Source organism: Pinus tabuliformis, chromosome 3_1, assembly GCF_031772625.1.
Source record: "Pinus tabuliformis cultivar Carrire ecotype Pingquan chromosome 3_1, CPIR1, whole genome shotgun sequence".
NCBI lineage: Eukaryota > Viridiplantae > Streptophyta > Pinopsida > Pinales > Pinaceae > Pinus > Pinus tabuliformis.
The window spans coordinates 14,718,459-14,790,547 of NC_142301.1; the positions used below are offsets into that span (position 1 = coordinate 14,718,459).

The following is a 72,089-nucleotide window of genomic DNA, read 5'->3' on the forward strand; positions in this document are numbered from 1 at the left end:
TAAATCGAAGTTTAGTGAACTTCGACTCTGTGAGAACCTTTGTAAAGATGTCTGCAACTTGATCATCTGTTGAACAATATTGCACTTCAAGAACATGGTCATGAATGAGCTTTCTGATGAAGTGCATGTGTAGTTCAATGTGTTTGCTGCGCTGATGTTGGACTGGATCTTTGCATAGCTGAATGGCACTTTGATTATCACACCAAAGTGTAGTCGGATGCTGCTGCTGAAAGCCAAACTCTGACAGGATTTGACGAAGCCACAAGGCTTCCTTACTAACTTCTACGGCACCACGATATTCTGCTTCTGCTGAAGAAAGAGAAATGGCACCTTGCTTCTTGCAAGCCCACGTAATAGGTCCTGAACCAAGAGTGAACACATAACCTGCAGTAGACTTCCGATCATCAGGGTCACCAGCCCAATCGGAAGCAGTGAAACCAACCAATAGAGGAGATGCTTCAGCACTGTAATGAATCCCAAACTGAACTGTACCTCGAACATAACGAAGTATTCTTTTAGCTGCTTTCCAATGACTTTCACGTGGGTTTTGCATAAACCGAGCAACAAGGCCAACAACAAAGGAAAGGTCAGGACGAGTATGGGTTAGATACAAAAGTTTTCCTACAAGTTGACGGTATAAGGTAGCATCAACTTCAGGAGAAGTACAAGTGACTGAAAGTTTGACTCCAGACTGGAAGGGAGAAGGGGCTGGCTTACAGTCTTCCATGTGAAAATGGCGTAGAATATCACAGGCATACTTGGCATGGGAAAGGGAAATACCCTCCTTGGATTGCAAGACTTGAAGACCGAGAAAATAATGTAAGTGTCCTAAGTCTGTCATTTCAAATTTCTTTTTAAGGCTGGACTTCACATGATTTATAAGGTTGGGATCACTACCGGTAAGGATAAGATCATCAACATAAAGAACAAGAATGATAAGAGACTTGCCCACTTTCTTGCTGTAGACAGTATTGTCAGAATGACACCTAGAAAAGCCAGATTCTAAAAGAAAGCTATCCATTTTGACATACCAAGCTCGAGGAGCTTGCTTGAGACCATAAAGGGATTTCTTAAGCCGACATACAAGGTTGGAGTCTGTTTTTATGAAGCCAATGGGTTGTTCCATGTAGATTTCTTCATGCAAGTCCCCATGCAAGAAGGCAGATTTAACATCCATCTGATGGACGTCCCATTTGAACGAGGCAACAAGGGAATCAAATTTTACATCTCTTCTAATGATAACATTTTTGGACTTAAATGGAATAAGTCTATAGCCTTTGACATCTTCAGAATATCCAACAAAAGTACATTTTTCACTCTTAGGTTCTAAAGCTTTATGCTTTTCATCTGGAATATGGGCCCACGCTTCACTTCCAAAAACATGAAAGTGACTTACATCTAGTTTGATTGAGCTCCATGCTTCTTCTGGAGTGATATTCTTTAAAGCCTTAGTAGGAGTGCGATTTATTATGTAATTTGCACAGTTAATTGCTTCTGCCCAAAAACTAAGACCAAGTCCTTTAGATTGTAGCATACAATTAGCCATTTCCTTTAAGGTGCGATTCTTCCTTTCAGCTACACCATTTTGTTGTGGAGTGTATGGAACAATATGTTGCATTTGAATTCCATTCTCAGTGCAAAAGTTGATGAATGTGTTTTTGACATATTCTCCGCCATTATCAGATCTTAGCTTAAGAATTTGATGTCCAGATTGTTTTTCAACAAAGGCCTTGAAGGCCAAAAATGTGTTAAATACTTCACTCTTGAATTTTAAGAAGTATACCCAAGTGCGTCTGGAGAAATCATCAATGAAAGTTAAGAAATACTTGCAGCCATAGAATGAAACAACTGGAAGTGGACCACATAAATCACTATGCACAAGCTGTAAAGGGGCTGAGGCGTGCCAAGAGGCATGTTTTTCAAAACTGTCCCGATGATGTTTTCCGAGTACACATCCGGAAAAAACACCATCTCTGCAAGATACCATAGGAAGACCTGTCACCATATTTTCTTTACATAGATGCTGAAGGGAGCGATAGTTTAAGTGACCAAATCGCTCATGCCAAAGTTTGCTCACTTCATCGTTATGAGCAACAAATACTGAGGGAATATTTGATGACCCAAAGTTGTGAAACTTATACAACCTTGTAGAATCATCAACAATGCCAGTAGCTAAAATCTGTTTAGGATCTCTTAGGTCCTCGATTACACCATCATGAGGTGAAAATTCAACGATTTTACCTTCACCTGAATGAGTTATCTGATATACAGATAGAAGGTTGCAGGATAAGGTTGGAACGCATAATACATCATTAAATTGACCATTGTCTAGATGAATAGTTCCAGTCCCTACAACATTAAGAGATCTATCATCACCAACATATATATTTTTGGTGTTACAATCATTTAAAGAAGAAAACATGGCTTTGTTTTTGGCCATGTGATAAGAAGCTCCAGAATCAATGAGCCACTCATGAGAATGAGAAGAAGAAGATACATTTAATGCATAACCAGAACGAGATGATTGACAACCACATGCAAAAAGTTCCATTCCTGAAGATGAAGTTGAAGTTGAAGAATGCTCCAAATGGATGTTATGTTTCTTCATCGCTGCTTCCAAGGCTTCCATCTTCTTAAAGCATTTGGATTCTAAGTGGCCATCCCGATTACAAAAGTTTCAATGTCTATCAGTCTTCTTCCATTTGTTTTTATTTGTCTTATCATTTTGTTGAAATGATTTTTCATTTTGAGGCTGAGATTGCTTAGGACCCTTGTTTGGTTTAGGACCATTCTTTTTAGGAAATGACTTCTTAAGATTCTTTGAATTTGGTTGCTGCTGGGCGGCTAACGCTTTCTTGGAAGAGTTTCCAAGATTAAGAAGACCAAGGTGTAAGAGTTTTTCTTGTTCTCTTATTAAAGAATCACAAAAAGAGTCAAAGGAAGGGGACTTGTAGTCTGTTCCTTGAGAAATGAAGGCTTCTCTTGTAGAATGGAAGGTGGAAACAAACACAGAGTAGGCTGGTCCCAACTTAGTAAGAATGGAATAGATAAGGTTACTATCTTCTTTCTTAACCTTAACACCTTCCAAGAGATATCTAAGGGTCTTGAACTTGGATAAGAAATCTTCAATGCAAGAAAAATTATTAGGGTCCAATGTAAGCAACTCATTTTCAAGTTGATGGGCTCTAAGTTCATTTTTAATCCCAAAAACTTTATTGATTTGTTTCATTGCTTCATCAGGAGTATCAAGTTCTACAATATGGAATCTAAGATCTGGAGAAATAGACATCCCTATCAATCCACGTGGTTGATCTTGCCTATTTTCCCATTTAGCAGCCTTATCTTCATCCTTCGGTTTCTTTTCTTGGCCTGAGGCTATTTTGTAGAGACCTTTACTTCTAAGTAAATCCTCAATGTAGGACAAACATTGGAAGTAGTTGGTGTTGTCAAGGGTAACTTGGTATTGACTTTCCATTTCAATGGAAACTGAAGCAAAAGATGCTGAAACTAAGTGTTCCAATGGATAGATCTCGAAAAATTAGGCTGGTTTAAAAAAAACGGCTCTGAAAACGGCTTCCAGATGAAGAAGCTTCTGGAGAGCGAGAGAGAGAGAGAGAGAGAGAGGGGGGGTGATGCTTTGGGTTGCGTGCTTGCTTTGAGAAAGCTCTTTTTCCCTACAAAACAAAAAACACAAAACCCAACACGGACATGCAAAGAAAACGAACCTTACAGCTCGAAGTTAGCTTTAGCCGAAAAACTAAATATTTTCAAAAATGAACCTTGCGGCTCAAAGTTAGCTTTAGCCGGAAACTAAATATTTTCCTCAATGTTTCTGACTTTCCAAGATCACACTAAGGCGCAGGGAAAAGAGCATACGCATGAGAAAAATCCTTCCTTTCTGTTTCTGATTTTCCCAAATCGCACAGAGTCGCAAGGAAAAGAGCATATGTAGAAATGAAAGGTATAGATCCGGTAATAAAAAAAAGCTAAATAAATCGAAACCGAAATAAACTGAGAGAAAATAACTGTAAACTGCAAATAAACACTGTATACCTCCAGATCTTAAAAATGACGCAGCTATGGCTACCGGAAACCTTTTCGCGTGAAACGAAAGGGGTTCCTCACTGGAACAGATGCTCCCAATACAATAGAGCAGTCCTCTCGGCCCGAAAGTAGTCAGAAAAAATATATCTGGGAAACAACAGTCGGATGCAGTTCTACCGGCTTCAGATTTGGATCACCAATGGACGCGACCTTCAAATAGCTCTGATACCATGTAGAAATTTACAGGGTAAGTTCCTCAGACAGAACACCAAAGGACACTGCTCACAACCAGATCGCAGATCAATACACCAGTATTTTTGACGTGGTTAAAACCCTCAAAGAGGGAAACAGTCCACGGCCTGAGCCAACGCGGCCACTTCAGGCAATTTATTAATAAAAGAATGAAAATTTACATATGCTTCTCTCATAGGCGGATTACCCTACAAATGACCCTCCATGCGCTTTAAATAGAAATCATGGACCAATCGGGAGTCAAGCCACGGATCAAGTGTCCGTAATACCGAGGAGAGAATGAACCGTCGGATCACTACATATCGTGACCATCGGATTGTAAGTTACAAAATGTACAAGGTAAAGAAACACACTTTACCTAACTCTATACTAGACCAAGTTGTACTTAACTATTTCCTATGTGTCGGAATATCCTAACAGAGAGGTGATTAGTCGATGTCACGAAACACACTAGGAGCATTTATTTATCCAATGTCCAACAATATCCCCCCAAACGCGAGTCGGATGTGTATCGAACTCGTGACCTATGCTCGGATACCACTTTTTGGGAATCACAATTGTCGTTAAACCAAAACCCACAGGTGTTAGTCAACGATTGCATCACTAGAGATAAGGATCCATGAGAGGCTGTTAGTCCATATCACGAAACACACGAGGAGCATTGGTTTATCCAATTTCCAACATCTCTACATGCATAGGCTTAGCTACAAATACTTTCGCAAAGTTCACGGCTCTAAAATTATTGCTACAACTTGTTTTATAACATGGAATGCATATTTTTTGTGACCCTATGTTTGTTATAAACTACTTGAAAGGATATTCACAACTTCAAAATTATTTTTTGTAACCTCTCTTTTAATAATAATAATAAAACTATTTTTTTTTCTCACATGTCTTTTGATCTTGTATATAGGGCCAAAAATAGGAAGTTGGCCTTTTGTCAAAGGTTGTATTGGACTTAGACCTTGGCACATGGAAATTTGCAACAAATCAAGAAGGCAAAAAAACAAAACCTATTCATGACTCATGAATCAAACTAAATCTCTTTCTTTTCACTTTATACCAAATATTGTATGAATATATAAGATATGTCTCTGACTATAAAATGTACTCAAGAATTTGAAAAGGATGTACATGTATGTAACATGGCTAGTTTATTGTCATTTTTGGGCTTTCTCCATTATTCTATAACTTCCCACATGTCATTTTGAGGTCTCTTTGGCTGCTCATAATGAACTAGAATGCAATAGGCATCCACTCAGAATCTATGGTTGTAATTTTATTTTCTTAGTAAAATTGTAGTATATACTTGTATGGGGGGTAGGAGTGGGGTGGGGGTGGGGTGGTGGAATAGAAATTCAAAATTTTTAGGGTAATAGGGTAAACTTTATTCGATCATAGAATCAATTTAATAGGGTCATTAATAGGCTTACCATTAGAAATTTATGGGCTCAAGGTTTTAACAACTCATGATTTTGTCCATGGTATTTTCATGTAATGTAGCATACTTAAGGGTATAATGATTCCATTGTAAGACATCTTTGTGCCATTAAGAGGGAATGGTAACAAGGAATAGGAGATCGTAAAAATGTTGATGACATAATAAAAGGCCTAGCCATTTCTTTATAAATGTAAACCCATATTGGGTGAACCATGTAAATTTTATCTCTTACGAATTTATTATGATTTATGTTTATGTGTGTCTATTATGTTTTATTTGTCTCTATTTAAAAAAAAATAGTGGTATCAAATATGAAGGAAGATAAATGTATGCAACAAAGGATATAGATGGGTGATTATACATGGACTGAGGACAGATGGGTGTATAAAATCCATCATACGCTAAGGATAGTTGAGATATAATAAGGAGGACACATAGTTGCATGGATAGAGATACCCAAGTTAGGCATCGAATATGTGGTAATGTGTTTTATTAGAAGAGGCAGTAAATTGCATGTATTAGCATAAAAGAAGCCACCAAAGCTAATAAGAAGCTTTCAAAAGAGTGAGTCCTTGATGGGCACATAGAGAGATGGGTGCAATATACGATGTGAACACGAATGAGAGAATATAGATGGAGTTGAGGGTGTCGAGGGTTAATGAAGGAGCCTACATGTTATGGAAAATTTTTGTAGTGCATGAACACCGTAGAGTGTTTGGTCAAAGTTTTAAATCTTATATATAAATAGGATGTATTTGCCAAGGTTGTTGTAAGACCTATTATTCGGGAATACATGTTATATTGAAGTAGAACATTATGTTATCCCTCTCATGCATAAAGAGGATGGAGGATCAAGTTTTTGAATGAGTCATTTCAATAGGTACGAGGGTGGAAGGTGTACTCATATGATATCTTGATGTTAGTTTGTTGTAATACCTATTGTTCAAGTATACAAGTTATAATGTGGTGGAAGATGGAGTTATGTGTGATCAAGTTGTTGAAGGTAGTAGGGGTAGAAGGTATACTCATATGTTAGATTGAAGCGGGTACCTGAGATACTAGGATGTGAGATGGTTGATGAACCACGTATGAGAAAACATTTATTAGAAGACTCACAAATATAGTGCCTTGTTACCCATGTTCTCCAACAGATGGTAAATTTTGTATAGACTTCAACAAAGATATTGGGCCCATGTTAATCTCTTCAAGAAGAGTTTAAGGTGGAATTATTAGGCTAGTTTGGGTAAAATTGAATTGGTCATAAATTCAATTTGATATATTCATTAATGGGTTTATCATTGGCAATTTGTGTGCTCGAGGTTTCAACAACCCATGGTTTTCCCAGGGTATTTTATGTAATGTAACCTTTTTAAGGGTATGATGATCATATTGTAAGACATCTTTGGGCTAGTGTGGGGGCATGGTAAAAAGGAAAAGGAGAGTGTAAAAATGACTATGACATAATAAAAATCTTGGTCATTTCACTATAGATGTAGCTCATAACGGGTGAGTGATGCAAATTTTGTGTTATGTGAATTTATTGTCATTTTTGTTTATGTGTACCTATTATATTTTATTTATATCTCTTTTTTTAAACAACAATAATGCTTTGTTTTCTTTTTTATATTGACCAAAATCTCATTGAATAGAATCTTATTTTCCTTTTATTGTATACCTTAATATTCCAACGTACGGTTATGTAAGTAATTTGTCACATTTCACACAAAACATCACATGAATGAATACAAATACTAAATTTGTGCACTTGCACTTAAATAATATTTTGTGTAAACTTTTCTTATATAGTGTAATGCAATGATGGACTTGGTCAAAATTTGATTTCTTTGGAGGATAGTTTTAGTAATGATGAAATCATTATTACAAAGATAGAATTGTGTTTGACTACTTTTGGCGATGGTTATTTTATTGGAAAAGTGTCTTTTCTTTGTAGAGAGGTCTCATTAAATGCTTTGTCAAGTTACTCTTAATGACTATGTTGAAATTCTATTAAGTTTTAATTAAGATGTGGTAAATATTCCCACGAGATGATAAAGACCAAAAAATTGTTATAATCTCCAATATATAGATAATTTTTACTATATTATTTTGTTTATCTTAAAGAACAAAATAATCATTATCTATCTTAAAAAATAAAACATTTTTCACTTAAAATATAAATGAATTAAACCATTAACATATTTACTTTCCTTCCTAACAAATAAATATTACTACCAAAATATGTAATTGCATATATATTAATAACCACTCTTATTCCCACATGCAAAACAAAGTACAAAGTACTTAGCAACTAAGTGTAGTTGGATTTAATCACTAACCTATTCCTTTTAAAAACAAAGATAGGTTCTTTTACCCCCCCCACAACCTTATTAATAAATAACAAAAATAATAAAAAGAAACATTAACTTCAATATTTCAAACCTGTTTCACTTCAATGTTCCCAACCACAGTTCATTGTTCCAAACCAATATAGAACCCATTAAAACAACACGTTAAAAGGAGCTTCCCATGAATGAATAAAGCTCACACCTTTTGAATCACCACTAACAATCAAATTTCATATCCTTATCAAAAATGCTTCCAAATCGTACATAAAGGTTCCCTACGTTCAATCCCCACCCCAAAACCATCATTGCAAGATGGCATGGTGCACAAGGATTGTAACGGCTAGCTTGTCTCACTTGCTAGATATTGGCACAAGCATATAAACCACGTTGGATATTATTGTGTGTTCCCAAAGGCTCGCAATAGCCGACAAAATATATATGTATCCACTCCTGATGGGTTTAAAAATACTGGAATCGACAAAATATATGCTTCCACTCCGGATAGGTTTAAAAATATTGGAATGTTCTTGGCCCTCATGTGTGAATCTATTCAGATCACCCTTTTTTTTCGTCACTGTAAACTTAGATGGTCAATGGACTAACAACCTAGGACCGTAGAATTTCTTGACCGTTAGTTGGTTTTGGTTTAAAAAAAAAAAATAGGAATTTGTCCATTGGTTTTTAATAGGTTATTTTTATTTATTTTTATTTCAAAGGAATTGGTAAATTGGTTGTTTTCTTATTAGTTTGAGAATTCGGTTAAATTTTACCGCTATAATTTTGAAGTGCTTATATATGTTTGTTGAGTTGAGAGACTTATTTTACAGATGTCTGTATTTGTGTCGAGATACTCATTATGCAAGGATGGCTAAATTCCATGGCTATATTTTTTAAGTGGTTATATATGTTTGTTGAGTTGAGAGACTTATTTTACAGCGTAGTGTGAGCAGATGTATAAGTATGTCTGTCTTTGTGCAGAGAGGCTCATTCCTCAAGGATATGTAACAGTAGGCCTCTTTAAAATAAAAATTAAAAATTAAAAATATGTTATAAATAGAAAAATAATGTAGAGTATAATATAAAAAAATGAATATGTTATAAAGTAGTTAGAAGTAAAAAAATTTCCAAGGAAGATGTATAAAGCTTATCCTTTTTAAATCTTTTGTTGAAAGATTGACATATACTATATGTATATAGAAAAAAAATTGTTAAAAAGAAATATTTTAATGTGGTTTATGAAAAAAATTCAATGTGAGTTATCAATAAAATATTTTAATAGGAATTAATATTGACATATACTTAAAAATATATTAATAATGTCAATTACATATATATTATATATCATTTAAAAAAATGTGTATATATTATATATATATATATATATATATATATATATATATATAAGTTTTTAGGGTTAAAATGTTTATTTGGTCCTATATTATTATTATTATCTAATTTTAAAGCCACGGCCAAGGCAAGCACCAAATTGGTCTATGAGAACCCTTGTTTGTGGGACAAGGGAGCTATTTGACTGTTAAGTCTACGAAGTCATACATACTCTACCCCCTCTGGTTTTGAACCTGTGACCTCTTAGGAGGAAACACATGCTCTTAACCATTAGGTCCACTCAAGATGTATTTAGCATATATATATATTATATCTAGTGTTCAAAAATACAATTTAAACAATGAAAATTAACATATTCTATTTTGTACTCTAAAAAATTTTGCATGAGAAAAAATTTGATCCTCTAGACTCATGTTAGATCCGTACTTAAGATGGATCTATGTTGGTTTTTTAATTGACAAAAGTGAATCGATAAACATAAGTGAATCTAGAAAATTAAATTGAACCTCAAATCTCTTTGCACATAAAACTTGCAACTGGCTCTTGAGATAATCTATTGAGTGAGAAGCTTATCTAAAAATTTTGAGCTTTTATTGTAAAACTTCACGAAAAAAACTAATAAAAAACAAAATAAAAAAACCCTCTATATTATAAACTATCTTTAACTTTATAAACGTTAAAACAACTACTTCTAAAAATTTCAATTACCCTGGCCAACTAATAAGCTATTTTATTTATTGGCCCTCCGGTGTTTCAGCTCAAGGCAGCTTAAGGGACTCACATTTTTTTTTAATGAATAAGCGCAAGAGAGGTAGGTAGGTTGCACTGTCTGCATAATTTGCAACACACAAATATTTACTCTGCGCAGGTGGTGTAACGGCCAGTCAATCGCAATAATAAGTTTGTTTGGTGTGGTGGACAAATGTTAGGTAGGGGATTCTGCGATAGATGAAGAAACGAAGCCTACCATTCAAATACCACAGTAATAGAATTATTTTGAGTTGCGACTCCGTGGCACCATTTGGTCTGCCTACCAGTCTCAGCACCGAGAGGGGCAGTTCTCGTCTGACATTCAAAACAAAACCTTCTGACTTTTCTCAATTTATATCATTTAGTGTTTGTATTCTTCATGCTCCTCCTGCCACGCAAATCATGGATTAATCTGTCTCTGCCCGGGTGATATGCATTCATTGGTATCATCTCCATGCTGTCCAGTAACGATATAGCTTTGCTATGATCCTATTGTGCCTGTGGGGTCTCAAAAAACCAATTGGCCATGCTCATTTTTTCACTTTTCATGATTCCAGTATACCATATATTGACTGCATTCTGATTGTACCTGAGGCCACCTAGACGAAAGCGCTAGATACTTTCCCATTGCAGCGCTGTGAGATGATCAAGCATTGTACAGTGAATAAGCCTCCTACTCAACATTATTATGAAACGCGTGTTTCATATATTTGTGAAACAACATCAGAAATTCAGTGCGGGGGATGCTTTGCAGTTTATGGTCAGTTTACTCTCGTTAATATTAAATTGCTTTGAAACTTTTTAATGATTTTTCTGTTAGCAATTCTTGACGAGATGATATTAATGTATTTTGCAAACTATTGCAGGGAAAACATACGAAGAAAAAGCAAGGAAAGTATTCCAATGAGCACAAGATATTGTATTTCACTCGCCAACAAGAACTGGTACGCACCATTCCGTGCCTCTGCTTTCATAGAATTTCCTGTGTGGTGATTGTTGCAAAACAGAAATTCTGCCTCTCAGGCCTTTTTTTTATGTCATTTCTCTTTTCTAGAAATTATTTCTTCCATATGCATTTTGCTTTGGCTTCAAGAACTGTAAAACATAGGTGTGCCACATGATGTTCATAAATTTAAACAAATTCCAGAAGCCTGTAGGATTAGCTTGAAACTTACGTTCATGACAATTAGATAAGCCATAAGGAGCTAATGTCTGTTTGTCTGTTTCCATGGATATTGCTTGCCTCTATCTTTCTTATCAAATATTTTCCCATTGTGAGATTGAAACAAGACCCCAATAAATGTTTAAGTTGCTAGGATTGTGTTGGGTAGTGATCTTAAACATTGCTTCTGTTCCTTGCTGGTTGGGGAGTTGTCCCATTTAAACCAAGTCTCTGTGTCTTTTATTTTAAGATTTCATGGCATTGTTACCACAAGCCTTACCTTTGGGAGATTGGAAGTTCTTCCCTCAGCATTGAATTGATGATATTTCATGAACCCATGCAACTACCATGGAAAGGCTGGTCTACCATTCTGCTTTACGGGGCCCCTTTGACAGTTAGGTACAGCTATCTGACTATATATGTTCTAGAAAGTACTGTCAATGGCGTAGTAATATAAGTCAATTAACACGCGTTTATTACGCCTATACGCGCTTATCTGATGACGATACTTTTGGTTCAGTGGTCTATACCGTATGTGACCCCAGTTTTCTTTCTTAGCCGTTCTCATTTATGCCCATTCGTTTTATGGAAATGTTTGAAAATGAAATCACCAGCATCCAGTTTATTCGTTTAATTCTACCACCTCATACATACATGTAATTTCAATATGGCTATTAATCATGGAGTATTTATATCAATATTGAGTATTTATATCAATATGGCTTGCAATAAGAAAAAAAATCATCTTCTTTCATGGAATTTTCTTAGTCAAAATTACAACATGAAACTAATTTAATTATCTAAACATTTGCAGTTCTGGTACTTCTATGGAGTACTCATGATATTTATTGATATCTAATTAATAATAATAAATGATTTTGCAGGAGGCCTCAGATGAGCAGCAAGGACTCCAGTGAGCACAGACCATACGATCAAACTCACCAAGAACAGGTAAGCACCATTTCTTTCATCCGTTTTTACTGAGTTTCTCTCTGGGAATTATTGCAAACAAGAAATTCCTTTTTAAGCCTTTTTTAATGTCTTTCCTTTTCTTTAGAATTTTTTCATGCACATGCATTTTGCCTCAACGCCCAGAACTATAAAATTTACTTTGTGATATTATTGTTGAACAAATTCCATAAGGGTGTAGGAATAAGTATATGCTATAGAGAGGGTTGATAAGGTTGATGTTTTTTTATAAAAAATTTAGGATTAATTATATTATAAGTTGTTGGTTGATGTGTAGAATTATTTAATGTGGTTTATACATCATATTTGTTTGTTTTCATGGATATTGTTAGATTATTTTTCATAAAAATAGTTGATATCTTTTGATAAAATCTTTCAAATTAATCACATCATAAATTGTTGATAGATATTCATAGCGTGCTTTTCTTATTCTTATTCCTATAATCATAGTCAGTTTTAAGAGTGAAATGAAACCGAATATAATGTTTTAAAATTGATAACGCTTTGCGCAGTTACTTTAAACATTAGCCCTTTTGCGCAGTTACTTTAAACATTTAGCCCTGGGTCAATTTTCCTCCAAAATTAGACTTAGATTTAGAAGTAATGCCTTCAGGTAGATTTGTTGGCAACAATATTTCTTCTACAATAGTGAAGCACGTCTGACCGGTCACTGGCTAGAGGCCTTGCCCAGAGAGCTTGAAGTTCTTCTGTCAGATATGGAGTTATGGTGTTCCATGAATCCACACAACTACCACGGGTTGGCCTCTCTACCATTCAGCTATGGGCGACCTTTGACAGTTAGGTACAGATAAATTCTCTTCCAAAATAACTATCACGCGGCATAACGTTTAGTCAATGAATACGAAAAATAATCAACGGGCGTAAACCTTGAATCGGTGAATACGTATCCGCATTACGATAATAATTTTCGTTGGGTTGTCTATGTCGTACCCTCGAAACTCTCCAACCGACCCAAATTTCTACGTATTTTACGCTTAAAAGATTAAAAACAAAGACCTTCGTTTTCACCATCAAATCCCATCTCTATATATATATTTATATAATTTATTATAATATTTGAAATATTATTTTATATATATATATAAATTTTATATATTTTTTTTATCAATATAATAAATATATAACATTATTATTTCTAATATTTTGTTAATAAATTTTTTATTATTTTCAAACTTCTACATATGAAAATAATTAACTTAAATGATAATGAACAACATAATCTCATAAACATTTTAATATTCATATTGAGAATATAAATTTAGTGGTTCTAATACTTGTGATGCGTAGTGCAGTAACCTTGGTAGATAACTTTATCAACAACTCTGGTTATTTTATTTGTTAAAACATCATGGGCTTGTGTATATTTATTTAATTAATACAGAATCTAATTTGATTTATTGTCTAATTAATTATGCCAGGTTTTTGTGATTTTTTAATGAAGTTTTAATTGAAATGGTCAAATTGTATTTATAAATTTATATATAATCAATCAAATTTTATAAATTTATAATTAACAACATAATCTCATAAACATTTTAATCTTCGTATTGAGAATATAAATTTAATGGTGCTAATACTTGCGACGCGTAGTGCAGTAACCTTGGTAAATAACTTAATCAACAACTCTGGTTATTTTATTTGTTAAAACATCGTGGCCTTGTGTATATTTATTTAATTAATACAAAATCTAATTTGATTTGTTGTGTAATTAATCATGTCATGTTTTTTTTTTTTTTTTATAAAATATTAATTGGAATAGTAAATTTGTATTTATAAATTTATATATACTCAATCAAATTTTATAATTTATATTGCAATCATATTAATTTCTCTCTTCGTAAGCATCAAAGTATGTCATTTCATAATTCAATTAATGATGATGAAGAAGAATAAATCTGTCATATTAAAATCTAATAAATTTAAAATGTGAATTAATAAGAAATATTTGTATCCATATACTCTCTTTCCTGCCATTTACACATGATTTTACTAATTAGACATTGATTTGGAGCTTTAGATTATGTTAATATGCTCCAATGGGTTTAAGGGAGACAACATTGGCTGTGTTCCGGTGGTTGATTTATACAATGCTATTATGTAGAATGGTTGACGCATTTGGTGTAAATTAATGAATATGAATGAATTTTTTTCTTAATTTTTGGAAATGTTCTTTTTATAATAGGCTTTGAAGAGAGAAATAAGGGTTTGTTTTTTGAACTTAGGTTTTTTTTTTTTAAATAGGGTTGACGATGCAAATATATATGACCGACTAAACTTAGTATGGATATATAATTTTTTTTAATGGTTGTAATTCATATATTTTTCAAAATTTATTTTATTATAATTTTTTAATTATAATTGTTATAATGTAGTTTATATAGTTTTTTTTTGACACTTTCACAAGTTCAATTCCATCTTTGTATTTGGGTGTTATTTTTGGACATAACTATGATATTATTATTATTATTATTATTATTATTATCCAATTTTAAGGTCACATCCAAGCTAGACACCAAATTGGTGTATAAGACTCCTTGTTTGTGGGGGCCACCTCCGTGCAAAGATTTGACTGCTAAGTCTAAGAAAGCATACATACTCTACCCCTCTGGTTTTGAACCAGTGACCTCTAATGATATAAGCCTCACCAATATCTAACTCACCCCAAAACAAATTTATAATATAAATTTCATTTAAATAATTAAATAAAAATTTTCATTAAATAATTAAATATATTAGATTGATATATAATATGTTATTCATTTCCAACTTATTTATATTAATTTAATATATCTATTAAAAATCAATAAATCTTACACAAATAAATTTTATAATACAAATTGTTTTTAAAAAATTAAATATAAAATTTTATTTGAATAATTAAATATATCTTATTCACATTTAATATTTTATTTCCCTAGTCTTTTAGGATGTCAAAATTATAGTGAGCTGGGGGCTTCTCTCCAAACTTTTTAAGCATAGGAATAAAATCTTAAATCAAATTAAGAAGTTTATTTTGACCAAAATTTGGTCTCAGTGGACTTTGACCACTAGGGATCTGACGGTCAGCCATATCAGGCCTAACCCTGAGGGCGTCGAGGAGATTTGACCCCCTGACCTTCCAAACCGGGAGAGTACTTAGCAACGGGAACTCGACCATTTGAACTATCCCTCGGGGTTGGACGTTGACCATTATCATCATCATCATATTTTAGTATTCACACAGTAAAAATAATTACTCTTTTACAAATCATTACATAAGAAAATAAGTTAAAACCTTTTTGTATAAAAAAATTAAATAGATATTATTATTATTTTTAAATATTGAGAAATAAATTTATATTAATAGGTAGATTTTCACGATCCATAATCATAATCAAGTTATTAAGTTATTTTTAGATATTTTTAATAAAAATCCAAAAATAATTTTATTATAAATTTATATTCTAAAATATTAATATTATATTCATTTTAAAAAATCCAAATATTATTTTGAAAAATGATATATGTATAAACCTATAGACCTTAATGTAATTCTTACTAATAACATGATAAACTTTAATATAGAAAATGAAATATGTATATATCTTTTATATATATATATATATATATAGATGATGGTGGTGGTGGTTAACCTCTAGTGAGACTAAACTTTGGTCTTTCTGACTTAAAGAAAGGAATTATTTAGTTCGATTTAAGATTTTATTTTTATGTTCAAAAAGCTTGGAGAGAAGCCTCCCTAGTTCACTATAATTTTCACATCGTAAAAGGCTAGGGTCATTATTGCAACAAAGATTATGAAACTGAGCTCTAATGTGGTTGTACACGGGGCACTCTAAGAGGAAGTGATTTTCATCCTCGATGTTCATATTCTCACACAGATGGCAGATCCTTTCCATCCATGGTGTTTTAGGAACAGCCCAATGACCTCGTTTTTGTATGGAGCTCATGAGGGTTCGTTCTAATATTAGCTATATTAATTTTCTTTTTGAGCTAATTAAAATAGAGAGATATTTTTGATCTTCTAGGGTGGGGTTGATGACCTCCTTATAATATCTTAATTTTCTTTTAGGTGTTAAATCTTTCTCACACCACATTTTTTCTTTGAACTTAAAAGCAAGAATATTTTTAATGTTATTAATGTTCTGCAATGCAATGCAGCATTCTCGTCTATCTCCCAATGATTTAATGCCTTGATATCTTTATACCAACCTTGTTTGAGCCTTAAATGACTTTAGCTAGAATTTAAAACTAACTTAAAAAATCTATAATTGCATATGTTATATATATAACATTTTTAATGATTCTTACATTCATATTATCATTAATATTTTTTAATAAACTTAATTATAATCCATATTCTCGTATCTACTTTTTTTTTTTCCTTAATCCATAACTTTAATTCATATTCTTTACCTTTTTCACTTTCATATTCATTTGACGTGTCACTGAGGCAATGAACTTCTTTATAAATTTAATTTTGCAGAGAAAAAGAATTAATTATAATCCTTGCATTCACATATCAATATCATTTGTATTTTTGAAGTGTCTAACGACTAACAGGAACCTTCTGAAACATTCTGTTTTGAGAGTTATAAATTTCAACAAATTACTTATTATATATGAAAGAGTTTTTATGTTCTCACGAACTTCCTTTCATATTTATGCTGCTGGATAACATATGTTGCGAAAGTAGTAGCACGCTTACCATTTAGCTTTAAAAATTTAATTTTCTCTGAAGATGTGAATATAAGCGTGGTATTTGATGTTTGGAATTGATGTTTCATGTCCACTCCATTACCAGCTTCAGGGATTTCTCATCCAATCTAGTATGGTTATATCTATTGAAAAAAAAAAAAATTGGTACTTTTATTCCTAAATTATGAGAAAGTATATATATTTATGTTTCTGTTTTTATCTATCAACATACCACACAGAAGTATAGCTTATAGCTTATGATATTATCTAAGAAAAAAAATAATGTTTTTATTCATAAATTATGAGAAAGTTTACATATTTATATTTTCGTTTTATTAACATACGACACAGAAATCCAAAATAACTAAAATCAGATATAATTTTTTTTATGCTTTTAATAAAAAAAACTACCAAAATAGATTAAAACCTTACATTAACTTCTTATTATTAGAAACCAAATCTGATTAATCGATAAAATATATAAAAATATTTATAGTGATGTATGGTTTGAGGGTAAGTTTATTTGTGTGAACTTGGGAGGCAGTTGTTCAAATCTCATTGAGTACACTGGCCTGCTGTGGTGGATGCTCAAGAAGCAGATTCCCCACTGCCGCCTTAGCGGCACCAGAGTCTAGCTTTGCTAAAACCATAGGATCTTAGTATATCGACTTGCAGGTAGTTGGATGTACTATTGGTGTTATAAAATGGCAGCTACGAGAATCAATTCTGGGTCTCCCATAGATTAGCACTGACAGTTACTAATTCACCATATAATTAAAAAAAAAAATACAAAAACACAACTAAAAAAATTGTTTCCATAAAAAAGTATGGATATATCTGCCATTGACATTCCTTCACCGAGTGAATCTTCAAATGTTGCATGCCTCGACGTACAGTTCATTCTGTTCCAGGTTGCGACCTCCGTTGTGGGGGTAAATGTTTGTGATACGACACAGAGTACGCTGCTTAGGGCTAAGTGCGTATTTTTGTTTTTGTTTTCAAAGTGAATTGTGAATCCCTCTGGGCTCATACATTCTCTTCTTTGCCTAATTTACATTGTTTTTTCTTTTAGATTTATGGATTATTTTTTCCTATTTTCCCCTCATGTAGGTAGTATGTTGAAGTTTTATGGATCTTTTTATCTTTCCCGTTGATACATAAAATGTAAGATGTATAATTCAATGGAAGTTGAATTTTCAAAGTATATATATATATATATATATATATATAATAAAAAGTAAAGTTATAAATATTTTATATACACGGAAGTTTTTATTTTTAGATTATAATTTTTTTAATTATAATTAATATTAATAAAATTTGCATACATTTTAAGAGTGTAGGTTTTTATAGTCTTGATTTATATTTATACGAATATGGTTATTTTTCCCAAAACTGTGAAATGCTTATGAATTTAACAGTTTTTTTTTCAAGGAAGCAGTAATATTGATATCAAATAAATTATTGTAAATTTAGATCACTTTATTCATTTACATACAATTAAATTTCTCTTAATAATAGATATTAAATTTATCATTGAATTCCTATTAATAATAGTTATTAATTTTTTTGGATAATTTTATTATTATTATTATTATTAAAATTAAAATTAACATTAAAATTAAAATTAAAATTAAAGATATTATTTCATTTCAATATTATATTTTTTTAATATATAAATTTCTTTTTTTTTTGCATTGGTTTGGTGAAATTTTGAACTTTGAATCTTATAGCATAAATATGAAAAAATGAATACAACAATGCATGCAATTGTGAGAATTCATTTTGGTAGCCTCCAAAATTAATATTTCAGCCTTGTTAAACACAAATATTGACTTTGGTGAATATGTAGTGGTGGGATTCTCTTCATACCTTGAACACAAACATGGGTCATTTTGATAGCCTCCAAAATTAATATTTCAGCCTTGTTAAACACAAATATTGACTTTGGTGAATTAGTGGTGGTATTCTCTTCATAGCTTGAACACAAACATGGACTTTAGCAAAAATGTGAAGGTGAGATTGTTTTCATAACTTTCTGATGTAAACATTATTTTATAGTATTTGCAATTCAAGATCTCAATACTAATAACAGAATTGCAATATATATATATATATATATATAAAATTAGGTTACATATGTATATGGAGGGGATGGTGAAACCTTGTCATTCAAATACAAAACACTTTCTTTCCTAATATATTCTTATGAAACCAGCTCACAAAATAAAGGAAGAGATAGATCAATGACTTCAAAATAAACTTCTTTGAGGGCGCAACCTCCTTTACATTACACAAATGAACAATTATTGCATGATACAAATGACAAGACCTCATTTCTATATATATGAGTCTAAGGGGTCACAATATAATTAGAGCTGACATAACAATAATAATGTAAGGACACAACATAACAATAGTGGGCTTCTATTGGGCACAATAATAACAATATGGGGACTACATAGGCACAATATTATGATAAGGGGGTTGCACTAATAACAATAAGGGGATACACTAGTAGTATAGGGGCCTAACATGTCCCTCTCTTTTGAAAAAGTGTTGTCCTCAACGCTTGAGTAGTTATGGATGCTTCTGTATAAAATTCTCATCCTCCTATGCAAGATATTTAGTGGTTAAGTTCTTCCACTTGATGATATACTCTGAAATTGATCGATTTCGTAGCTGTCAAGTTCTTATTTCTGTGACTGCATCAAGTTCCAATATGATTTTTCATTCCTTGTCAAGTTCTGGAAATATTGTTTGAAATGAGATCTTGTCACCTATAACCTTCTTTAAGCATGAAACATGGAAAATTGGGTGTACTCAGGAAGATGCAAGAAGCTCCAATTTGTATGCCATAGTACCAATCTTTTGCAACACCTTGTAAGGACCATAGTACTTTGGTGATAATTATCATCCTTATTAGCATACTTGAAGGAAATTTGTTTGTATGAATGTGGCCGTAGAAATACCTAGTCGCCTACATCAAAACTTCTTTCGCTGCGATGTTTATCTTCATGTTGTTTCATTTGATTCTGCACCAAAGTGAGGTTATCCTTTAAAATTTGGAGAACTTGTTGTTGTTCGATGTGATATTTCAGTATTTGAATCTTTTTCTTCTTGATATGTCCTTCTATATTAGGAGCGTGAAGAGTGGTAATTCCTGACAATGCATCACAAGATATGGTTGAATTCATTTCTTCTTTCTCTAGGGTTGGTTCTTGGTGCATATCCTCTTCTTTCGACGTTTCTTGAACTTTTTCTTCCTCCTCTTCACAATCTATGTAAAATAATTTATTCTTAGAACACTTATAACCTTTAGTGTATTTTCTATCACAACTGTAACGAAGCGCTTTTACTCTTTTTTCTTCAAATTTTTGTGGTGTCAACCTTGTATGTTGTGAGAGGCTATGAGCAACAACACTTACATCTTTATAGTTATGAGTGGTTGGCTTCCTTGTTGCCATAATTTTTCTTTCAATTTTTCTTGTCAACCTGAATGCCTTCTCCAATGAATCAAGTTCCAAAAGGTGAACTTCATATTGGATGTAATCCTTTAAAGTCCCTATGAAGACTTCAATCATATGCTTCTCTGGAATATCATTTACCCTTATATTCAATTTTTGGAAGTCCTCAATATGCTCTGCCATTGAACCCTTTTGTTTGAGATTTATCAATTAGCTAAAGAAGTTTTTTCTCTTTGTATCCTCATAATGTGCTATCATTTCCTTCATGAAAATTGACCAGGTGACAAGTGGTTTACGAGAACAAAGCCCTCTATACCATACAAACTAATTTGGTTCTAAATATAAAGATGCAATACGTACCTTTTGTGTGTTTTTCACATCATGTAGATCAAAATATTGCTCCATCTGTAGTATCCAAGTTACCGGATCCTTGCCATCAAACTTCCTCATATCTACCTTTTTGTCATTAGGAAGCCTTTCTTGTAGCAACTTTGTCCAACCTTCCTTCAAACCTTCCCTGTATTTCTTCAAATATTCCATGTTTCCTTTTGATTTTGATTCTATACCATCGATCTTAGCTTCCATGCCATAGATAAAATAATTTATCTTAGCTTCGATCGCATTCTTCAAATCATCCATCCAATTTTGCTTACTAGGTGTTTCTATTTTCTTGATTCGAGTCATTCTTTTTCTTGCTTTTAGGAGCTTGATATTGAAATGATTATAACTTTGTAATTTCATATCTCCAAGTTTTGAAATTTCATCATGTAATATCCCTCTGAGTCTTCTTTCCAACCCCACAAGTCTGATCTAGATTAGATTATCCAAGAAAGAGTTATGCCAAATCTCCCACGATGACCTGATTATAGACTAGTTTTGTAGAGCAAACTTGTAAGAAGTGCCATATGTCATTGTTTTGACCTTTATCCCTGAAAATGATACAAAACAAACTACAGTTCATCCTATTTCTGTCAATTTTTACGAAATTTCAATCCAATGCTCAGAGATAAAGTTATGACGCATTTCTCAAGGTCACCTGTTTGAGACAAAATTCAGGATCCTGCAAAAACCCTAACTTCTATGGACCATATATCCGAAAATATAGCGAGACAAGGTATTAAATTCGTACACAAGGTTCAGCAAGATTTCGGCTCAAATGGGTTTTAATTTCAGTTTCTGAAGCTTCGTAGAAAAAAAGTTATAGCGCAAATTACACGATGACTTGTTTGAAGTAGTGAAACCTTAGAATCCAAAGCTTTGATACCAAATGTTATGAAATCACCTCACAAAGCAGAAGAAGAGATAGATCAACGACTTTAAAATAAGCTTATTCGAGGGGGAAACCTCCTTTACATTACACAAATGAACAATTATTCCATGATACAAATGATAAGACCTTCTTTCTATATATAGAAGTCTAAGGAGTCACAATATAATCAAAGCCGACATAACAATAATAATGTAAGGGCACAACAATAACAATAGTGGGCTTCTATGGGGCACAATAATAACAATATGGGGACTGCATGGGCACAACAATATAGTAAGGTGGGTGCACTAATAACAATAAGGAGCTACACCGGTAGTATAGGGACCTAACATATATTACTTTTCCTTTATTTATTTTAATTTTGTATAACATGAATAAACATGAAGGAAAGTTGAGAAACTCAATATTGTATTTGGTTTTCTTCGTCTTTTATTGAATACAACACTTGATATGCAAGAATCTCCAAAATTAAGATCTGGTTTCCTTTAAATATGAATACTATATGTTTTTAATCACATTCATAATTCATTATCAATATTAAGAATTACAATGCAATATTTTTTCAACTTAATTGGTTATAAATAAGAAAGAAAAAAAAAATCAATCTTATCCATTATGATTTATTTTGATATATATAAATTAGTGTAAATCCATTTTAACTATCAATCTCTTAAGCATTAAGAATGATCAATTATTTTTTCATAAAAAAAAATGCACTTTCACAAATTTAATCTAATGTTATCCATTGTGATATATTAACATGTGCAAATTCATGTTAACTTTTGGATCACATTTATGATGGATAGAGGTTGGTGTCATGCATCGTGATATGTATTCAAAAGCATAAATTAATTTTAAGTGTGAATCTATCATGAGAAGGATCAAACTTTTTGTTGAGGTACAAACTTTTTTCAAGTTTTTCCCCTTCAAAAAAGTTTGCCCCTTAAGGGACTTGATTCCTCTTAGTGCTTAATAGAATACATACTTAAAAGAAGTGCATATACATAAAAATATGTAAATAAAACCTTGTAAAGAAATAAAATATGAAAAAATGATTATTGTGTAATGGTGGTAAATATATATTAAGAGGTTCTATTGAAAACCAGAGAATTAAGAAGGTTGGAAACGATATTTAAGCAAAAATATAGAATTGTGTAATTGTTATAAATATATATTAAGAGGTTTTACTGAAAATCATAGAATTAAGAAGGTTGGGAAAATAGTTGAGCATAAATATAGACTAATCTATATTAAGGTAAATTGTAGTAACCATAAATTTGGCATACTTAGTGAATTTCCAACCTTAAAAAGGATAGGAATATTTATAAATAAGGATCTTATTCCAATAGAACAAGAAGAATTAAGGAAGGAGGTTGAAAAGGTAAAGGAAGTTAGAAAGGAAGGAAAATGGTGTAGAAATTTTTACAAATCTAGCTCAGATACCATGTAGAAATTAATTGTAGATTCTGAACTGCTTATGAAATTTTATAAATCACAAGACTAGAAACTACTCTACTCATCTGCGGAAATAAACTCATGATCGAGAACTCATATCATTAACATGCATCAAGATTCAAAACACATACATAGAGATTTATCTACGGGAAAGCAACTGCTCAAAACCCCTTACTATTTGTATTGCATTAATCAAAGAATTTGGATAAATACAATATGAATTGCTCAACCTTGAGCTCAATCTGCACATGTATCTTCTCTCCTCTACTTGACTGGTCGACCTTCGCCAATACTTAGCCAATTTCAAGCCTTCCCAAGCTCTTATTTCCTTGCATTGTTTAATGAGGAATTAGCTCCTATTAATTAGGGAAATCTTTCATTGAGAATTGTGCAATTCCTTTAGGCTATTTTTTGACTGCATGCACCACCTATACAACTTGGAAAATTCTACAATTGATAGTACACTACCTTTGAACTCCAATCTCAATTGGGTAACTCGAATTTTATGCATTCATGAGTTAATTTAAGTTGATTGGTGAGTTAATTGTTTGATCACTAAAGTCACACCCCACTACTTGAGCTTCCACTAGTTCCTCCAACAATTAGAACTAGTTTAACTAACCATAACTCAATTTAACTAAATTAAATTGCTACAACTGAAATTAACTCAACCTAGGCTCCTAAAATTTAGGAATCATTGTACACAACTCAAGTTTATGAACCCAACTCAAATTAACTAAGTTAACTGATTGATAGCAACTATTTCAACTCAGTTGACTCATTCAAGTTGTCTTGTAATGTGGAATTTCAAATTTCTACTAATTTAATCAAGGGAAAATTAAATTAGGAATTTCTTGTTGCATTTTCAACACTCCCTCTCAGCAATAAAGGGATTCACATATACCCCGATTCAACACCTTTGGAATGTACTACATGAAACACCTCTCACTGTTTTTTCTACTACTGCAACAACTGAAACTGAGAAACATCCAAAAAAACTAACTCAACTGTGTCTACAACTGTCGACTAGCTAAATTGTGTTGTTGCTAACTCTACTACTAAGCTTCCTACTTTGTTTTCAACACTCCTTTTCACTCCTTAGTATCTTACATAAAGTAATCGTCCTGCTACTGAACATTGTGGGCCCCTATATCAAGGTAATAATCCATAAGGAGAACACCTAAATGGACCTTGCCCAAATTTCTGCAGCTATGGGACTAAGGATCTACATCATCCCACCTCACTCTTGGAGGTATAGTTGTATGCATGGACAAATCTGGTCTATTCATATTGTTGTTTCTTATGCACTGTTGTTGAAACCACTGCAAGAATGAGTATGATCTCCCTAGATCTGGAAGTACTAGCTTCCATAGGGCTGCTCCCTCTGAAACTAGGCTCCCTCTAAGTTTTGATCTCCCTATGGGAAATCTCGCTGCTCCTCAAACTACCAATATCGATGTTCACAACTACTTTTTGTGTCACTAAACATTGGTTCATTGATCTGTCCACTAGCAACCTTCTAGCTCCATTAAGAGGTTTGAACATAGGGTCTTCTAGATCTGCCCTAAACTAGGGATCCATAACTCTGTCTCCTAATAGAACATTAGTTCTTCAATGATCATTGTACATGAGGACTTCAAGGATTGGTTATAATGTGAATCCTTCTTTGATACCACATAGAAATTTCTACAAATCTAGCTTTGATACCATGTAGAAATTTCTACAAATCTAGCTCTGATACCATGTAGAAATTAACTGTAGATTCTAAATTTCTTATGAAATTTTATATATCACAAGACTAGAAGCTACTATACCCATCTGCGGAAAGCAATTCACGATCGAGAACTCATATCATTAACATGCATCAAGATTCAACACACATACACAAAGATTTATATAGGGGAAAGTAATTGCTCAAAACCCCTTACTATTTGTATTGTGTTAATCAAAGCATCTAGATGAATAAAATATGCTCTGATCAACCTTGAGCTCAACCTGCACCTGTATCTTCTATCGTCTGTGTGACTAATCGACCTTGACCAATACTTAGCCAATTTAGAGTTTGGGATTAAACAAATTTCTAATGGGAAAGCTAAGGATAATAAAGACCACCAAGCTGAAATTTTTAAAATGGGAGGGTCTATCCTCATCCCTCAAATACATAAGCTCTTTAATTTAGCAATAGAAAGGCTTTCCTAATATTTCGATGTAGAGCCTCATTGTGCCTATCTTTAAAAGTGAGGATAAAATAATTCCCTCTAATTATAGGACCATTATGATTGGCCACATTTTATCCAAGATATACAAAATTATTTTTGAAAATAAAATTAGCCTATGGATATAGAAAATTAGCCATGGTAAAAGAGCTAAAAGCCAAGCTATATTTAGGAGATATCGTTCAACCATGGACCATTTTATTACTCCGAGGATCATTGCATAGGAATGTTGTAATAACAAAATTAATATCTTATATTACTTTGCTCACTGTATAAAATATTTTGATGTTGTTCCTGGAAAAAAACTATGAAAGAGGCTATAAGAGATAATGGTTCATCTCAAATTGAGGGTTGTTGTGATAATATTGTACAAGACTTTTATTTACAATCTTAAGACCACTGAGTGTTGGTAGGAATAAATTAAATGCAATATGAGAGTCAAGCAAGGGTGTCCCTTATCCCCTAGCAATTTTGGCATATACATTGATAAGCTAGAAGAGTTTTTGAAACATGTAGCTTGTGTTGGCCCCATGCTTAGTGGTATAGACATAACTCATATTTCTTAAATAATCATCCCAAGTTAGTAAGTCTAGCGTTTTCACTAACTTTTCTTAGGAAGACTTATAATGAAAACTATCTTACTAGGAATCCTACCTATGGATTGGAAATAATATAAGCATCGTCCTCATCTTCATGACCCTCAATGATTCCATGTCTCTCATAATCAACATAGAATTCACCATGCATATCCTATCATTACCATGCTAGTTGAAGGAATGGAGCAACAATAACTCTTCTTCTCCAAGAATGTCTCATATAAAAGGAATAGTAGATAGTTTTTCATCATGGTCCATAATGGTATAGAATTTCTCACCCTTCACCCAATAGAGAAGAATCATCAAAATTATCCAACATAACAAAAAATGGTGAAGAACAATCCTAAAACCCTTTTTTTAGATTTTTCTTTCACACCATAGAAAGGACAACAAACTTATTAAGGAAGGACACATGGAAATAAGAAGGAAAAGTTAAAGATTCCTCAAGTTACCACTTTTCAACATTGTTATGTCACTTTCCCCTCATTTCCCTCATTGTTATTTTTCATTACTCTTATAGTGCTCCTCAAATCATTTGAATTGGACATTGGACATTGAACATGGGATTTACTTCCCAAAATAAGTTGATACACTTGAGGGAGAGTGCAAATTCATAGCAGAGAAGCATGTTTGAAGAATTGGAGGATTATGTAATAGGATCCATGTCCCATAACATTACAGATCAAGAGAATGTAACTAAAGACCACTATACAAGAAAAACATTGTGGATTGGTGAAATTCTAATACCTATGATGCCCATGAATTTGTAGGAAAATTCACCAAGTGTATGCAAGGATTGTTGTAGCCAAAAAAAGATGAACATTTTTATAAAATGCTAGTATTGAAAAGGAAAAAATATTTTGATATTCAAGACTAATACGTGGAAAAATGAAGGGAAGATAATACAATAAGAGAAGATAAATTTGAACATATTATAGTACAAGAGAGATATCTGATTATACATAAATTTACAGCAAGAAATAAAGGTGCCATAAAAATCGTAAAGAAAAAATTATAAAAAAAAAGAATACAAAGTTGTTACAATAGAGTTAAATGATGAGAATTGTGAGATTGAAGATATGAAATTAAAATGGAATGAAAGAAAGAATGAGAGGATTGAGAGATTGCATGGGATAAGTATTTGATAAAATTAGGCGAGAAACACCCTGAGAACAAATAGTTGCAATAAAGCAAGCTTCGAAAATTCATTAAAACTATAATCAATCAAATGGGATTGACGGTTAAAGATAAGATGGAAACCGAGATGTTAATAATCCATCGACAAAAGGGTTTGCAAATTTTATAAGACAGTTTGTAAGAAGACTATCTAAATTGAAGAAGAGGTCTTTAAAATGTAAACATTATGATAGATGGGGAGAAATTCACATGAATAGTCATGGGATAAGGTCTTCCCGTAATCTAGTTGTCAATTTTGTGGCAAGAAGAAACAAGATAAGTGAGAAGAAGGTTGTAGAGTCGATCAAGCATATATTGTTTAAAACTTTGAAGGGAAAATAATTGAAAGATATGGAAAGTCACATATGTCCGTGAACGGGTATGTTTATCCATTGAAGTTAGGGAGATTAATAAAGAAACATGTTAATATGTATATAAGATAAAATTGATAATTTCTTTAGAATAAAATTGAATATAAATTAAAATTTACAAAAATATTATAAAGGTTTATTCTAATTATTAATGTATATATATTAAACAATTAATTAATGATACTTTTAATATTATATCAAATATGTTTATGAAATTAAAAATAAGACTTAATATGACAATGATATTATTATAGTCAAGTTGTATAGAATTATTTTGGAGAAAAAGATTAGAATATGGCTAGAACTATGGTAAAAGAGCTAAAAGTCAAGTTAGGTTTAGGAGATATCATTCAACTATCGGCTATCTTGTTACTTTCAAGATCATTGTGAACGAAGGTAACAATAACAAAATTGATCTCTTCATTAACTTTAGGAAAGATTTTGACGCAATTATTAGGACAAAACTATGGATGATATGAAAGATATAATTCCTTTGGAGTTGAGGATTGGTGTGAAAAGGTTGTATGAAAATGTTATGTAATTTTAGGACTACCAAGGGTTGGTTGGGAGAAATTAACCGCAATATCAGAGTCAAATGAGTGTGTCCTTTGTCCCATGCCCTTTTTTTCATATACAATAATAAGTTAAAAGAGTGCTTGAAAGATGCAGGTTGTGTTGGCCCATGCTTAATGATATAGTTGTAACTCTTCTCCTTATGATGAAAATATTGTTGTTTTGGAACTATTATCTTGGAAAGTAACTAAGATTTATGTTCCAATATGGGTATGGTTATTAATACTCACAAAATAAAAGTCATGATACTTAAATCTAGGAATATCACATGATGCTTTCATATATGACAACAACAACTTGGAGGAAGTTCCTTCATACAGATATATTGGAATTGTTATCCACTATAAGCTTAACTAGAATTATAGCATTGGTAAAAGTATAAATTGAGAATAGAGTAGCTCATTATGGGCTTAAAAATAATTGTAAGAAATAAAATTTTAGTTATGGGATTAAGGAAAAAAATCCTCATTAAGACTCTCATCACTCATGTTATTTTATATGGATGTGAAGTTTGGGGTTGTAGTATCTCTAGAAAGTCATGGAGGAAGGTAGAGAGAATCCAAGAGTAGTTTATAACCTACAATCTCAAGATTAAAATAAATATCGGTTATCCTCTCCTCATTATTAAATCAAACATTTCCACTATAAAAGAATAGCTATGACTAGGTTAATTAAATAACATGGAAGATAAGAGGTTTCTTAAAAAAATTTAACTCTATCCCAAACCACTACCTTTTGGCTAAGCCAAGATGGCATAAGGATACCCAATATTGGCTTGAATATTGGGAGTAAAGGAGGAGATCATTTTGCATTAGAGGGAAGAAGGGAATTAAAATATTATAAGGAGGTGATCAACCCAAATCTCTAAAATCAAAAGTATTGGAAAGAAGAAAATAAACATTACTAAAACAAGAACAAATTCTCATGAGATTCAAAATGAAACTAAAAGTTGGTCAATTTTCAGAACACCATGGGATGAAAGAGCCTATCAACTTTACTACACTGGGTCATAAATGAAAATCACTTTCTATTGTCTAACTTATACTCATATTTGATCTAAATTTCAAAACATTTACCACAAGTCTATCAACCTTCTTTATATTTTAAGTCAGCAAAATTGTGATGATCTTGGCTTGCTTTAATACTTTTAAAACATAGAAATACAACCATAAAGAATTCCAAATAATCTCTTGCCTTCTCAATGCATAATAAACCATTTCAATTATAGTAAACTTGAATATTACCATCATCATTAATAATATAAAATATATAAAAATATCTACCACTTCTTTTTAATTTATTTACTTTTCAAATTATAAATTATAATTCTATTTAATTTATAATTACATAATAAATTAACTTTTTACCATATATTGAAAAAAACCATTCTAACTAATATTTAACCTAATTAATTCTATTTATCTTCCATGAAGATAAACAACATTACCATCATCATTTTAACCCAAGAAGGGCAAAATATTGACCATCAGAATCCCATTTCCAATAAGAAGTAATTAATAGGTAAATCTTGGAGACTGGAAGGCTTTGGGCTGCTGGTTGTAAGGGGCTACTTTAAAGTTTATCTTTTCCTATTGTATGTTAATTTGGATTTTGAGCTACGAGTTGCAAGGGAATAACTCTTCGAAGTTTAATTTGTTTGGATTTTGATTTGAGTCCTATGACAGTCGATGAATGTAGTCGGATAGAGAATTTTGAGATAGAGAATTTTGAGTGTTGCATCTAATGGGGATGAGGCTTGACAATCACAGCTAGTCTCAAGAATTTAGATCAATAAAACCAATGGTTTGTCTATTTTGAGATTGTATCTTTGATTTCCAAAATGGTCAAATCCTGAAAATAATACGAAAGGTTCCTAACAAGTCATTGAAGTAGCATAATCATGACGAATGATTTCAGAAGTAATGATGCGTAACTGCTTTAGCAGCAAGCCCACATTGTTAATATATGAGTTGCAATTTTACCTGAACTATACTATGCAATTGTTCCTGGATGAACTTGATGTCTTCCACGATGTTTGCACAATTCACTATTAACAGTGCATCAGAATTACTTTTTCTACGATAACTATCTTCATTTTGAGTTTACAAAGAAAAATATTTCCCACAACACAAATTTGGATTAACGTTCAATAGAAACATATTTTTCACATATAATAATCTCAGGTTCTTGTCCGCATAACCATTAAATTTTATCGTTAAAAACTCGGAATGTGCTAAATTCATTAAGAAACCAAAAGCTAAACACAATCATTGCTATCGCAAACAATACTGCGTACTCTTTATTCTTTAGCATTCTAATAAGATAATAGCTATATTTTATATTTTCTGACTGTTATTTCGTGGTATTGTGTTCAAGAAATAATATGGAATTTACTCCCTCCATTCATGGATGTTACAAAAGCCAGTATTTCCTGGGAATCAGTCCTATGATCAATAACTAATGGGTCGATTTGATTTATCGGTATTTTAAGCAACTCTCTTATACCCGTTGTTGGAAATTTTCAAGCTGACTTTTAAACTTTGGCCTGCATTTGTTATTGTTAAACTTAAATCGATTAAACATTCCAAAATATTTCAATAAAAATTTCTCTCAAAATATCTTGAGAGGATCACAGATTCCAAAATATTAAAAAAAAAAAAATATGTTTCGACATCCATCTTGTACCTCGCCTGTATTGAAGGCATAGATTCAATACAGATTTATATATCGCGACTTGCAAGCAGCATACTGATTTGACTCCGATGATTGTAACTCTGATTTTCAGCAGGAATTTCTGATAATGGGTTGTTGTTGTTGTTCTTGTATCTAGAAATTTGTTGAACATGTATGCTGGTCGTTATGGCTGTACACGAGAACGCGAACTTCTTGCGTTTGGTACACGACATGGTGAGCATATTCCTTCTATCATAGCAGACACTAGTAGTTTTCTTAACACTGCAATTGCTGATGTTTCAATATTTCTGCGAAGACTTAAAAAAATATTCTGAAGCAAATATAAGATGTTATAGCTTAATTTGCATCGTGCACGTTTTGCAAATTTATTTACACTATCCATGATTTTGTACAGTTGTAGAAAGTAGCTGGATTCACGAGGTAATTGGAGAATTAAATGACTGCAGTGGATAACAGTTCAGAACTGAGACACCCTAGCAATGGAGTCTATTGTTTTTACGAACCTGCCATGTACAGATCTACTCGGCTTGCCTGTTGGTCGTTAACCTGTGTTCTACGATTCATCATATGTACAGAACCAATAACATTTACTAAGAATGTGACACTGAAATTTATATCAATCTTCTTATGAAATGAAAAATCCCATGTATTATGTAAACCATAATACTCAAAATTCATAAAGTTTATCATCTACTAAATGTGAGTACTAAAGTTCCTTATACTTTCATTCCAAATAAAAACTAAAAAAAATATCTTGGAAAGGAAAGACATATTTCAACTAATTCTTAACTAATACCTATTTTGCAATGCAGAAATTGAAAATGAAACATGTGTGACACTACATTAGATATAAAGATGTAATTCTTCATATGATACTATAAATCTTAAAAGGTCTGAATCAACTTAAATATAGAACTATTCAATTGTTTACATGGCAAGCTCTGCAGATTGTGTAAAAACTCGTTTAGATCATTTACAACTTTTCAAAGTGATGTAAGCTCATCCTCATTTGATCGATTGAGCGCCTATTCTGGAAGAAAAAACAACTATTTTAAAGGGAACGCTAGCCTGTGCTGTGTCAGTGATCATGAGATTAATCTCATTTTCATGGAATTTCATTTTCTGACTGGTTTAATCAACAGATTCTATAATTGTGATTGCTTCACAGACTAAAGGAATCAGATAAAAAGGAATGAAATGTAATTCTTGTGAGCATGGGTTCATCAATGGCCTCAGATATATAATTTGGTGGATTCATGTAATGTTGGTGAGTGTGTACAGTGGGTTTCCAGCTTGCATGGGCTTTAACACATCACTTCCGATTATACTATCCTATAATATATTGTCTATACGATATTGCCTTCCCAGTTATACATTAATTTTCAATGACTGAAGAAAAGATGACAATACACCCAGGGGCTTTAATAAAAAATCAGGCCAGAAGATATACTCTCAAAACATTTTCAGGATGGTATAAGAATATTTAAGTTTTACATTCATTCACTTCCATGCAAAATCAGCATTTTTGATGAAATAGTTTGACATCCAATGTTTAACTGATTTCTTTCACGGCAATCAATTTAAAAAGTTACATAAACAACAACCAATAGAATATATAGCAACTGTAATTTTCACAAACGTTTTAATACAACATACATGTACTCTTAAATAAGATATCCACAAAAGGATATTACAGCAGATTCATATAGAAAGCAAAGACAATACAGATTAAACAGAAGCACTGAAAATAGCCAAAGGTTCGTCCTTCTTATCTTTGAGATAATTAATTCGAAGGATACTGTGATGATGGGGACACTACAGACCACATTTCGTAGTCATGATTCGGAGCTTGAGCCTGAGAGAGGTGCTGCACATGTTGTGAAACAGAAGCTGAAGCTGGTGTTGCATGCTTGTAATTGGCTTCGTCCAGCAACTGATCCTCAGTCATAAAGGACTCCAGAAAATAAGAGAGTATATCTGAATTGCAATCTTCAGTAGTTGGGCCCAGTGGATTTATGTTGGCTTGAAGGGTACAGGAATTTGCACCATCGTTTTCCTTGTAGCTTTCTTGATGGTTTTCTTCAGTGGCTGCACGGTGTTGAATGAAGTTGGCTGAAAAACTTTCGTTATATTGATGTCCACCTCTCAAAGCATTTCTAGCAGTTGCTTGATAACCTTGATCTGAGAAATGTGGGGCACTGTCTAGCCCTGATGGGGGTGCCATGAAAAAGCTACTTGTCAGTGTGTTTGTTCTCAAATATGGAGACCAATCATGGCCCTCTAAGCTCAATTCCTGATTAGGGTAGCAATATGGAATCTGTGAGGGTTGATTAACATGAACAACTCCATTAACTGATTGTTGTGGCAGCTTACCTGATCCTTTTCCTAAATCAGAAACAGCGGAAGAGTAAGTACCCTCACTTCCAATATAAGTAGACTGAGTAGCTATGGCAGTGCTGGAGGAATTTGCAACAGTGTGAAGGCTATCAATTGCTGATGTATCAGGATGATCATTGACGTTCTTGCTAAGTTCTGGGGAATGGCCAATGTTGTCAACAACTTTGCACGATTCAATGTTGTCAGACATTGCTGTTTCAGTTTCTTCCAGCTGAATTTTCTGAGAATCACAAGTTGGGTTGTTGGTATCTTCAGAGTTTACGTTGTCAACTCCTTGGCTTTTGTCACTGCGTAACTGCTCAAGCTCTGATTCAGCCAGGGGTTTGTGGGTCCTTGGATCTATCCCTTCACTGATCAGTTTTTTACTAAGGTGCGTATTCCAGTAGTTCTTGATTTCGTTATCAGTGCGCCCAGGCATTCGCCCAGCTATCAAGGACCACCTGAAAAACCAAATGGATATGATGCACCAATTTTGACTCTAATCTAACCTAACCTAATGTACCCATCTATCATTTTTGAATCTCATGAAGGCAAGGAACGTACCTGTTTCCGAGAAGGCGATGCAGTCTGAGAATAAGGTCTTCCTCATCGGGTAAAATCTGTCCTCGTTTAACATCAGGCCGCAGATAATTCATCCATCGCAGTCTACAGCTTTTGCCACAACGCAGCAACCCTATAATTATACCAGAAAACACAAATTAGAATGCAAATTATCAATAATTTTCTAACCATATTCTTATAGGTAAATCATTGTATTCTCACAAGCAAATCATGGTTTTGATGATGAACACTGGTTGGTTAGAAATATAGACCCAAAAATCCCTCAATGTAATCTATCCAAAAAAATCATAGAAAGAATATAAATGATAGAAACTTAAACTGAGAAATAATCAGATTCATATTAAACCTGCTTTCTTAGGAAGTGTTCTCCAGCCTCCTTCTCCATGCTTTTGGATATATTTTACAAGAAGATCGTCCTCCTCGGGAGTCCATGGACCCCTATTCAGACCCATTTTCGAGCAGCAAGGCGTGCGCCCCATTTCACCACAGCACGGTTAGGGTTTCAGCGCCCCGCCTGCAGCAACTCTAAAAGTCAATCCGAAGTATGAAATCGTTGATAACAACGAGATCTGTGCTGTCAGATTGAATGCGAATGCGAATGTTTGGCGCAGATTTCAAATAGCCCGCAGGAATTCACGAATCCCTAACTCTGATTCTGAAGAAAGGAGAGAAGAAAAGCGAGCTTGTAATTCATTCAAAGTGACTCCATACTGGTCGGGATCCACAGCTTCTTGCGCTCAAACCCAGGGGAACGATCGATCGGAAACAAAACCTAAAACTGAAACTGAACTGAACTCGGAGGTTGAAGAAAAATGCAGTGCCCAATCGACGATGAAACAGTTAGGCTTACCTAATCATGTTTTTACAAAATACATCAATTCGATCTGATCCAATCCAATCAGTGCCAAAGAAGAGGACGACATTATAAGTCCTTGATTGAAACTATGATTTTTTAAATGGCAATTCACGTTGGAGTTTGAGGTTAGCTGGCGAGATTCTCCACGAGTTAATTGCATCGCAGTGAGCTAGTGAGTGGGTTAATGAGTTTGGATGAGATGATGTGTACATTTCTGTTTGGCCAACCAGTGCGATCCCTTCCTTCGTGGTGAAGAAGTGTCCACACCCCGTCCCTTAACATTCAAAGCATGATAACCCCTCTTCTTACCTCAATAGTCATGAATGGCATTTGGACTACTAGGCATTCATCACTTTCTTTATCCAAAATTTAGACTTCCTTCAAAGGTTGGGATTAAACCGTTCTTATAAATTAATTAAACTTAAATTATCAATTTTTATCAATTTTTTTATATAGGTATAAAACTTGCATTAAATGTTGTTTCGAATTTGAAAGAGGAAAATCCTCAAAACATTTCATCAATTTTTTAATAAATATTTATGTTTTCTTATAAAGTTAAATTTAATGTAAATTAATGTTTTTTATTTATAATTTATTTAAATATAACAAATAAATTATTTTTATATTTCTTAATTATTGACAATTGGCCGTAGAGGCTACTCTATGAGGCATCATCATCCTCGCCCACATGGCACTTGTTTTAATGGAGCTTGTCATGCATGCCATCTCTAGCAAAGGCGCACTAAAGTTTCAAGAGGCAACAAGGGATATCCGTTCAAGCATTCTTGTTTGAGCATTGTTGCTTGCATGAGGCTATGGGACTAGTGGTGGTGGATGTTCTTAGGCACTTGTTCTTGCAGGGTGTCATTTCGATTGTGCCATCCCTTGCCCCCTAAGATGTGATGAGTTGTGAAGGAGTTCAAGTCGGCACCAGCATTGCTGTAAATGTCAATGAGGAGGTTCAACGTGAGCGAGTGTGGGATCTAGGCTTGAGGTGGCGACCTCCTTCTACTTGTGGTGTTTAGTCACCTAGTTGGATTGGCACAGCAAGGATGGAAGGGCGAAAAATTGGGGTACTCTCCGAACATTTGTATTTTGGTAAGGTTCATATGTCCTGAATTAAGGAGGGTTCTTCTATGATTTTTTCGTTGGAGTGTTCAATCTCTTGCCTAGTTTGTGAATTTTCACTAGATATCCATAGGCGAACCTTTTGATAAGTAGTGGAGAGTGCTTCTTGTGTTTTTCTCTCTAGGCATGGATTCTGTTGTTAAAGGTGGATTCTGGGGACTATTTTGGTTGTGGAGGGTGGTCATCTTTACAACGCAACCTATCTTCTGGGGATGTGTGGGCTTCTGCAGGAAAATTAATTTCCCTTTGTTCGTGGGTATCAATTTACAAGGCCCAAGACCTTATTTCTGTGTGCATGATCTTGGGTGTGTTGGGGACAGGGATGTTGCAGTAACTCGGGGGCTGCATTGGGGGCGGTATCTTCTAGATAAGGGGTACAATTCAAACTATTCTGGATCCATCCTATGGAAATGTGGACGAGCCCATCAAAGTGTAGGCCACAAGGTTGCAGGGCAGTTCATCTAGGAGATGGTCATCACCTAGGGGAAGAGGTTAATCCACAATTGGTGCATTCTCCTAGCATAATTGAGCTGCCTCCCACCTTCTCTTCTTTGGACGAACGTCTTCAGTAGATTTTATTTCTCTTTGAACAACTTGCTCGAGACAGGCATGACAACAAGAACGAGGTCATTGGATTTATGAATGACCTTCAACAAAACCAATGGCATATGATCGACAAACTCGCTTCATTTCGTCACAGGCAAAAAAGGATTCATGAAATATCTGAGTGACTGGAATGCAAATTACAGCATATGGAAGGTCATGTCCATTATGCCTTATGCCCTCCACCGTCACCAGTCAATGGAAAAGGCATCCCAGTTTTGACTCTCCTTGCATAATAAGGATGAAAATTGGTTGCTTCTAGGTTCTTGGGATTTTTTTGGTCTTTTTGGGCTATACTTATGTGGTTCTCTACTTCTCTATTTTGTTCTGCTTATTTGTCATGTGGTTTTGTTTTTACCTTCTAGCAAACAAGTCCAATAGCAATGAAGCCAATATTATTTTTATATATGCTCCTTCGCAATGTATCATTGATCTGAAGTAATAGAAAATATTGATTTAATATATATATATTATTTTCAATTTATTTATTAATGTTTTAATTTAAAAAAGAAAATTATTATTTTTTATATGAATAGTATAATGATTAAAATTCATTAAATTAAATTAATTTTAATTTTATTTTAAATAAGTATTTTTAAATTATTATAATTTTAATAAAATAAATAGTAAAAAGATAATATTAAAATAAATATATTAAAATTTAAAAATTGTAACTTAATATATGTGCCTATAAAATAATTTAAGACAAATGTTTTTCATTTTTAACTTTACTAATTTAATAAAAAAACACATTCTTTCCACGTATACAATATACCTTCCTTGTGAAGCAAGTATCCACAACCTCTCCCCTAATATTCATCACACTCACCTCAATCGTTATAAATGCCATTTCGACTACTAGGCATTCATCACTTTTCTTATCCAAAATTAAGCCTTATTTGGACTATTAGGCATTCATCACTTTTCTTATCCAAAATTAAGCCAAAATTAAGCCTTCTTACCAAAGGTTGGGGTTAAACCATCTTTATAAATTAATTAAAATTAGATTATCAAATTTTATCAATTTTAATTAAAAAAATTATAGATATAAGATTTGGATTAAATATTGTTGGTGCTTGGAATTTAAAAACGAAAATCTTCAAAACATTACATCGAATTTTTAATAAATATTTTTAAAAATAATAATAATGAATATTTATATTTTTTTTATAAATATAAAAATTATATATATTTGTTATTTATATTAATTTGAGTAGAAATTAATCATCATAATTATTATTTAAATATAACAGATAAATTATTTTATATTAATTTTCTTTTTTTTATTAATATTTTAGTTCTTGGAATTTTTATATTTAAAATGTAAAGTTTTTTTTGGTTAAATAATAATCATATGGTTAGATATAAGACTTTTGTGATCCATAATGTAGATATCAGTCTTTTGGATTAATCACATCGTTAGTATTGGGTCAACGTTTCAAACCTTGTTGTGAGGATGAACCATATTAGTTGGTTCGAAACGTCGACCCAATCCTAACGATGTGATTAATTCGAAAGACTGATATCTACATTATGAATCACAAAAGTCTTATATCTCACAATATCATCATTATTTAACCAAAAAATGACTTTACATTTTAAATATAAAAGTTCCAAGATCTAAAATATTAATAAATAAAATGAAAATTAATATAAAATAATTTATCTATTTAAATAATAATTATGATGATTAATTTCTACTAAAATTAATATAAATAACAAATATTAATATATATTAAATTTATATTTATAAAAAATTATAAATATTCATTATTGTTATTTTAAAAAATATTTATTAAAAATTCGATGTAATGTTTTGAAGATTTTCCTTTTTAAATTCTAAGCACCAACAACATTTAATCCGAATCTTATATTTATAAATTTTTTAATTAAAATTTATAAACAACATTAGGATGAACCACATTAGTTGGTTCGAAACATTGACCCAATCCTAACGATGTGATTAATCTGAAAGATTGATATCTAAATGATCATATTCATTAATACTCATTAAATTAAATTTATTTTATTTTTCTTTTTTTAAGATAAGTACTTTTTAATTATGATAATTTTGATAAGATAAATGCTTAAGAAGATTAGTATTGATGATGATGATTAACGTCCACTAAGGCCAATTTGGTCTATCATAACTCAAGAAAAGAGAGTGTAATTGTCATTCTTCAAAATCTTGTTTTTGTGATCAAAGAGCAAGGAAAGAAGCATTCCAAGATCGCTATTGTTGAGTTGGCTTACTAAGGCAAGAAGATTGGAGGTGTGACTGGTGATAATGAATTGAGAGTGAATGTGGGCAAAAGTCAAGCATCCTAAAAGGAAGTGTTTTTCATCTTCTGCCTTCTTAGTATCACAAATATGACAAATTCTATCATCCGAGGGAGTCTTGGGAGTATACCACCACCTGGTCTCACTTTGAAGCTCATGAGAGTTAGTTCTAATCCTAGTGATGTTCATTTTCTTCTTAGTGCTAGTCAACATAGAGAGATAATTTTGGCTATCGAGGGTGGGGTTGATCACCTCTTTATAGTACCTTCACTTCCTTTTACCCTCCAGCTCCTTAGCATCCCACATCTTGTCCTTAAAACTGGAGGTAATAGTACATTTGATACTATCCTTGCTTCTCATGATGATCTCCTCCTTAATCCCCCAAAGGTTGAGCCAATACTGAGCATCCTAATGCCACCCACACTTAAGGTGTGGTGGGGGTTTTTGACTAAAGTTAGAAGCAATTTTTGGGAGCCTCTTGGATTCCATATTGTGAAGCTTCTTCTTGTACATCAGATATCTAAAAATGACTGCACTTTCAATGGGGAACATACCATCTTCGATCAAGAGGATAGGATAGGGAGTATTTCCCTTGATCTTGAGGTTATAGGTTATGAATTTCTACTCGATCATCTCAATATTTCTCCACAACTCCCTAGATATACTGCACCCCTAAACTTCACATTTGTATAAGATAACAGGGGTGATGAGAGTCTCAAAGAGGAACCTTTTTTAATTCCAAATGTAAAGATCGGTTGACTTACAATTGTTTTCAAGCTCATAATAAGATTTCCAACCTCTAATCAATACCCAAATATCCATAAGAAGAAACTTGCTTAAGACAATGGTTATTATAGATGAAACTATCATGGGTGATCTTTTCAGATTTAATGATCATGACTTTAGTCTTGTCGGTATTAACTGTCATACCCATATTAGAGCAGTAGACATGAACAATCTTAAGTTGCTTGTCTAGGTTATCATGGCTCTTTGAAAGAAGAATGATATCATCAGCATAAAGGAGAAGAGTAATGATAATATCAGTGAGCTCGGTGCCTTTGGAGCCCATAGTTTCTAGACACTCCTCTAGTTTATCGACATAAATACCAAAAAGGGTAAGGGAAAGGGGACAACCTTGCTTAACCCCGATATTACATTTAGTACATTTAGACCACCCTTCGTTGGTCTTAAGGTTTGCAATGACAATCTCATAGAGGTGGATCACAACAATCCTCTGTTCAGGAGGAACCATGATCTCTTCAAGCCTCTCCTAGAGCTTATCTTGGGGGACAGTGTCAAAAGCTTTTCTAAAGTCCACAAAACAAAAAAAGAGATCGATTTTACTATGGCGACATTCCTTTGGGATGATCCTAAGGGTGAAAAGGATGTCGATGGTTGAGTGATGTCTCCTAAAACCATCTTTCCCTTTAGCTCTTTTACCTTGGTTCTCATACCAAGGCTAAGATTTGCAGAATGAGCCCATAAAGCTTGGCTAGAATGTGGCTAATCATAATGGCTCTATAGTTAGAGGGAACGCTTTTGTCCCCATTTTTTAAGATAGACACAATAAGGCTTTGCATCCAAAGCTTAGGGAAGCCATGCTTTATAGCCAAATTAAGAAGCTTGTGGAGATGAGGAATGAGGATAGATCTTCCCATTTTAAAGATCTTAGCTTGGTAACCTTCAATATCTTTGACTTTCCCATTAGCGAGCTTATTAATCTTAGACTCAACGTCTTCTAGAGAAAAAATATCATCCTTAATAGGAGTGTTTAAGATGGTGCCCATGGTGTCGAGAGAGTCATACAAATTCTTAAGCTAGTTATCCCAATTTTCTAGGTGATAGAATGATTATCTTTAGCTTTACGAACAAGCACATTCCACCAAAACTTTATGGGTGCAACTTTAGAAAGGTGGAGAAGATACTCTTGTCTCATATTAATATATGACCTCTTCTTCCTCTTAATGAGAGCTTTGTATATACTTATATTCTAGAGCTTTATGCTTTCATTAGGGGTGTCTCTGATTGTTTTCCTAACAATTTTACAGTATTTGTCATACCAAGGATTGCAAGTTCTATTATTCTTCTTATATGAAATCTTGTTAGAGAGTTTGCTAATGGTAATGAAAAAGTAATAGTGAAATAGTAATAGATTTAATCACTATGTTATATTAACATGTTAATTTTTTTAATTTTTTTTAAGATAAGTAATTATGATAATCTTAATAAGATAAATGGTTAAGAAAATTAGTATTAAAATACGTATGTTAAAAACAAAATTGTGACTTAATAAAATGTAATTAAGGAAAAATATTTTTCATTTTTGGCTTTTCTTAATTTAATAAAAACACTCAAAATTTTCTACTCATAATGGTTTAGACATTTATAGCGGATATCAAAAATTATTTTATTTTACTAATGTTTATAAGTTTTATCATATTACATTTTAATTTAAATAATATTTTTAATATAACTAACTAAAATTTAAATTATCATTTTCTAATTTAAATTTATGTTTTAATTAATTTAAAATTAATATAATTATGTAAATTAATTATTTTAACTTAATAAAAAAAGTATTATTATTTATTAAAGTTACATTAACAGATATCTCACACTTATTAATGTTATATTTATTAAAATTACATTAACAGATATCTCACAGTTATTAATGTTACACTTGTAAGTATTGTTTAACTATGTTATATTTCAAAAATTGAACATATTATAATGCATAATGTATAAACTTCAGAAGGAGATGTATTATTTATTAATTTGATTTGAGTAAGTAGGGTTTATATATATATAAAAGAAATATTAAGTGTTATATATAAGTATGGTTTAAATATAATATATTTTAAATTTTGAATATATTATAATGTAAATATTTTAGAGAGATGTATTATTACTAGTTTAAATTTATATTAATTCTGGATCTATCAAGTGTTAAGAGATGAAATCTCGTTTCACTCTAAAGAGACTTGAATTTCAAGAGATATGATCTTTCTTGGCCTTGGTAGATTTGGAGTTAAGATGAATCTAGGATGGTTTAATTTTCCCTTTAAATACACTATATTATATTATTTTTATTTTTATTATTGTATTTTAATACACTATATTATATTATTTTTATTTTTATTATTGTATTTTGACCGAGTTAAAATATTTACATTAAATTAATATTTTTATTTAAATTTAAATTTTACTTTTGTGCAATGTTAAACATGGCATTACTTTACAACATATCTTTGTGCAATAAAATTAAAATAAAATACTTATAAAATATTTTAGTTTTGAAATGAGCTATAGTTTTTGATCAAGTGGTATCCTCTTGTGGTATTGTAACAAAGCCTATTTATAAGCTAATAATATCCATGGTAAAATGGGGCGAATATCCATGGTTAAGAATCTTGTTATATTGTATGTTTATTGATGATGATGGTGATGGTGATGATTTAAGTGAGAAAATTTTCGGTAGAAATCACATAGGGAATTATTTTGCCAAGTGTGGTTCATAGTCTCGACCAGATGAAGAGGCAGATTATGGAACGAGTATAAATAGAGAGCAATGTAGAGACTCGGCAATTCAACCATATCTCAGATTGTCTTATCTAGTGGAGAAAACAGCTAGCCACATGGTGCAATATACCTCTATATTTTTTTGGGGAGGTTTGGAAATAGAGGAATAAAATTATCTTCAACAACCGCCGAATTTCTGATCTACAGGTACTATATAACATCAAACTGGCTCTCACTACTGGTTCAAACCTGCATACTGGTCTAAAGGTTTCTTCATATAATTCCATCCCCATTGTGTCATTCCTGACTACCTATTTTAATGGTGCATCGCAAAGACATATCTGCGGATGCGGGTTCTGGATTGCTTTCTCACTAGAACAATAATACTGGATTCATTGGGGTGCTGACCGTGGCACGAATACTAAATCTGAAGTAATGGCGCTCTGGGGTTTGCTTTGGTTCTCAAATTTTTTAACATTCCTAATTTACATATTTATGGGGATTCCAAAATCCTCATTGACTATGTTATGGGACGAGCACATATCCTTCAATCCACTCTACAAGGCTGGCTCTTCCAAGTACAACAACTCTGGACACATTACCCGGGTTCATCCATTGAGCACATAGGAAGAAAGCATAAACATTTTGCAAACAGGCTCTTAAAAGGGGACTTCTGGCTGAAGCAGATGGACTGCACATCGAAATTAAGCTGGGGGGACATATTTTGGACATCAGGGTGATGTCTTTCTCTGGATATAACTATTTATCTGCATTCTCATATGAACTAGCTTGAACTTTTGTCGGGATTACTACATGTTGAACACGTTATCAACCTACTTGTGTTTTTTATTTGCATATACCCTTCCTATCCTTTGGTTTTTTACGCTTCACTAGTCTTATTTACGCCTGTACAATTCTGATATAATAGACTAAACTTTTAATTATGTCAGGATATATTTGACTGGATTTGAAGGATGATATATGATGTATCTGTATTACATATATATTGTTGCTTCTATATTATATGTCTGTAAATTTTCTACTTTCTGAATATAGCACTTTTTTCATACTGAACAAAAAAAGACTCTTGGTTCAATTAACTGCTATAATAAACCACTAGTTTATAAATAATATATTTTTATAATTTCTATAATAAATAGCGAGTTTATAAATAATATTTTTTATTTTTATTTTTAACAATAATCATTAGGATCAAACTAATCTATAACAAGTTAAATATATATAAAAGGCAAACAAACTTTCAAAGTCAAAATTGAAACAAAGAACGAAGTCAAAAATAACAAAAGGAATTAGACTCTACTAATAAATAATGAATTCAAGACTAATTTATAAATAAAAATATAACTTATGAGAAACAATGTCATAAATAAAATTATTCAAATAATGTAAATTAATAAAGTTAAAACTCAAAATAATCAATCAAAGATTCAAGAAATAAGATCAACAATAAAATAAGGGGCGCAGGCCTTATAGAAAATCCAAGGAATTAATAAAATAAACAAGGTATAACCTAAAACACAAGTTTAGAGGGGCTAAGAAAGATTAAGAAGATAAAATCCTCCCAGAGTTAAGAATGCCAAGATGAAAAAACTTAATTAATAAAAACAATCAGAGAAACTTAATAACAAAAACCATATAAACAAATAAGAAACATACATAGAAAAAAGAAATCTTTAAATTTTTTATTAAATACCTAAAAGATAGCATAGGGACCCAACTTCTGCTAATACTCCAACCATCATCTCTATTCAAATTATTGGGCCTCCTTTCGATTTCTAAGGCATCCCTAAATTTTCGACGATGGAAATGACTAATCCTGGCAATGACCTGTGCATCCTCAATGCATATACGATGCTTAGATTTATCTGCATGTTATGATAAATTAGAGGAATGGGTCTTACCATGCTTGATGTCAGCGACATGCTCACAAATCCTTTGATTAATCGAGCAACTGGTCTCACCTATGTAGGGATTCCCACAAGAGAAAGGGATAACGTCCTACATGCGTGAGACCAGTCGCTCGATTAATCAAAGGATCTTTTAGCACACCACTGACATCAAGCATGGTAGGACCTACTCCTCTGATTTAGCAGAACATCTAGATAAATCTAAGCATCACATCTGCATTGAGGATGCTCAGGTCATTGCCAGGATTAGTCATTTCCATCATCGAAAATTTAGGGAGGCCTTAGAAATCGAAAGGAGGCCCAATAATTTGAATAGAGACGATGGTTGGAATATTAGTAGAAGTTGGGTCCTTGTCCTGTCTTCTTAAGTATTTAATAAAAAATTAAAGATTTCTTTTTTTCTATGTATGTTTCTTATTTGTTTATATGGTTTTTGTTATTAAGTTTCTCTTATTGTTTTTTTTTTAATTAAGTTTTTTCATCTTGACATTCTTAACTTCGGGAGTATTTTATCTTCTTGATCTTTCTTAGCCCCTCTAAACTTGTATTTTAGGTTAGACATTGTTTATTTTATTAATTCCTTGGATTTTCTGTTGCACCCCTTATTTTATGATTGACCTTGTTTCTTGAATCTTTCTTTGATTATTTTGAGTTTGAATTTTATTAATTTACATTATTTGAATAATTTTATTTATGGCATTGTTTCTCATAAGTTATATTTTTATTTATTAATATAGTCTTGACTCCATTATTTATTAATAGGGTCCTGATTCAGTTATTTTTGACTTCGCTCTTTGTTTTAAGTTTGACTTTGAAATTTTGATTTCTTTCTATATATATTTAACATATTCTAGATTAGTTTGATCCTGATGATTATTGTTAAAAATAAAAAATTATTATTTATAACCTAGTCGTTTATTATAGCCGTTAATTGAACCAAGAGTATCTACATTTTTCTCTGCTTATACTCATGTCATGATTAACCTCTTCATCACATGTCGGCGAAATAATTTCCTATGTGATTTCTACCGAAAATAATCTTTCTTAATTCATTATGGATCGCAAAAGCGTGAATTCAGATGATGATGATGATGTTATAAAGGATAAGCGGGTTTTACAATCTCTCTGTGGTAATAGAAAAAAATCCGGGGCACATGCGTCTGCAGTCTGGCTTGCTGATATCAGGTACACACATTCCTTATATTTTTCTAATACATATCTGCTCATATATTTTCAAGTATGAATAATTCACCACAATTACCAAATATTACCAAAGGTAGATCTAGCACAGTTACTCTATAGAGCCTTTATGAGTATATAGAGTCTTTAGAGAAACGTAGAGAAGAAAGAGAAGTCAAGTTACAAACAGAGTTAGCAGCCATGCTGGAAACTAAATTCACAACTCTTGAAGACAAGATCCAAAAACAAACAGAAAATAAAATAGAACTGGAGAATAAGATGGAGGCAATGGAGACTAGGTTGCAGGTTATGGAAAAACAAAACCAAGATATGAACCAAACATCCCAGCAAGTAGATGTTGATACTTTAGAGAGTCTTAAAATGAAGGACATGATTAAAGAGCTAGAAGAAAAAGTTAATAGCTGCCTCACCCTAAATAGTGTGGCAAGTAAATTAGATATCAAACCAATTAAAGATGAAATGAAAAAATTGATAGAATTAGACCATGAGCGTAACAAAAGGGCTTTGAACCTTATAATCTTCAGTTTGAAAGAGGAGGTAGATGAGGATACTTTATCCATAGCCCAGATAGAATTACATAACAGATTACAAATTGAAACAATGTGTCTCACAGAAGCAACAAGGTTGGGGAAACTAACTGAGAATAAAGGAAGGCTGATCCGAATAAAGGTGAGCTCTACTGACCATAAGTATGACATATTTAGTAAAACCTCAAGTCTAAAAGGAACGGGAATATTTATAAATGAAGATCTCATTCTAGAAGATCAAGCGTAATTGAGAAAGGAGGTTCAAAAGGTAAAGGAAGCTAGGAAGGAAGGAAAATGGGCAATAATTAGAAATAGAAAAGTCGTTATTCAAGATAGAAACCAAAAAGATAATAATAAATAGCAATTCAACATGCTCCAGATTCTTTCTTGGAACTGTCGGGGCTTTCCATGGAACAAAGGCCCCAGGTTAAGTTGGATCTTGAATGATGTTGATATTATTTTGCTTGTTGAAACTTGGGAGCATGAAGAATCAAAAGGTCCCTAACATATATGACTTTACATTATGGTCTACCGGGAATAAGCGATCCTCCCGTAGAGGCATTAGGGGTATAGCTTGTTACATTAAGAAGAAAATCTCTCCCCATGCTAGGATTTATAAAAACGACCCTTACAACCAATATACTTGGATAGAAATTACTGACATTTATGATAAAAAGACCTAAATAGCAATCTGTTATTCCCCCCCCCCCCACCCACCCCCATCAATTCTAACTTCTATAAGAAAAAGAATCTAGATAAAAATAGTCCTTACAATGGTTTAGAGAATGATATTTATAGCCTAAGGAATGAAGGAAATATCCTTTTAATGGGTGACTTTAATGCTCAAACTTCAAGCAACCAAGCTATTCTTCTAAGAAATCGTTCCAACCCTAATCCTCTTTGGTTAGACGAAGACCTTCCTCTGACTAGCTAGTACAAAAGGAGCTTTTAAGACCTCGGGGAGAATTTGTTTGGCTCAGAGCTAATCAAGCTCTTAGTGCTCAGGATCTCATAATTTGCAACGGTCTAAAGAAGTGGCCCAATTCTAGCCACATGAACTGCATCCATGGGCTTGGTAGCAGCGTGGTAGACTATGTTATCTCTGATCTCCCTCTATACAATGAAAATGACTAGGAGCCTCACTCTGATCATAGACCTTTACTTATAACTCTCAATTTTGGCATGCATAGAGATCCCATAGAAGATAATCCTTATAGACAAAAGAAGTTAATCTTTGATAGAAATAAAAAAGATCTCTTTCTAAATGAATTAAAAATTAATTTTCTTCCTTTATCTAGTATAGACAACATAGAAGATCTCTATCATAATTTTACTACAACCCTCTCATATTCTATTAATAAGTTCTTAATTGAAGTTTCAAGTAATAAAATAAATAGCAAAACCAACCCATGGTATGACAAATATTGTAAAAGTGCAAGGAGAGCAATTAAGGAAGTTGTTGATGAATCTCTTAAAATTGGCAAGATAAAAATATACAAAGCCCTAACTAAAAGGAAAAAAATGCAGTATATTCGTAAAAGACAAGCGAATATCTTACACCTCTCTAAGGTAGCTCCTAAGAAATTCTGGAGGAAAATTCTAACTAGGAAAACTAAAGATAACAATAAAATTGTTTTACACGACTGGAATTCCTATCTTAAAAAGATTTATTAATCTCCAAATGTCATGGATAAATTTGAAACCCTGCTCACAACGAAAGAAGTTTTCTCATTAGAAGACATTGATTTTGCGATTAATTGCTTGGCTAATGGGAAAGCTAAGGACATTGAAGGTTACCAAGCGGAAATCTTAAAAATTGGAGGTCTTGTCCTCATCCCCCACATTCACAAGCTTTTCAATCAAGTGTTCAAGCAAGGGTTCCCTAAACCATGGACTCAAAACCTCATTATCCCTATTTTTAGAAGTGGGGATACAAATAACCACTCTAATTATCATACAATTATGATCATCCCTCTCCTAGCCAAGTTATATGGTATTATTTTGGAAAGGAAGTTGAGCATATGGCTTGAAAGTGAAGGTAAGCAGGCTAAAGGCCAAGCAAGTTTTAGAAAGCATCACTCAACAACAGACCACCTCGTTATGCCTAGGATCATTATGGAGGAATGCCGCAATGATAAATCCAATCTCTTTTTTTGCTTTGTGGACTTTAGAAAGGCTTTCAATACAGTTCCTAGAAACAAACTTTGGAACATATTAGAAGAGATAAAGGTTCCTTTCGAGTTGAGAGCTGCCGCTATAAGATTATACGAGAATGTAATTACCAAGTTAAAGAGCAATGACGGGTGGTCAGAAGATATTAAGTGTAATATCAGAGTTAAACAAGGTTGCCCCCTCTCCCCTACCCTATTTGGCATTTACATCGACAAGCTAGAAGGTTGTTTATAGGAAGCATGATGTGCTGGCACAATCTTAGCTGGGATAGTCATCATCCTTCTTCTCTATGCTAATGATATTGTTCTTCTCACGAAGTGCCCATCTGATCTTGATAAGAAACGTATACTTCTTAAGGATTTCTACTCTACCATGGGTATGATTGTTAACACTGAAAAAACAAAAGCTATCATTATCAAATCCAAGAAGGACACTTATGCTAATTTTATGTATGGCAATAGTAACTTGGAGGAAGTGTCTTCCTACAAGTACCTAGGAATTGATATTCATCACAAGCTCAACTAGAACTATAGCATTGAGAAAAGGACTAATGGGGGATGGAAAGCTTATTTTGGTCTTGAAAATAATTGTAAAACGGCGAACCTCGTAATGTGGGATAGAAAGAAGTTCCTCTTTGAAACTTTAGTCACTCCGGTTATCTTATATGGATGTGAGGTTTGGGGTTGTAGCATCTCTAGAGAATCCTAGAGAAAGATTGAGCAAATCTAGAAGCGTTTAATAACGTATAACCTTAAAATTAAAAGCAACACACCCTATCTTATTCTCCTTATAGAAGTGGGTCTTTCCCCTATCGAGAGCCTAGCAATGACTAGGCTTCTGTTGTACAAGCACAAACTCAATAACATAGGAGATCATAGACTTCCTAAGCTAGCTTTAAATTCCAGCCAAAACCACCTAACGCTCAAACGTGGTTGGTATAAAGACACAAGGACCTGGTTAAACCATTGGGAGATCAACGAGAATGTTGCATTGCAAAACATTAATAACATTAAAAATATTGTTACTTCTAAGTTCAAAGAAAAAATGTGGTGTGAGAAAGATTTAGCAACTAAATGAAAATTAAGAAATTATAAGGAGGTCATCAACCCCACCCTAGAATACCAAAAGTATCTCTCTATTTTAACTAGCTCAAAGAAGAAAATTAATATAGCCAAGATTAGAACGAACTCTCATGACCTCTATAGTGAAACAGGTCGTTGGGCAGTTCCTAAAACACCATGGATGGAAAGGTTTTGCCATCTCCGTGAGAATATGAACTTCGAGGATGAAAATCACTTCCTCTTAGAGTGCCCTGCATACAACCACATTAGATCTCAGTTCAAAATCTTTGTTGCAATATTGACCTTCCTAGGCCTTTAAGTTGTCAAAATTACAGTGAGCTCGGGAGGCTTCTCTCCAAGTTTTTTGAGTATAGGAATAAAATCTTAAATCAAACTAAATAATTCATTTCTTTAGGTCTGATAGACCAAAGTTTGGTCTCAATGGACGTTAACCATCATCATCATCATCATCAAAATTAAATTAAAATAAAATATTTATAATTTTTATTTTTATTTTTTAAAATTGAGTTATGGTTTTTGGGTATGTGGTATTGATAAACCATGGTATTAGCCCACGATATTGTAGAAAATCCTATTTAAAATTTAATAATATCCATGGTAAAATAGGGTGAATATTTATGGTTAAGAATTATTGTAAATATTATACTTTTATGGGCTTATTAATTAAATTTAAATATAGTTACAGAATTATTATTTTAATTTATATGATAAAATGGATGTTAATTTATAAGTGCTATTTATATGTTGTATATTCTAATCTATATGTATATTATGATTTTCTTTTATCTAAAATATTGTTCGTAAATTTATTAATAAAAAAAATTACAATTTAAAAATTTTAATTTAAAAAATATTTATATCTAATGTCTAACATGTAATGTTATCTAACATGTAACGTCTACACATCTATCTTATACTGGGCTCTATAGCTCTCTCGGCGCAATTAATTTGATTTGAGTAAATAGGTTTTTGTACATAATATAATTTGATTTGAGTAAGTAGATTTTTGTACATAATTATAGTATATAAAAACTAGAACATTTGATGAATAATTATATATGTGTGTATAGGTGTGAGAGATAAATATTTTTAAAATTATAAACAATTATTTAGTATAAAAATACATAAAATTAAATTATTTTTAACATTTTTAAATAATTTGGGAGGATAGATGTGAACTTTTATCAAGTTTTAAGGGAAAACAACACTTCAACATATGAGAAATGATGTTTTTTATCTCTTCAAAATCTAAGACAAATTACCTCACTTGATTTTGAATTCATGGAATGTAATTCTTTTTAACATTATGGGATTATGTTTCTATGGTTTATCTTTCTATCCCATATGGTTCTATGGTTTAGCTTTCTACCTCAAATTTTTTCTCTATAAGTTAAACTTTCAATCCAATGAAATTTGGTAATTAGATTTAACTTGTGAATGTGGTTTTATTTTTTATGTTTTAGTTAGGATTCCATTCTTATTTCATGTTTTCTAAATATATTGCGGTAAATAGGCTTGTTTCAAGCTTCAAATTCTAAGATTTATCCCTTGTTTTGACTTCATCAACTAGGGATTTTTTTTCTATTTTCTAGTGACAAATCCATTAGAGCAGCATTAGGGTTTCTTATTGATTTGATTTCTCTTTTACTTGATAATTTATTGTGATTAGTTATCACTTCTTATTCTTCTTTGTTATTGTATTTTCATCATTGAGACAATTGCCAAAACTATGAAGATTACAAAGACAACACGAGAACATAAGATGTAGGCACTAGGCCAAGGAAAAACCCCTATGAAGGGGAAAACCTAGTCAAACTCTTACACTAGTAGATTCAAATCAAATTGAGACAGCCCCGACCTTTTTGACCAAAACAAAGATTCTCCTCCATCCACCAAGTCGACCTCCAAGTCAAACTTTATCAAAACATCAATCAACTCTTCAGCATAAGACAACAAGGGTTTCAATCCTTCATGCAGTATTGAAGATCAACCTGCACCTTCGGCCCTACAATTATCTCAGTGTCCTTCACACATGTGGTAGAAATATAGAGAATTTCAACTTTAAAAGGTCTCTTCCTTTTTGTTGTGATTAGCCCTTCATTTTGATGATAAAAGCCTCCTTCTTAACTTCTTTGCACTTCCTTTTTCTTCTATTCAAAGATGCAGATAGAACTTGTCTTAGTAGTGTCTCAAATAGGTCGAATTCATTGCTATTTATAGTTGTTTGAAGCTATTCTATTAGGCCAACTTGTATTGTGGGTAGGCCAACTTGATGGTGGAGGAAATGATGACTCAATTACAACAAAATAATTTCATTTCTTGACATGCAAAGCCTAAGAAGGGTCTATGACTTTGAATTTGACTTAAAACATAAACCTAGAAGCCTTCAATAAAGGCTTTGACCTAGAAACAGATAAGCAAATCATGAAACCCATACTTAATAATATTTTTTCTTTTTATAATTTTTCTTTTTCTTTCTTTTGACAAATAAGTTACATCATGAATTAAATTCAATTATGAAGATCGACACTAGTTACATTCTTCAACACTCCCTCTTAACTAGGGAGTTATTCATAATTACACACGCACACACACACAAATATATGTAGGTACAAGGATGAACTCAAAATTGTATGTTCTACCAAGAGTCATAGCATACGCAATTCTAAATATTAGATACATGACCAAAGTATCTAACCAATTGGGACTGAGGTGTTATCCAAGCTTCTGCCATTATAGGTACCATTAGGATTTAGCTCTAACACCAACCCATAGGGATCTAGGTATCTTATCAAAGGTTGAAGCTCCACAAGACCAATGATACCCTCCCTACTTTTGGATCTAGACACCATCACATGATGATGGACATATGTCCTCCCAAGCATCATACAGGGACGCAACACGAGATGCTTCATCTCTCCCTATAGACTAAATCAAATATATCCACTAGTCCAAGAATTCTTCCAAAATGTTCAACATTTTTATGTAGAGATATGCATGTACAATCACAACCCCAATTAGCAACAAACTTACAAATATATACAATTTATCACAAACCTCCAAGGTCCTCAATTATTCTCATGCTACTTAGGGCATCATATTATCCAAACACATCTCGTTGGAAGCTTCTTTCTTTGATTTTTTAGTAGTATCAAACTTAGCATCAACACTTTTTCTAGAACATCTAAATCTTGTTTATAAATTCATTAATCATGAAAAACCATCTATAGTGCTTTATCTATTCTCTGATCACATTCTTTCATCAAGTTCTTATAGTTGGCACAATATGCCCTCCCTCTTAACTAGGGAGATATAACCTTTCTTTATCCAAGCTTCTTCTTTATAACAAAAACCTCTTTCTTCCAGCCATATGGGCTATTTTATTTGTATCATCATATCATCATAGAAACGTCAGCCTGTCAAGAACATCATTATTTCTATGGAAACAAGGTCATCTATCCATTTTAATGTCATCATCATTCTTACAACTCCCTCTTTCCATCATGCTCATCATTATTATCAAGTCATCTTCAATTATGAGGTAGTTGAATATCTTCAACATCTTGAAGATTATGTACCTGAAAATCTTCAACAATAATTACAACCTAGTACAAATATACAAAAGCATGAAGTTAAATTTATCAAAATAGGGTTAGCATGTTATTATGATGGGAGCATCAAAATAATCAAGTTTTAGATATCCAAGACCTAAACCTAGTTAGGTTCACAATTAACAAGGGTTACATATTTTATGCCTTCAACGTTTACAAGAACCTCTACTAGGGTTTGTCACAAACCCTATATTTCATTAATAAAATTAAATCATGGATATCAATAATCAAGTTAGCATTCTAGCATTTCATATCTATGGTTTCATTATTATTCCCTAGAAACTTATATCAATCTCTTACTAGGGTTTTTATTTTAAACCTTAGATACAAACATTAAACTTCAAAATTAGATATACAACAATTTTGACCAGGCTAGGGTTTCAATCATACAGAATCACATACACATAGGGTTTCATTCATAGGATTTTACATTAATTATTACAAGGGTTTTGCGATAAACCCTATTCACCAAACCCTAAGAAATATAGGGGTTTCATCATATATTCTAAGCATCAATAATATTACCAAATCCATAATCATCAAGAGAGTAGTATTTCATCATGTGTTCTAAACTTTATCAACAAACCCTAAGTAGACTAGGGTTTCATCATTAACATAGCTTAAGCATCAAAAGGTTAGGGTTTTGTAGTGAACCCTAAAGGTTAGGGTTTTAACAAAATAAACAAAAGATAGATAGTATGACAAAGGTTGAATTAATCTAAATATTAATCACACTAAACAAGAATATTGATGATTCAAAACCCTAGTCATGAAAGAGTTAGTAATATAAAGAAAAATTCAAAAAAATCTGTGTTGAGAAATCTATAGGGAAGTGGTTAAGTTAATTTCTCTTTACTTAATAATTGCTTGTAATATATTTTAACCTTTTTTAACTTATTAGCTTCTCTTTATTATTATTTTTGTTCTTATCATTAAACAAAAAAACAAGAAGAACAATAGTACACAAGAACACGGGAAATAGGTTGTAAGCGAAGGCCAAAACCTCTCCACCTGAGAGGAAAACACATTAATATATTATCTTCTTATAGATTATTCAATTGATGAATTCCAAGACTTCTAGACCAATACCAATACCGTTCCAAGACCAAGTATGACCTCCTTGATGATGTGCTTCAAGTAAAACCCAGTCAAATCTCTTCCAGCAACACAACTTTGACCCCCAGCTATAGATTTCAGCCTCTACTGTAGGTCTAAAATTTTTAGCCCCCTGCAGTAGCTATTGCATCCACACATGTGAGAAAAATTTAACCTTCCAAGGCCTCCGAGAAATTCTGCTTGGCTTTCTTTCTTGTCTAGGGCTAGAAGGTGACCTAATAGGCTCTTCTTCTAAAAACATCGATCTTCTTCCAGCAACTTGAGAATTTTAACCTTGAAGCAACAAACCCTAACTCTTCTTCTTCGCACATGTGAGAGAGAATTAGCCCAAAAATTTCTTCCTCTATCATTATCCTTCTTCGTTATCCTTCTTACTCTTTTCCTTCGCTTAGATGATTAGAAGTGAATGTGTATCCAAGGGACGTCAAATTCCTTCCTTTATATAGGCTTCTAAGGTGGATGAGGCTCCTCAAAATAGGTCAACTTCTTAGCTAGAAGGCCAACTTGGTCTTGGAGGGTATTCTGACACTTTTAAATACAAAAATAATTCCTTTTATAAGTTACAATGTGCTGATGGGGCCTTCAACATATGAAAATGATTCTTATGACTTCTTGACCTAGGAAAAACCCTAGAAGCACCCAATGGGTGTTTGAACTCTAAAATAAAATACCTTGAGCATGAAAATGTGCTCCAAAATTTAATAATAATAATTTTTCTTTCATTTTACAATATACAAGAACCAAAAGTACATTTCATATTTATGAAGACCAAACCTAGTTACACATTTTTCCACACTCCCTCTTAACTAGGGAAGTATTCATGAATGGTACATGGACATTCTCAATCTGAAGAGATCTCATAAGAAGAGTCAGATTGGTAACCCATTTTTTTAGCATCATAACAACCAGCATTGTCACATAGCAAGGACTTGAATAACAACTCTATATATCCAGAGTATCGAAGCACAATACTGGTAAGACCAATGATTTATAGACATCTTCATCATTATCTCTCAAGGTACATACCCCACCCAGGTGTTCACAGGGTATGACCTTCCAGAACTATTATTATCTTGGATTCCCAATCCTCAAAGAATATCAGTCCTCTATGACTACTCTTATCTTGCATGCCTACTTCATCCTCAAAGAGTATCGGATGCCAGATGCTTACCCAATCCTGCATTCTTTCTTCCCAAGTGAAGACAAGAATGATGTCTATCTCTCCCTCTCACCTAGGGAGGATATATCAACTAATCCAAGCTTGTCTCTCAAATACATAATCTTCTTATTAGGATGAGATTTTTTCAAGATGTCAGCTACATTTTCATCAGTGGAGATATACCGTAGCTGCAAGGCCCCATCCTACACCAGCTTTCAAATGTAGTGAAACTTGTTGTTTATGTGATTTGTATTTCCATGAAAAATTGGGTCTTCAGACAACCTTATACATTTGTTGTTTTCACAATGTATCATAGTAGGGTCCATTGGTCCTTCAAACAAGTCAAACAGCAGCTTCCTCAACCAGACAACTTCTTTGCTTACTTCAAAGGCTGCAATATATTCAACCTCAACACTACTCAAAGAAATCGATTCTTGATTTTATCTCATCCATGAGACCATGGAGAATCCCAAACTAAAACATCCTCTTGTATTTCTTCTTCCATCCTTCTCACTACTTCCTCAGTCGAAATATGTATATCCAGCCAATCAAGTGGACATCGTTCCTCCTATCATACTTCAAGAACTAGTGTATTGTTCCTTGCAGATATCTCAATATGTGCTTCGCTGCTATCTAATGATCATGCTTTTTCTCAACTTGGAATTGACTGAGAAAATTTATTGCAAAGCATAAGTTTGGTCGAGTATTCACCAAGTACACCTGTGAGCCAATCAATTGTCTATACCTGGTAGGATCCACTAGACTCGATTTGAAACTCCTTAGCCTTTTCAAGTTTTTGATCATGGGGGTTGTCATAGGTTTGAAATCCATCATGTCAAATCTTTTCAACACCTTGATCACATACTTGCCTTGACCTAGATAAACTTCATCCAATCCCTACCAAACTTCCAATCCCAAATAGTAGTGCATCAGCCCTAGATCCTTCATGTTGAATTACGCTGTTAGTTTCTTCTTACACTTTTGGATTCAACCTTCCAGACCTATCAAGAGAATATCATCCACATACAGAAGAATTATTACAGGCTTATTCTTCACAACCTTGATATAGAGATTCACATTAGAAAAATTCTCTGTGAAGCCAAATAATTTTAGGTATGCATCCATCCTTGCATACCATGACCTTGGTGCTTGCTTAAGGCCATATAATGCCTTCTTCAACCTGCAAACGTAAGCCTCTCTATATTTGACTTCAAATCCCAAGGGTTTCTCTATATAGACTTCTTCATCAATCATGCCATTCAAAAATGCAGTCTTAACATCCATTTGATGAATGTTCCATCCGATCAATGTTGCCAAAGAGACTAGTGAACATATAGTTGTATACTTTGTTGTTGGAGCAAATGTCTCTGAATAATTGATGCCTTCTTGTTGAGATATTCCCCTAGCCACAAATATTTCCTTCTACTGATCAATAAATCCATCTGCTGCATGTTTAATCTTTTAGAGCCATTTGTAAGTTACCATAGATTTGTCTTTCGGCCTAGGTACGATCTCCCAAACTCCATTTTTTATTATCGATTGATACTCTACATTCATGGAATCCTTACATTCTTGATGTTTAACATCCTCTTCAAAGGTGGATGGCTCTGCTTCTATCGGATTCATCATGTATGATGCATATCCAGAATACATTTTGGGTTTCTTACTTTCCATGGATGTGCCATGGATTGCTCCATGACCTTTTCCGTCTAGTAGAGTATACTTCAACTAGTTAGGTCTCTTTCTAGTTTTGGGGATGACCACCAGTTGCACTAGTTCACTGGGGCCTTCATCTTCATGATTTGGTTCTTATTCCTCCCATGTACCTTCCTATTCAAATATAGGAAGTTCTTCATCATCAGAGTCCATTGGGATATCCTTTGGTTTCTTGAATGCAACACTTTCATCAAATATCACATCTTGACTAACTTCTATTTTGTTTCCTTATTTTATGTAGATCCTATATGCCTTAGAAGTATTATTGTAGCCAACAAATGTTCCTTTCATGCCTAAAGGATCCAATTTATTTCTCTTGTCTTTCGGTATATGAATATAAACATGACAGCCAAAAATTCGAAGATGGCCCACACTTAGTTTCTTCCCAATGAATGCTTCTTCGGGAGTCGTGTTATCTAGTGACTTGCGAGGACTTTGATTTTGAATGTATATAGTAGTCTTAGTTGTTTCACCCCACAGAAATTTTGGAAAATCTTGATCATGTGACATGGATTTTACATTTTCTTTAATGGATTGATTCTTTCGTTTTGCAGTTCCATTTTTTCGAGCTTGTAAGGGACTAAATGCTCCCTCTTCATCCGTACCTCCTTATAGAAATTTATGAGTTCCTTTGAAGTATATTCTCCTCCATTGTCAAATATTAAGATTTTATACTTATTTTTGTAAGGTTCTCTACTTCAGTTTTTAATTCTTGAAGTTTGTTGAATAGTTCATCCTTAAATTTCATCAAATAACCCAAGTTTTCCTTTAATGGTCATCAATGAATGTTACATAGTATAGATGACATCCAAGATATTTTTGAGTTATAGGACCACATACATCAGAATGAATGAGATCCAAGATTTCTTTTGACCTTAAAGCACTGCTTCCAAATGGCCTCTTAGTGTTTTTTCCCAATGCACATATCTTTCCTACTCCTTAATGATCTTCTTTGAGTTCAGGGATACCATTTACTATTGTTGGTAAGATTTTATAGTGAATATGACCAAATATTCTATGCTAAATTGCACATGGGATAACTTCAATGTGAACTAAGGCTTGAGCAAGGGGATTTATCATTCTGTAAAGTCTTCCTTCCTAGACCCCAATCATCCTTGCATATTCTATGATTGACTTTTTATCCCATACTACAACCTTTCCATCTATGAAAGAAATTTTATCACCCTTATATTCTAGACATGAAATGGAAAGTAATTTTTTACGAAAACCTAGAACAAGCATGATATTGTTGAGATGAATATTTCCTCCATTCTCCATCTCCAGCGAAGTTGATCTAATTCCTCTCACAGGGTATTTTTTATTATCACCAAGCTCTATAGAGTAAGAGGACTTTCCTTTTGATAATGTTTTTAGTTTCTTGTGTTGACTAGTCATATGTCTTTATGCTCCACTATCAATTACCTGAATATTCTCATCTTGAAATGTGCTAGCGAATGTTGAGAATAGTCCTTCATCCTTTGTAGATGACTTGGTCACTTCCTTATTAAGAGAAAATAAGAGATCCCATACTTCTTTGATGCCATTCTTAAGATGACTTACCACTATTGTACACTTCTTTAGGAACTTCTTCAATGTAGAGGAGATATTCATTAGGCCCTTAGCCAACCTTAGATTTGATACCATGTTGAGAAATCTATAGGGAAATGATTAGATTAATTTCTATTTACTTGATAAATGCTTGTGATATATTTTTACCTTTTCTTACTTATTAGCTTCTCTTTATTATTATGTTTTTTATTATCATCAAACAACTACCAAAACAAGAAGAACGATAGTACACAAGAACACAGGATATAGGCTGCAAGCCAGGGCCAAAACCTCTCCACCTGAGAGGAAAACCCATAAATATCTTCTCTTCTTATATATTCTTCAATTGATGGATTCCAAGACCTCTAGACCAAGAATAATATTGTGGTGCAGGTAAATTCTAAGTGTGGACACAAACAATTCCTCTAGCCTGAGAGAGCGGGTCTATCCATAAACAAGCAATCTATGAAGATCTCCTTAGGCTAGAATTAAATAAGAGCACCTACCTCTTAGCACAGTATTCTACTAGATGACGATCTTGCTTCCTCGCTCCAGCTATCTTCTGTTTCCTTCCTCCAAACACTTGAAACAAGTCAACAACAACAAACAACAAACATGATAACATACAAATTGCATTCAGCTTACTTAACAGGTCAAGAAACATTAATCCATAAATATGTGAGATGACATTTGATGTAGGAAATCAATCGATAGTTGCATCTATATTAGTTCAAGAAGAGATTACAACTGATGTCTTGACGTTGTTGTTCTCCTTTGACATATCTGGGTTCCCACATACTTCTGCTAGCATCTCATGGATAGCCTCAACAATGATAGTCTCAAGGCTCTTCCCTTTAGTCTTCACACCAAACCAAACTCACAATTCTCCCTTAAACACAAACTATAAAGCTACAAATTATGGGTAGCTTGATGACTACTCCAAAATCAAAACTTCAACCATAATTTAATTAGGACTATAAACTAACTTGTGCTTAGGAAAAAGAGAGGTTTATATAACTTGGATGGAGGGGAGATGGTTCCTCTTCTCATGGGAGAAGGCCTTATCTCTTGGATTATTTCCATCCTAATAGGGGAAAGGAGCCCAAATTGACCTCCTCGATTCCATCCGGCCTAACCATTTACCAGACTTCTGTTACGAAGCTTCTAGAGATGGAAGCTTCAGCTCCATATTTAAAAAAAATCCAAAAGAGGATCGACGTGACTGAGAAAGGGCTCAATCAATCCAATTGGTGCTAGGGACATTTTTAATCCCTGCATATCAATGCGAGGAGGACACGGGTCATTAGCGTTGGTCTTGTAAACTGGGATAAACAAAAGATTTTTGGGAAATGATGCAAAAGGGAATTGTTCTGCTCATGAAGAGGGACACAATGGGAGTTTCTTCATGATAGGAAAGCATGTTTGGTACAATGTAGAGGCCCTCCATGATCGTGGACAGGGAGTACAGGGACAGTGACAAAATTTTATGTAACATATGCCCCCTAAAGTGTTAAGGCTGAACTAGAGTGAGGGGTGAAATGATTTACAAGTGGAAGCAGGGAACTGGAGTCCATCATTAGAAAACCTATAAGAAAGCATAGATACATATACATCATTGAAAACTCTGAATAATAATACATGAATCATGGTATGGACGCATCCATCTAGAGAACGATCATGTAAATGGATCCAAGGCATGGGCGCAGCCATCCAACAGAAAGGATCATAATGAAACTAAGGTATGGTCAAAACCACCCAATAATGAGAAAGATCACATATAACAACTCATGGTATGGTCACAACCATCCATCTGAAAGGGACATGTATAACAACATGACCATGTCACATTTCCTCACAACCTGGACTTGTTTAATCATAGCCCAGGGTCTTGTGCTCCAAACGACCTGATCAAAGCACAAATCTTAACATGTGAATGAATGTGTTGAAGTCGAACATGCTAGGAAGTTTCTTGATTATCGGTCAATGATGTGAACCGTTAACAAGTGTGAGAGAAACCGCCAATGATGAAAATGGCTCTCAAGGTGCTGGCAGCACAGTTCAAGGAATGTGAATAAAGGAACTGATGTCAAACACCCGTGAAATCATATGATCAAAATCCAATAATGTGAACTTGTTGTCAAGTGCAAATAACTTGCCATTAGGGCATGCAAGCTCTAAGGTAGAGGAAGGGAGTCTCTCGGCTAGCCTCCTAGATAATGAGCTGAAGTCGATAGGAAGTGACCATGCCCAAGGAGGTCCATGATGTATCCCACATCATCGACACGAGAAAAAGGGATGCAAATGATTTTAGATGATACAGAGGATCAGGGGTAAGTGTAACTGCATAGGGACTAACTCTTGAACATATCGGCAACACGATTCTGGAGTTTGGCAGCTTTTGGATCCATAGGATCGGTGGTCATGATGACGTGGCATAGATCAAATGGAAGGAAAAAATGAATGGCCCAACCCAGGAAGGTCAACGATGAAAGGAGGATATCCCAACCCGATACGAAACGGAAAGTGTCATGTTCAAGAGTAAGTTGTCGACACAACTGATAAAATTTATGATTTACTTGGAAAGAATGTCCATGCTAGTTACCCCAAAATTGGGTAAGGGCTCGGTTTCATGAACCTACTTCTTCTTGGTGGTATCCAACATATCTAAAATTCAAGTAACATTCCATTTTTATGAAAAATTTTGAGCTTCCTACCGGCATGCTGGTGTTCAGGTTAATTCTTCTACAATCATGTCAGTCAACTGATTTTCACAATTACAGGAATTTTTTTTCTTTTTATGCTTTTTATTTTTGTCATTTTTTTCTTTTTATGCTTTTTATTTTTGTCATTTTTTTCTTTTTATTTTTCTTTGACTATTTTTTCCTTAAAATAAGGACAAGAAGTAATCAATTCTTCAACAAGTCAATGTTATCACCTACCAACTCCTTTTCAAATGGCTATTGGACTTTTTGCATAAAATATCGTTTAGTAAGGGGCTGAAAATATACCTTCACTCTATGCCTCTTTACCAAGAACATTGAATTCCGTCCATCAATAGTTTTGATTTCTACTGCTCCATTTTCGAACACTTTGACCACCTCATAGGGTCCCATCCAGTGTGTATGGAATTTTCCTTTAAAATGTTTGAATCTTGAATCGTAAAGGAGCACCCAATCACTTGGTTGGAATTGCTTTTTCTGAATGGACTTGTCATGCCACTTCTTGCACTGTTGTTGAACCAAGATGTTCTGCTAAACAAAATCCCTTCGGATTTCATCTAACTCATTCAATTGTAGAAGGCGTTGCTGCTGTGCCTTAGAGAGATCTAGCCCCAATTGGACTACAGTCCTGAAAGTCTTGATTTGGAATTCTATCAGCAAAAGGACTTGTTTCCCATACACCAGCTCATATGGTGTGTGTCCCGTGTTGTTTCTCCAAGTGGTCTAATAGGCCCACAATGCTTCCGGTAATTTGTCAACCCAATTCTTTTTGTTCATATTTACCATCTTTGTGAGGATAGACTCAATCACCTTATTTGTGGATTCTACCTAGCCATTTGCTTGCGAGTGATATGGTGTGGATTTCCTGTGCCGGATTTTGTACTACTCCATTACACCCTGTACTAGATTAGAAATAAACTGTGATCCATTTTCAGAAACAATTTCTCTAGGTACACCAAATCTAGTAAATATTTCCATAAAAAGAAAATCAACGAAAACTCTTTCAGTAGCAAAATAAACAGCTTTAGCTTCTACCCATTTTGTAACAAAATCTGTACAAACCAAGATATGCTTTTTATTTGATGATGAAGGATTTATTGGTCCTACAAAATCAATAGCCCATTTTTCAAAAGGCTCAATCATAACTTGAGGACATAAATGCATCTCATTGGTTTGGTTAGGTTGGCGAATTCACTGACAGCTATCACACCGCTTGACGTATTGTTTGGCATCCTTAAACAAGGAAGTCCAAAAATAGCCAGCTCATAACACTTTGTATGTAGTTATCTTATCGGTGAAGTGACCACGACATGGTTCATCATGGATATATTTTATGATATCAAATACCTCTTCCTCTCTTACACATCTATGGATAATGAGATCTAGTCCAATGTAAAAGAGGTCTCCTTGGATCCAGGGATATGCAACACTTTTATGAATGATATTCCGCTTTTCACGAGAAGATAAGTGGGGTGGTAATTTTCCAATGACTAAATAGTTAGCTATATCAGCAAACCATGTAGACTTTGTTGACACAGCAAAAAGATGTTAGTCAGGAAAATCATCATCAACAAGAATTGCTTCACCAGGATTATTTAATCTTGAAAGATAATCTGCTACTACATTCAATTTCCTTGGTCTATCAACAATAGTAATATTAAATTCCTGTAATAATAGCAACCACCTAGTCACTCTGTCGCTAGTTAATGGTTTATTCATCAAATATCTTATAGCGGAATGATCAGTATGTACAAAAACTTCATATATTATAATATAATGTCTGAATTTATTAATAGAAAAAAGTATAGCTAAAAACTTGTTCTCGGTAATAGTGTAATTGAGTTTAGCGGGTGACAAGTTTTTACTAATGAAATAAATAGCATAAGATTGTTTGTCTTATTCCTGTCCAAAAGTTGCACCAATAGCAATATCTGAGGCATCAGAGGAAATATGGAATGGCAGGGACCAATTTGGTTCTCTCAAAATTGGTGCCTGAACTAATTTTTCTTCCAATGTCTCGAAAGACTATTGGCAAGCTGTAGACCAAGAAAACTCACTACCTTTAGCCAAAAGTCGGAAAAGGGGGGTAGCTATCCATGAGAAATTCTCAATGAATCTCCTATAGTAGCCCGCATGTCCTAGAAAACCTCTCACTTCCCTTTGAGTTTTGGGTATAGGAAGACCCAAAATGACTTCTATCTTTGTAGGGTCAACCTGGATACCTTTGTCGGAAAAAAGATGGCCAAGAACTGCTCCTTCCTTGCACATTAATCTGCTTTTCTTGTCACTCAAGGCAAGATGAGCTTCTTGGCAACGAAGAAGCACTTTTCCTAGATTCCTAAGGGATTCCTGAAATGAATCACCAAACACAGAGAAATCATCCATATAGATTTCCATGCACTCGAGGTCAGCAGAAATAGCCAAGACTACCTTTTGAAAGGTAGTCAAGGCATTACATAGCCCAAAGGGAAGCACTCGGTAAGTAAATGTACCCGATGGACATGTAAAAGTGGTTTTGTTTTGATCCTCGGGTATTATCTGTATCTAGTTATATCCGCTAAAGCCATCTAGAAAAGAAAAGTACTTTATACGAGAAAGGGTATCGAGTACCTGATCGATGAAAGGAAGGGGGGAGTAATCTTTGAGAGTGATTTTATTTAATTCTTTGTATTCAATGAAAATGTGCCATCTCCCATCTTTCTTTGAGACTAATACTAATGTAGAGGCCCACTAGCTATCATAAATGGGCTAGATAAAATTAGCATCTAAGAGTTTTTGCAATTCTTCCTTTACAACATCTCTTAAAGCTAGGTTAATTCGCCTCTGGGGTTGTCGGATAGGTCATGATCCATCCTGAATATAGATATGGTGTGTACAAGTTTCAGGATGGATGCCTTTCATATCCTCATAACCCCATGCAAAGGCATCAAGATGGTTTCGCAACAAATTCACAAGCTGCTCTCATTGAGAAGGGTCCAAGTCTGAACTAATATACAAGGATTTACTGGGACTAATATCAACAAAAGTAGTGTCAGGATCCAAAGCACACAAAGGTGTCACTAGAGGTGGTGATGATGGAGGTAGAGAGTCATATCCTTCCTGAAAATCTAGACTAAAAATATGACTTAATGACTCAAAATTAGGCATGGTGTCTAGATTTTTTAGGAAGTCTTGAATCTCACCCTCCTGTGAGGACTCAACATTCTAATGTATCAATGAAACAGGCTGGGTCTCCTCATCACTACTATAGTCTAACCATAAATTTTATCAGAGATTCTGAATAGATCTAGCAGGTGGATATAGGGTGACTTTATTTCTAGAATCTCCATGGGAAATATACATATCACCAGAACAACGTCCAATATAAGCATCAGCTGTAGCAAGCCATGATTGTCCCAAGATCAAGGGATGCCCTCCTATAGGATTCTTTGGCTGAAGCACAATGAAATCTGTGAGATATTCCCAAGAATCTAAGGAAACGATCACATCATCCAATACTCCTTCTGGCTTGATTTTAGATCTATCTGCCAGTTCAAGCACAGTGGGAGTAGGACGAATATGGACCAATCCAAGTTTATCGATGATTTTCTTGGTAATAACATTAATGATTGCCCCTAGGTCTATAAGTACATTGGAGACAAGGACATCACCTATCTGAACAGAGACAACAGGGTTTCCGGGGTCAGTATATTTTTCCATGTTCATACATCTCGTCATTAACTCCGCTGCTCTACCAACAAATTGAATGGTTTGGGGTTCCAATATTCTCCTCCCTATCTTCTTGAGGTAGAGTTCCCTATTGATTTTTGTACAGATGGGGATCTATTTGATAGCTTGGAGTAAAGGTACTTTTATAAAAAGGTTCCTAAGCTTAGAAGCCAAGCTAGACTCAGGAATGGGGCTTTTCTTCTCCACAACTAAACTCTCTGGATAGGGAGGTCGATTGGAAGAAGATGACACGGGCTTAGAATGTACAAGGATATGCTGAATGGTGTCATCTTTCCCAAAATGGTCAGGAGTTTCCTCCTCTCCTTTCTCATCGATAATCACCATGGGATGCTTTTGATTTTATGAGGTTAACACTTTCCCTAATCTCAATTGGAGATCATTGACTCCAACTGGTTTAGTCTGAAATCTGGATGAAGAAAGTGGGGTCACAGAATGGATCATTTGTACCACTTTATTATTAGGATTGGGTAAAGGTTGAGCAGACAAATGAGAAGGTTGAAATGGTGGAGGTCAAGGTAATGGTGGCATAGGATGACTCAGCTGAGGTAATGATGGTTGAGGCATTCGGTAAGGTGCATATGTAGGAGGATATGATTGCATCGGTGCATGATAGGAATTACGTGAATGATGTGAATGGTTTGGACCTCTCCATCCTTGTTGCCAATATTGGGAGGGATGTCCATATTGATATTGATTCACATGTTGCCAATGTTGAGAGTGACCAGTGTTAGGATAGGAATATGAGTGTGCATTATAACCAAAAAATGTGGTGGAGGTTCAGGAACCATACCTATACCTACCTAAGGCCAATTTCTTCGTGCTCCCATTACATGTAATGATTCAGCTTCAGGTTGTCACCCATCGAATACAGCTTTCAACCCAGGTAGGGAGGGACATTTTTCCGTGGTATGGTTATCTCCACAAATTGCACATTTATTAATATCTTTAATATCTAGAGGACATTCTCTTAAAGGATGCTTTCTTCTACATCTTGAATAGAAAATAGACAATGTTTATTGCTCTTCTACAACTTTTTGCTGAAACTTCAAAGAGTCTATTTATTTACTAATAGTATTCATTATTTCAATTTTCATATTGTCCATTTTGTTTTCTAATCCAATAATCATAGCATCAGTAGATTCAATTTTCATGTTTTTATTCCAAATTCCTTTACCAGATCTATATTGGTTCCTCGAGAATTCCTGCACAAGTCACAGATCTGATCAAAAGTTTTTTGATTAATATCCCCTTGTCCTAATAGATTTAGATTATTCCTAGAATCATCAGTAAGTCCATGTAAAAAAAGGTTCTAATAGTACCTATATCAAATTTGTGCTTTGACCTTTGGAGAATATACATGAATCTCTCCAAATAGTCCTCTAGCAGTTCATCATCATTTTGAACAATAGTAAAGATTTCATCTTGGATATATCTAGTTTACAATATTCCTGATATTTTGATAAAAACACTTTCTTCATTTGCTCCGAAGAATTTATAGTGTTTCCTCCTAGTCCCATGAACCAGCAGAGTGTTGCGTCCTTGAGAGTTTCAAGAAACAACTTTAACTTCTGGGCATCAAATAAGTAATCATAACTTCTACACAAAATATCAAACTCAAACAAGAAAGAGTCTGGATCTTCATGTACCTTACCATAGAAATGAGGAAGAGATGATGGTGAAATATTTTCATTTGTGCTTGTATATTAGGATTCACAATAGGGAATCCGAAAGTAAATTGTTCCTCATTTACCTGATTTTCACCACTTCCTTCTGCGTGGTCTTCCATATTTTCCATTATTGTTCTTCCACACAAACCTCTCTTAATAGGCTAAGAAGGTTGACTATGGATTCCAACAGTCCCCTTCTTCCCCTTTATGGGTTGTTTCACACTTGAGCTACTGCTACCAGAGCCTAGGTGGATTGTTCCTGCGTGATGAGTCTAAGTTTGTTTGGACTTTCTGCCTACAAAAGAAGGTCCAATGTGAGTTTTGATTTCAGATTTGTCAGTGTTTCATTGGCCCCTAGTGGGCTTCAGACCCCTACCTCTTTTAGGCATTCATTTTAGAAAAAATGACAAATGAAATTAAAAAAGTAAAAGCTGCAAGTTTTAGAAATAAATCGGCACCTATGAACTCCTTCAAACAATAGAAGCAAACTGCAGAAAAAATAATAGTAGAATTACCCCTATTGCAAAAAATGGAAAATTATTACCAATTCAAATTGCCTCCCCGACAATGGTGCCAAAATTTTGGTTGAAGGAACTACGCTTGAGAAAACTCCTCAACACTTAATTGTCAACCCGAGGGTTTCGTAAACTTAGAAACAAATCACAGGTAATGCCAGAAATGCTATGAACTTTTCCTATTTCTAATCCTACTTCTTGAAGGGAATGTTTTGCAGAATCAGATAGAAAACAATTGGAAAGGCAATTTACACCAAGGCAAATCTAGTGTTGGAATGTAAAAGACAATTTGCAAGTAAATCAAGTAAATAAATTCCACACAATAGAAACAATCTTAAATGTTGAATGAAATGCTATGTTGATCTTCAGATGGATGATAACCAGTCTAACAAGTGGGCCCTTGCATATTTTTTCCTTTCTTCTGATCTTTCTCCCACACAAACAACCTATCCTTACACAGTTGCAATCTTGCTTGCACTAGTGCAGGTACAGTATTTCTGTGTAAGAGTATATTCAATCTTCCTTAATGAAGACTTATGTCTAAGTGAAGGTGCTCTAAGCCTCAGGGCTTGGAGCACTCTGTTCCAGTGTCAAGAGACTTTCTCTTGCCCCAAAGCAAGGTTCCCTTTACTCAGTTTCCTGTTTACTTTCGAAAGCTGAAAAGACATGCTGAAAAGGAATTGCAACTGTAATGAAATTCTGAACTAACTAGCTATGAGAAATAAAATGCTTCAACTCATTAAACTTCATAAGGGAAATAAACTTCATGAGATAAAACACTTACATAATAATCAATCAATAGCCTAAGTACTTTGCATGTGTCAGCCAGTTTTGGTACTTCACCCACAATAATGATATTCTTTTCAAGTATAATTTGGTAGTTGATATAACTGCTTCTAGATCTTTTTAGAGATGAAATTTTAATACTAAAAAAGTTACTTGATTTATTGATTCATTCACTTGCGAAATAATGGGAAATAAAATGTAGGTGAGTGATTTAATGTTTGCTGCAACGCGTGACTGAGCGTCGTGCAAGCAACAACACACACTGGTGAAGGAAAGAGTTCCTTGCACGATCTTATTCGAAAATGAATTAAAACAGAAAGCAATAATAAAGTAAATGTGTAAAACATATCTTATAAACAGAAATGAACACAAATACTCTGCAAAATATGGATCCGTTCCACACATAAGCTATAGAAGATAATTTAATTCAGAACTCAAAGATTAATGATTAAACTATTTCATCACACAGCTGCTACGAAATACACACACTGTCTTCCCAAATCATGAAAGCGAGAGGGGTCAATGAGCTGGGTTGGCCGGGCCCTGGCCAACCAACTCATTCCCCTTTTAAGGAAAAGCGATCAACACTTCAAATAACACATCAAATATCAAATTACACGTTGTGTGTGCAAACCATAATGATCCTCTTGTATTTACTTGATTCGGAAAATTACATTACGAAACAGTCCAACCCCTGAATGAGGTGATAACCAAATTACATAAACCAAAATAATAACTGATGGTTCGCTCCCTTTCCTATCTACGATTTACATCATATATATCCTTCGGCTCTAAGCCATTTACACTAATTACAGATAATTGTCGTTTAGGCCTCTCGGTCGAACAGACTTAGAAACCGAATTACAAACTTGGCCAATGGTTATAACAACACGAGTTTCATTGGGCCATGATCTATCTTTGGAGAAAAATACTTGGATGCACGCCACCTACTTCATTTTATCAACAGTTAAACTCGGAGTTGAAGATTGAGATCCGTCCTCATGGAAGATAGCTCTCGGAATCTCGAACAGTGGTAGTGCAGGAATCTTCCTACACTAGTCAACTCATACATTATTAACACTACGTTCCATGATTACTTCTAGGAAATCAATATGAGTTGCAAGAATATGTAAATAACATGAAATCTACATAAAAAGATTAATAAAGTGGTGTAGCAATTCTTAATGTAAACTATGAGCATGTGCAGGAAAAGGGTAACCATCTCGTACTAGTGCAGGGAAGAAGGGTCTTGTATTAAGGTAAAACAGAGGTTGATATTGATGGAAATGGCGTAGAAAATATGGCAATTTATGATACTAACATCCTCCCATCCCTAATTTGTTGTGTGTCCTCACACAACATTTTACCTCTGCAAAAAACCTTCAAAAATGAGTTGTCGCACCTCAGTTCTACACTTCAATGTTTATTCATGTCTTTACTATCTTTGGCTTCCTATCTCGGGCTTTTCGCAACTGCTTAGTTACCTTTTTTAGGCATCTATAGCATCTGGAAGCCCGGTATTTCCACACCTTTACCTACTGCTTCTACTTCTTTACTTCAGCCCATAATTCCACCTCACTCTGTTTCTGCCAACTCTACTCTTTCATGACCTAGTTTAGAGCTTCTAGGTCATGGACTTGTTGCTCCAAGTCCACTATTCTGCTATTAAGGAAGAGAGTGGACGGTGTTGTACTGAGATCTTCAGGAGAAAATGCCTTTTCTACCACGGACTCAACATCAAGGTCAAGACTGTCAAAATTCTGCTTTAAGACATCGCCGAGGGTTTCTATGCTCGGGGTTTTTCTATCGCTGAGGGTTTGGATAGCCTCACCAATCTCTATGCCAGGGGTTTCAATACCTTGTGCGCCTAATTCCTATGGGCTCTTAGCTTGCTCTCCCATTTTCTCAAGGGATTCCACACCCTGTCCTTCCAAATCAATAGGGGTTTTGATTCCCCGTTCTTCTACTACCACGGGGACTTTAGTACCCCATCCTTCGAACACCGCATGGTTTTTAATGCCCTGATCTTCAAAAATTGTGGGGTCTTCAGTACCCTGATCTTCACAACCCGCAGGGCCTTCAATGCCCTATCCTTAAAAAACTGCAAGGTCTTCAATGCCCTGGTTCTTGAAATCATTAAGGGTCTCCACCTCCAGTTCACTAAAATTGTCAGGAGATTCTTCATGCTGTTCTTCTTCATCCTCCTTTGCTTGGACTTCGCCAGTGTTTGGTGTCAACATTTTTCTCTTTCTGCTTAGTCTACTAACAAATGTTGACAATAACACGTCGTCTTCTGCATTCTCCTCATCCTCCACAATGTGTGCTACTACGTCTACAAGCACCGAGAGATTTTGAACTGTGGGGGAGACTTGGGGCGAGTCGTTGATTACAATTGGGGAGCCCGACTGATTTGTTCCTTGGCCGACAACTTTCCTCCTTGCTAAGGTCATAATTTTCCTTGTCTTTGTTGTAGGTGGAGTGTTTTCAACGGTCCCTTTCTCTGCTTGCACTGGTGAGCCTTTACTTCTTCTCTTGGTAGGAGATGATGTCTCTGCATTTATCTTTTTTCTTGCACTTGTGCTAGCAGGTTCTTTTGCATCCTTTTCTTAGAATTCCTTCAGAAATTCCTCCTATGCTATTCCATTTTTCTCTAACTTCTTCTTGACTAGCATCATAATGAGTCCATGGTAGCATAGTTTGGTTGCAACCCGACTTGCACTCACTCACTGCACATTTTTCACCATCTTTTCGAGGCTCCTGAGAAAGAAGTGAGGGAAATTAATCAGTTTCTCTGCCTTGAAATGTGACAGCAATCGAAGGTGGTATATGAATGACAAGGTATATTGTCCTTCGCCTGTGACAAACTTTTGTAATATAAACAGTAAAGCTCGCCATTTTCTGACCAAGGCAATTTGTGGCAGTCCCTTTCTCCAATCAACCTCAATCTTCTTATCAACCATGAACCACTGCCAACACTTCTTTTTCAACTACTCCTTCTTAAACCAGCACTCACCTGTAAGTGGCAGGCCTATGGCTTGCGAAATGAACTCTTTAGTGATTTTAAATTTTAAGGACCCGACCCTAACTCGGCCTTCCTTGAACGTTCTTGCAAATTCTAGCACTACGCCCATGTCGAATCCATCAAATTTTTGGAGAAATGGAAGGAACCCAGTTTCTTGCAAAAGTGAAAGATTGTTCCTATACTCGGCAGTTTGTTCAATCTCCTATAGTGACAGTGGTTCACTCCTCACGGGTGCCATTTTGAACCTCTTCCACTTCATTGATCAGACCTTCGAAAAAATTCCAGGGTAACTCTAACATTCACCGAGAATTCTGTACTAGAGGTTCCTTGCCTTTTGTCTTTATGGACTTGCTTACCCGGCTATGATGGAACATTCCTTCCACTTCGGATGTAGATCCGTGTCAGCGATCATTGTTATAGGTGAATCGCGATGATTAGATGTAGTGGCAGTATGGGTAGCAGTGATGCAATAACTAGAATGATATGATCACAAGTAGGTTAATGATGGTAGGATAGTGCGAAATAATTGCAAAGAGGGTGAGTGCAGGTTATCGGATGGAGTACCCTTCCGCAGTCATCATCATAATTCAATCAGACTTATTTTCAACATTTATTAAAAAAGATTAGATTTCAGCCTTACACACCTTGCACTTTAAAGATTTATCCCTAGATTAGTAATTAATGAAACAAAGCATCAATTTTAAACATGGAGTGAGTTATCATATCAACATATGTACAAAAATATAGGCCCATAGATCTTTGATAAACCATTTCAGGACTGTGTAAATTGCTCCCACAGTCAATTGTATCTCTGCACCAAACCTGCTTGCACTGCGTTGTGCTTGCACCAGAGAATTTTACCAAATAGAAACTCTGATAGGACATACTTCTATAGCTGGAATTTTAAAAAATTTGCCTCATTATACAAGAAAAATTTATTTGCCATCCTTTGGTGCTTCTCGACATGCCTTCTGAATGACTGCATCAAATTCTGCAATCAACTTATGAGGGAATAAAGAAGTGGGAAAGGGGTAAAAATTTCAGAATGGGAAGGAATATTACAGCAGGGATTTCAGAACGATATCATCAAGAGGGATAAATGAAATGGGATGTGGGAAAAAAATTCAAGGGAGAAGATGGATTCTACGAATCGGGGAAGGGTTGTTTCTTGGAAGAAAGAGGAAGGTAATTCATCGGGGAATTTAGAAAAGAAACTAGTGGGACATTTCGAAATGGGAAATAGAAGAATATTTTACCTTGAAGTATGCCTGCACTGGTGTAGGAAAAATAACTGCAGTGGGAAGTAAGCATTTACTTGGAAAAAATGTCCATGCTAGTTACCCCAAACTTGGGTAAGGGCTTGGTTTCGTGAACTTGCTTCTTCTTGGTGGAAGCCAGCATAT

The 72,089-nt window shown here is 33.9% G+C and overlaps 1 protein-coding gene and 1 long non-coding RNA gene across 2 annotated transcripts; one reads left to right on the forward strand and one right to left on the reverse strand.

The window, feature by feature from the left end:
* The first annotated feature begins 10,454 nt into the window (after window positions 1-10,454).
* Window positions 10,455-31,457, forward strand: LOC149185543 (uncharacterized). The gene is made up of 5 exons (XR_016255633.1): window positions 10,455-10,939; window positions 11,046-11,123; window positions 12,226-12,292; window positions 30,981-31,057; window positions 31,239-31,457. It is a non-coding gene; the product is annotated as an uncharacterized LOC149185543 (long non-coding RNA).
* A 975-nt stretch (window positions 31,458-32,432) lies between these two features.
* On the reverse strand, window positions 32,433-34,891 carry LOC149185544 (uncharacterized). The gene is made up of 3 exons (XM_089410722.1): window positions 34,149-34,891; window positions 33,785-33,914; window positions 32,433-33,681 (listed from the first exon to the last, which is right to left on the reverse strand). Exons 1-3 carry the CDS (start codon window positions 34,279-34,281, stop codon window positions 32,628-32,630), a joined length of 1,317 nt encoding a protein of 438 aa, XP_089266848.1. The 5' UTR covers window positions 34,282-34,891; the 3' UTR covers window positions 32,433-32,627.
* Between the last annotated feature and the right edge of the window lie 37,198 nt (window positions 34,892-72,089).

What these genes read in the sequence shown, in the direction of transcription:
- LOC149185544 (XM_089410722.1), bottom strand. Translation starts at nt 34,281, where the DNA reads ATGGGGCGCACGCCTTGCTGCTCGAAAATGGGTCTGAATAGGGGTCCA. An exon ending in AACACTTCCTAAGAAAGCAG is followed by an intron (nt 33,915 to 34,148) that starts GTTTAATATGAA and finishes GTATAATTATAG; the next exon opens with GGTTGCTGCGTTGTGGCAAA. An exon ending in CATCGCCTTCTCGGAAACAG is followed by an intron (nt 33,682 to 33,784) that starts GTACGTTCCTTG and finishes TTGGTTTTTCAG; the next exon opens with GTGGTCCTTGATAGCTGGGC.